The sequence below is a fragment of the Oncorhynchus masou genome, chromosome 15, assembly GCF_036934945.1.
Source record: "Oncorhynchus masou masou isolate Uvic2021 chromosome 15, UVic_Omas_1.1, whole genome shotgun sequence".
NCBI lineage: Eukaryota > Metazoa > Chordata > Actinopteri > Salmoniformes > Salmonidae > Oncorhynchus > Oncorhynchus masou.
This window is the reverse complement of record NC_088226.1, coordinates 18,119,760-18,191,848: the sequence shown is the minus strand read 5'-3', so window position 1 is coordinate 18,191,848 and position 72,089 is coordinate 18,119,760. Positions and strand designations below refer to the sequence as shown.

Sequence of the window (72,089 nt, the reverse complement as noted above, 5' to 3'; positions counted from 1 at the left end):
TGTGTGTGTGTGTGTGTGTGTGTGTGTGTGTGTGTGTGTGTGTGTGTGTGTGTGTGTGTGTGTGTGTGTGGTTTGTCTGATGGTGGGAGGGAGGAATGTGGCGAGGCAGATTTACAACAGTCATCAGTACAACAGCTCAACCACTGATGAAGTGGGGGTTTCAAACACACACCCTTCATGTTTTTAATTCAACCTTTATTTAACTAGGCAAGTCAGTTTTAAGAACAAATTCTTATTTACAATGACGGCCTATCCCAGCCAAACTCTAAAGACGCTTGGACAATTGTGCGCCGCCCTATGAGCCTCCCAATCACGGCCGGTTGTGATACAGCCTGGAATTGAACCAGGGTCTGTAGTGACACCTCAGGCACTAAAAACCAGGATTAACCACTGAATGGGACCCTAACCACCAGGGCTTGAGGCCCATCCTACTTATACTGTCAATATAAAAACAAACAAAGGGGTGAGCAAATCTACACTGAAAGTGCTCAATTTCCAATCCATAAACCCCTAACCCTGGTAACAAGCACTCAGAACCCCTAGAGGCAGTTTAACTGAGTTTGTTTGGCCCAGTGCATGGGAGGAGGTAATCTATACTGAACAAAAATATAAACGCAACATGTAAAGTGTTGGTCCCATGTTTCATGAGCTGAAATAAAAGATCCTAGAAATTGTCCATATGCACAAAAAGTTTATTTCTCTCAAATGTTGTGCATAAATTTGTTTACATCCCTGTTAGTGAATATTTATATTTTGCCAAGATAATCAGCATGATCATTACACAGGTACTCCTTGTGCTGGGGAAAATAATTAATTTAATTAATAATCTAATTAAATTAATCTAATTAATTTGTTGAAATTGACTGATTTTCTTATGAACTGTTACTCAGTAATATCATTGAAATTGTTGCATTTTGCATTTATATTTGTGTTCAGTATATGTACCTCTCTTTCCCCTTACCTGTCCCCCTGCCTCCCCACCAGAAGCCCTTGACTGACATTGCATCCCAGAAAGCTGCACTACACAACATCTGCTCTGTGACTAAATCTATTGCTGTGGCTCCCAGAGCACAGGACTGAAAATAGATGCAAGTCATGGGAGAATTAAACCTCAAACTTCTTAATTAATCTTGTAGTGAGAACAAATCTTGATACTTAAAGTTTATATTTTTTGTTTGTTTGTCCTTTATGGAAATTAACATCTGGGTTTGCGGTGAATGGGTGGTATACTACATAGCTTGATTCGACTCAGAAAAAAAACGAAACTGCGGTTGAGGACGTATATATTAGCATGATTAATTAATAAGATAAGCTCATCGCTCAGGTGTAATTTGGAAGACACTGTGATACTGTGTTGCACTCAGTGTAATAATGCATCATGATAATTTGCGACCCCGGCATCACGGCGAGCGTCTGCTAGGATGTACCGTGATTTAGTGATGTGACATCACTCACAGCCAACGTTATGCCGTACATACTTTTCTGTCAGTCAAATGGAGGGTTTTGAAAGGCATTCTCTGTGTCTCTCTCCCCTCCTTCCCTCTCACCCTCTCTCTCTCTCTCTCTCTCTTTCTTTACCTCTCTCTCACCTTTCTTTATATCTGCATTGGAGCTGGACACGGTCGGGTTGAGGGGAACTGGGCCTCAATCCCACCGACCCACTCATTTGGCCGTAAAGAGCTGCTTAATATACAGTGCCTTCAGAAAGTATTCACACCCCTTGACTTTTTACACATTTTGGATGGATTAAATTGAGATTTGGTGTCACTGGCCTACACACAATACCACATAATGTAAAATTGGAATTATGTTTTAAGAACACAACACATGCATCATGTTATGCGTATGCTTGTCATCGGCAAGGACTAGGGAGTTTTTCAGGATAAAAATAAACAATAGAGTTATTCACAGAAAATTATAGAGGAAAACCTGGTTGTCTGCTTTCCAACTGAGTCTGGGAGACAAATTCACCTTTCAACAGGACAATAACCTAAAATACATGGCAAAATATACACTGGAACATCTTACCAAGACGGCATTGAATGTTCCTGAGTGGCCTAGTTACAGTTTTGACTTTTATAGCTTTGAAAATCTATGGCAAGACTTGCAAATGGCTGTCTAGCATTGATCAACAACCAACTTGACAGAGTTTTAAGAATTTGTTTAAGAATAATGTGCAAATATTGTACAATTCAGGTGTGGGATGCTCATAGAGACTAACCTAGAAAGACTCACAGCTTTAATCACTGCCAAAGGTGCTTCTACAAAGTATTGACTCAGGGGTGTGAATACTTACGTAAAATAAATATTTCGATGTTTAATTTTCAATAAATTTGCAAAAATGTCTAAAAACATGTTTTCACTTCATCATTATGGGGTATTATGTGTAGTTGGGTGAGGAAGAAAAACTTAATTTTATCCATTTTGAATTCAGGCTGGAACACAACAACATGTTGAATAAATCAAGGGTTATGAAGGCCCTACAGTATGGCCATGCACTAACACACACCTCTATTCCTACCTGTACAGTTGGGATGCATGGACCCACGTCCTCTTTCAACATCTCAATATCTTGTCAGTCTAGAAAAACAGAGAAATCGAAATCAAAAACCCATCCTTTGTTTACTGGCTACAAACCCAACCCAATCCAACAACAACAGTTATTTTGGCATCCCCATTAGCTACGGCTAAAGCACCAGCTAATCTTTCTGGGGATCCACACAAAACATGACATAGTACATAACATGAGAGACAAGAACATCACAGTTTAAACAAAGATGGTATCATTCTTTTAACAACTGTAACTTCTATTCTAATGCTCTCTCAGTTGTGCAGAGGCGGCACCAGAGGGTCAAATGATGTAGATTGGAGGTAATATAATATAGATTATGCATATCTGATACTGTCCACATGGACATAAAGGTAAAGGTTGTGAGATACCCTTTTTTAAGATAAGCTCTCTATTGCCTGTGGCTGTAAAAAGAAATAAGGTATTCTCAGACCCTGGAGAGTAGAGAGGTTACATATGTCCTTTGATGACTGTAAACCTGTCACTGTGGAACTTCTCCACTTGTTTTAGGATGGAGACAGACCATGAGGGGATTATTGGGTGGTGGGGACAGTGGTGGCGTGGTGGTCTGCTGGGTGTTATAGGGTTGCCATGGAGCTTGGCTGTGTGGTAAAGTAGAAAGTTGTTCTTCAAATCTTAGGAATTAAGAGCTTTGCTTAAGGGTACAATAGCAGATGGCATCTAGTACCTACCTAGAATCACACTCAATTAGTTTCCCATCAGACATGGGATTTAAACCAGCGACACTCTGGACCACTCGCTGTAATGTTCTAACACACAAATACGAGGGTGATGGATCACTGAGCTGCAATTCCCTGCGAAAGAGACGGAATGAAAGAGTGTTTTACAAGTTAGGCCTAATGTTTAAGATCCAAAATGGATCTAGGGTGAATGAGAAAGGGGGAAATAAATGATAAGAAACATAGATTAATAAAATAAGGAAATGAAGGGATAAACAGGCTGAGACAAAGAGATAGTGGGAGGGAGAAAGAGAGAGAGAGAGAGAGAGAGAGAGAGAGAGAGAGAGAGAGAGAGAGAGAGAGAGAGAGAGAGAGAGAGAGAGAGAACGGTTGGGCATTGTTCGTAAATGAGGTAGATAGAATGAGGGCAACCCTGTAGGATTTAAATATTGTCATGTTACTAGCTCATTAAGGGCCTTGCACTGACTGAGGAAAACATATTTAACGCAAACAATCCCTGCAAATGACTAATTAGAAACCATGTATTTTCCCCAAGAAAGGTGTGTGTGTGTGGGGGGTGTGACTTCACTGACCTACTTGGGTTAAAATTAGTCTGATCTAAACCAGAACTCACATGGATGTGACTACTGTCTTTGCCAACTGCAAAAAACACCAGACGAGTGCACTGTAGCTACATTATTTCCAGAGGAAGATAACACACATGCTCCTTCAGCAACTCATTCTCTAGAGATAAAACAGACCTCGATGACTTAATTTAATGTTGCTCACTCAAACAGAGAGTATGAGTGATAGAAAATGCTGGCGCAGACATCATGACGTATGTGCAGAGTGTACAAAACATTAGGAACACGTTCCAACTTACCGAGTTGCACCCCATTTGCCCTCAGAGCAGTCTCAATTCGTCGGGGCATGGACTCTACAAGGTGTCGAAAGCGTTTCACCGGGATGCTGGCCCATGTTGACTCCAATGCTTCCACAGTTGTGTCAAGTTGGCTTGATGTCCTTTGTGTGGTGGACCATTCTTGACACTGTTGAGTGTGAAAAACCCAGCAACGTTGCAGTTTGTGACACACTCAAACCAGTACAAAGGCAATTATATATTTTGTCTTGCCCATTCAACCTTTGAATGGCACACATACACAATCCATGTCTCAATTGTCTCAAGGTTTAAAAATCCTTCTTTAACCTGTCTCCTCCCCTTCATCTACACCGATTGAAGTGGATTTAACATACATTTAACATCAATAACAGATCCTAGCTTTCACCTGGATTCACCTGATCAGTCTATGTCGTGGAAAGGAGCAGGTGTTCCTAATGTTTTGTACACTCAGTGTACAGTATATACAGTAACAGTCAAAAGTTTGCACACACCTACTCATTCAAGGGTTTCTTTATTTTTACTATTTTCTACATTGAAGAGTAATAGTAAAGACATCAAAACAATGAAATAACACATGGAATCACGTAGTAACAAAAAAAGTGCTAAACATCAAAATCTATTTCATATTTTAGATTATTTGAAGTAGCAGCCACCCTTTGACTTGATGACAGCTTTGTACACTCTTGGCATTCTCTCAACCAGCTTCACCTGGAATGCTTTTCCAAAAGTCTTGAAGGAGTTCCCACATATGCTGAGCACTTGTTAGCTGCTTTTCCTTCACTCTGCGGTCCAACTCATCCCAATTCATCTCATTTGGGTTGACGTTGGGTGATTGTGGAGGCCAGGTCATCTGATGCAGCACTCCGCACTCCATCACTCTCATGTAGCCCTTACACAGCCTGGAGGTTGGTTGGATCATTGTCCTGTCAAAAAACAAATGATAGTCCCACTAAGCACGGGGCGGCAGGGCAGCCTAGTGGTAAGAGCATTGGACTAGTAATCGAAAGGTTGCAAGTTCAAATCCCCGAGCTGACATGGTACAAATCTGTCCTTCTGCCCCTGAACAGGCAGTTAACCCACTGTTCCTAGGCCATCATTGAAAATAACAATTTGTTCTTAACTAACTTGCCTAGTTAAATAAAGGTAATAAAATAAATAAAAAACAGATGGGATGGCGCATCGCTGCAGAATGCTGTGGTTGCCATGCTGTTGAGGTGTGCCTTGAATTCCAAATAAATCACAGACAGTGTCACCAGCAAAGCACCCCCACACCATCACAGCTCCTCCTCCATGCTTCACAGTGGGAACCACACATGAAGAGGTCATCTGTTCTCCTCTGCATCTCACATAGACACAGCGATTGGAACCAAAAAATCTCAAATTTGGACTAATTCGACCAAGGACAGATGTCCACCGGTCTAATGTCCATTGCTCATGTTTCTTAGATGCAAGTCTCTTCTTATTATTGGTGTCCTTTAGTAGTGGTTTCTTTGCAGCAATCAATGAAGGCCAATTCACGCAGTCTCCTCTGAACAGTTCATGTTGAGATGTGTCTGTTACTTGAACTCTGTGAAGCATTTATTTGTGCTTCAATTTCTGAGGCTGGTAACTCTAATGAACTTATCCTCTGCAGCAGAGGTAAATCTGGGTCTTCCTTTCCTGTGGCGGTCCTCATGAGAGCCATTTTCATCACAGCTCTTAATGGTTTTTGTGACTGCTCTTCAAAGTTCTCGAAATTTTCCGGATTGACTTAAAGTAATGATGGACTGTCATTTCTCTTTGTTTATTTGAGCTGTTCTTGCCATAATATGGACTTGGTATTTTACCAAATAGGGCTGTCTTCTGTATACCACCCTACCTTGTCACACAACTGATTGGCTCTAACGTATTGTGAAGGAAAGAAATTCCACAAATGTACTTTTATCAAGGCACACCTATTGATTGAAATGCATTCCAGGTGGCTACCTCATGAAGCTGGTTGAGAGAATGCCAAGAGTGTGCAAAGCTGTCATCAAGGCAAAGGGTAGCTACTTTGAAGAATCTCAAATCTTAAATATATTTTTATTTGTTCAACACTTTTGGGTTACTACATGATTCCACATGTGTTATTTCACTGTTTTGATGTCTTCAGTATTATTATACAATGTAGAAAATAGTAAAACAATAAAGAAAAACCCTTGAATGAGTAGGTGTGTCCAAACTTTTGACTGATACTGTGTGTGTGAATAAAGAAAGTCCTAATCTCTGCAATGTTACCCACCTTACCGCCCTGCCAATTCAGCCAGCCAGCCTCTAGCGTAATAAGATCTCTGTGGGCCTAGTTGTAAAGATTTGTCTTTTAACTTATAAAATGTATTACATTTTATTGTGGCATAAACACAACCAGGCTTGATGTTTTCATCTAATTGTCAAACAATCACTTCAAAAGGCTCCTTTACTAGGATACCTGTGCACGTTCATACACTTGAAACATATTTCCAACCTCCAAACAGTTGTGAATGGAAAGAGACATCCGTAATGGAAGTTGGCGATTGTCATTAGGCCAGAATGTATGTTTCCACTGCTGTCTGCGTGCATCTCAGTGTTGGCCACTCATTCTGCCTTGGCAAAATGTCAGTGTTCTTGTCGAACCACATTGCATTTTGGAGCATAGACTATACCATTGTACCAGTCCATTCGCTCATTTTCCATGGCTCTGACATGCAGGATTGCTAGAAAGTGATGTAATAGCCTACAGTTTTCTTGATATTTAGTTTGATTTATTGTAATAGGCTCATCATTTACCTACCGGTATAGCGTACCCCAACTATTTATTTTGCAGAGACGCCGTAACGGACCGTACCACCTTACTTTCACCCCTGAGCTTACCTGAAAAACAATCAAGACTAAATACTTAATGTTTAGCTTACCTAAACAACTGTTAGTCATACCAGTTGTCAAAAAGTAAAGTCTGATGAGATGGCATCCTACATGACTGATGTGTCATCCATATGACAGAGATGCGTTTTAACCTAGTCGTTGATGGATGGTTCAAGTAGAGGATAACAAGGTTCAACTGTGGGTGAAATTCCAGGTCGGCGAGTCACATAGGGTGAGGTGTGAACGGGTGTAAGTATGAGAAAGCTGGTAAAGCATTGAGGCGGGCAGGCTGCTTGTCTGCCTGATGCTGCCCTCTCTCGTTCTTATGTACAGAGTTTCCTGGCCTTAAGATGGGCCTAGTATCCTATGCATGTCATTTGAGGACATGCAGGAGGTGCAGTCACCAGGAGGTATCAAACGACACCAGAGTGGCAAGTAATATACTCTGTCAAACACCAAGCTGTACCCTCATTGAGGTACATGGCAACCATATACATAAAATGACCACATAGAATTAGACTGCTGCTGGAACCATTACTGTAAAGAAGGAGCAATTTCACATTCCATGAAGAGTATTTTTTTATATAAAGGCCTTATACAGTAGGGGCTTTCCATTCCAATTACTAAGCATTTTCTGGTGAGACCCCAAATTGGTAATGCATTTGTTAAATGTTATTTAACTAGGCAAGTCAGTTAAGAACTAATTCTTATTTACAATAACAGCCTACCCCGGCCAATTGTGCACCACCCTATGGGACTCCCAATCACAGCCAGATGTGATTCAGCCTGGATTCACCTCACTTGACACCTCTTGCACTGAGATGCAGTGCCTTGGACCGCTGCGCCACTCAGGAGCCCCTAATGCATACCTAGAGTCACTCCCACTCAGGAACTTGTGGTTACATCTGACACCCCTGACTCGGAGTCTAAAGTCATCTCATGATAGTAAAAACATATGGTGTGCAGAATACCAGAAATAATGACCATTGTTCAATCTCATTCTAATCTGAACTGTTGAAGATGTACAGCGCTTCGAAAGCCATTCTAAAGCCAAGGTAAAAGTTCCAAGTGCAAATCTACTGTCTGTTCTCTTTGGTCTGGAGTCTATCAAGCAGTCATTGGAATGACTATACAATAATATGTATAATAATATGTATTATACTGTATATGCCTACAGTGCATGTGTGCATACATTTTACATATTGGTGGCCCTGGGAATCAAACCCAAAACCGTGGCAGTGCAAGCGCCATGCTCTACCAACTGAGACATACAGGAATCATATACAGGAATTAATAACTGCCATACAGGAATTCTCTCTTCCCCAGACAAGCAGCTCCCGCCTTCCTTTGGTTTCCCTCTGCTGAACTCAGCGACCACGCAGCATGTACCTTTAGAGGTTCAATGAGGAGAATGACATACAAAGATATAAATGCATAGTTTGTAATGGTACTCCCCTCCTTTTGGCCCTCTTTTAAATTTGTATTCTGTCATTAATATTAGCATATCAGGTTTTGCACATTTAGCAAAATACTGTAGAACAAAAACATATGGGAATAGGAATACACTCTTAGAAAAATAGGTGCTATCTAGAACCTTAAAGGGTTCTTTGGCTTTCCCCATAGGAGAACCCTTTGAAGAACCCTTTTTAGTTGTAAGCAGAATGGTTCTAATGGGACCTGAAAAGGGTTCTACCAGGAACCAAAGAGGGTTCTCCTTTGGGGACAGCTGAGGAACTATTTTGGAACCCTTTTTTTCTAAGAGTGTAGGAAGAAACTCAAGATAGTGTGTCAAATTGCGACAAATATCACTGAGCAATGATAGAAATCCATGCTTTGAACAGCGAGACCTGACACGAGAGACGGAGAGGACTATTCTCACTAAACAATGTCTAAATGTCAAATGCCACAAACTAGCATCTTGGTTAAACAAAATGTCAGGGGTGTCGTTACATTAGGGCAGTTTTGGCACTGTGCCGTATACCAAGGACCTGTAGGACTGGTTTTCCTTTCACAGTTCAACAATAGCTAACGAAGCTCTAGGGACTATGGATGGGTTGTAGATACACAGTTACTGATACACATACTATCTGGTGATCTACCAATCCAACTATCACGATAGATCATCTTAACAGTTCTGAAACAACATGACTCTGCTCTATTCGACAAATCTGAGATTTTGTTTTGGAGAAAATTACCAGGTGTACTGTAAGTGTAGCAACAATATAGAATAGACTGGAGAATCCCCTCTGTGTGATATGGCAGTGGCAGTAGCAGCAGCAGTGGGGTGGCAGCGGCCACCATCTGCCATATCACTGCCACTCGGTTTGAGTTACAATTGAAAAAGTAATTAAACTTCAACAGTTTTACATTGCGGTTGATATTTCTTTTTATTGAGGAGTAAAAAGGTTAGGATTCATCATTTGGTTAAGGGCCTGACGGTTCCTGATGGATTTAGAGGAGCTCCAGTCTAATTCTTCATTAAAGGTCGTTCTTCTTCTTCCCGCTTAGCTCTCGTGAAAGGATAGAAAAAAAGGAGGGATGAAAGGTAGAGCCGGCTGCTTTAATGGATCATAATTCAAGAGTCAGAATTAATGTGATGATTCATCGTCAAAATGAGCAGGTAAAGTGTGACTTCATGTAGCACAGTTCATAGACCCTGGCGCTGGGTTCAGTTCCCGGGACCACCCATACAAAACAAATGCATGAATGACTAAGTGGCTTTGGATAAAAGTGTCTACTAAATGGTGTGTACTTTTATTTCACAGCCATTCAGATTGGGTTATTCCTGGACCAATCATCATGACTCAACGTTGTGTTGAGGAACTAGAAAGTCAAATACCTTAACGAGTCCTCACCTAATCAATATCTAATATTGACAGTCCTTTTGGTGTATTCTCAGCACTACCAGCTAGATACAATCATTAGTTTATACAGTAGTCAAGCATTGACTATCATGACTAAAAGGATATAATGTGATTATGTGGGATATGCAAAAAAACACATTTCCATATCACAACACACTTGTACAGGTTACCCACTTGTATATGTGTGAAATAAGACAAATATAAGCAGCCCATATTTGACCTTTGATATAACACCTACAGTAAAAACTATCAATCAGTAAATGCACCACTACCTGATATGGTCAAACACAGCAACTTCTTCACATGTTAAATGGCCTCTATGAAGAGTGACAAACATGAAATGAATTGGCCAACGGTACTTCACCTGACTCACAAGGTGGGTGGGTGGTAGTCTAATTAATAGAAGTTATGACATTGACAATGTCAGCAATCACACCTCCACTCTTCCATCCGCTGTTAGAACAAGTATTTGTTTCAGCAGCCGCTATCTATCGCATCGCACACTGCAGCCAATTAGACCACGTTTTGGCCTTATCCACTCGCCCTGTAATGGCCGCCCACTCCAGATAGATAGTTAATATGAAAGGATTTACAGTGCGGTCCCTGACCGTCTCCTTAATGCTCCTATAAACTGTGAGCGTGTCTCTGCCCCACGTTGTTGGCATAACTTTGGACATGAGGAGGATAAAGGAAAGAGGAGAGTGCCTGCCTTTTGATGGATGATCCCTGTAAAACAGCTGAGGACCTCCCGTCAGACGACTTAATAACATCCACACATTCCCCCCATTACTATTCCTCTCCTGGCACTGCCGGTGCTGCGCGGCAGACAGTTCTGCCTGTCGATTAATGTAAAGGAGACGGTGTGGCGTACGCACGCCCTCTCGGGATGAATTAGGACCACCGGGAGGGCCGGCCGGCGTTGAAAAAACAGTGATGGGGAAACCCTGTGCCAACACATATCTACTGTAGGGTAGGGTTGCACTATCTTCCACTTTCCATTGATTAACCTCCTCTCAGACAAATGGTGGTCTTCCAAATTGTGCATGGCTTCCATCTTTAGGAGCCTCTGAGGTCCTCTTCTACTATGTGGACCACAAATCAACTAATCATCAAGACCATTAACCTGGGCTGGGACTAACTAAAGCCTGTACACAGTGGCCCTCCAAGACCAGAACTGAAAAACACTGATTTAGACCAAGGAAGAGAGGTTGATGTCTATGACAATCCCTATAATTATTTGCTACAATATTAGTTTATAACAGCATGTCAAAACATATAGGTAGACGGTGACAATTCCATGACACCACCAATATGATAGGTAGACCACTACCCCACTGCCTACAGTGTAGAACTAGCATTCTGTACAGTACGGTCCACCCCCAGAGCTGATTAGTGCGGATCCCTCTGCATCATATCCCCTGACTGACTGTCTTATAATTGGTGTGGTACAGTGACCAATCCACCATCCAACCGATCCATGCTATAGTGATGAAGACTTCTGCCGTCCCAGTGGACCAGAGCTACACCGGCTCCTGAATTGCTCTCAAGTGAACTGATTGATGATCAATTACCCAATTACAAGGAGTCTGGCACGTGCTGTGTTCAAATCCCCATGTGTGCCATGTGCCTTTACCAAGGTAAATTGAGATCGAACAACTAAATGAGAACTACTCCTGTGTGACTTCTTAGGTCCCTATTTTTTATTTGAAGAGTAAACAAGGTTAAAATGTACAGTGATACAGTACATCTGCTGTGTGGGTCCTACAGGGCCTGCTGTACCGCCGAGAGCTTCCTCAACACTAAAAAGGCTGGGAATAGTTCATGCTAATACTGTTGCACTGGTGGGCCGAAAGTGCTGCGAATACTATATACCCATGTTATTTACTGGTCCAGAAGGGTTGCTGTATGTGTCAGCTTTTGTCCCTGTCATTAACACACCTGATTTAACCAATCATCAAGAGATGATGACAAAGAGTGAAGAAAACAATGAGTTTTCACTCACCCAATATCTTGCTGATATGAATTCATGACCTGCATCCACATCCAGTTTAATTTCATTGTCCACCTGCAAACTAAAAGACACATGAAAGATCTCAAATTACTAACATCTACAGCTATGGTAAATAATAACTTGAAGGAGAGAGGGTCAGTTTTGTTACAGTAACCCTTTAATTGAAAGCTGTAATGGGGATCAGATCTGTCTTTTTTCCCAATCCAGCGGTTTTGAGCTGTGTTATTGGCGTCACGCCAGAGAAGCTTCGACAAGGCTGTTCAGCAAACTCATTTTGTAGGCTACATGTTTAGTGCGATCATCAGTCACTAGCAGGTTTGGGAGCCACCCCCACCACGCAGCGCCTGTCTAGTGTTGCCTTCTCTCTTCCATTCCTCTCTCTCCCCTCACACTCTGTGTGAACCCAGCATCAGGCTCACACTCACTCCATCACTGTTCCGCCATGACAGTGGGGCCCCACTGCCCTACCATTGTGGAGGAGAGCGGTGGAAAGATCATATTGCAAAGTTATTCTCATTCCCTGGTCAAAAATAGCTTGAGATGTAATTTCTTTAATATGGCATACATTTCTTATTTGTTTTAGAAGTAGGCTTATAGTCACATAAGTTACAGATAGACCTAGAACTATATGTGAATTTCTATTTCATATATTGACTACTGAATTTCATGGAAAGAGAAAATATTCACAATCATTGGATAATGTAGCCTTCGGTTGACCTAGCCTATAAGAAGAACCATCTGTGGCTTAATTAGGCCACAACTATTACTAGGACAGTTTGCCCTTTGACAGTCCATGTTGCCTACACAAAATGTTTTCTCTAAAACAAAACACATATATGCCTACTTTTCAAATCTTTTCAAATCTTATTTATTGACAAGCTTAAATTGTTTTTAAGCTGTTCACCTCAGTCGAAATGTTTGAAAATCGACAGTAGCTTGCGGTTAGACAGGTAGATTTGAGGCAAGTAGCCTATGTATAAATCAAGGAGTTGGGTTACCCCTTATGTGAATATATTTATAGGCCTATATTTTGTTTACATTTACAAAACGCATGCCCAATTGTAGTTCATATATTTTACTGGTACCTCTATATTTACCTAAAGATACGTTTTGGCGCCTTCTGGTCGTCTCCAAACTCGAGCGCATGAACGTGATGCAAATCACGGGAAGCTGACTGGGCTGTAGACATTTCTGGATCAAAACGCAAATGTTTATCGTTAGGTGAGAAGGAGAAAATGCTGCATGTCATGCCTATACAACTTTGTTTAAAATTTCCATAATATAACAACAAGGGATTTTTTTTCAAACAGAGTTGGTGAATGTGTAGCACTACAGAACTAAACCTACTTTACATGTTGGTCCAGTCACGCCAGCTGCCTTTGCTTTGCCAGGAAGTAATGATGACCATGCGCGCGAGTTTGGAGAAGCCAAACGGCGGCAAAAAACTTCAGGTATGGACGGTGGTAAAACTAAAAGTATTTTTATTTAAACAACATTTTGGCATACATTTTGTAAATGTTAACAAATATGCTATTAGGCTTACACATTTCTGAACATAACATTAAGTATTACATTGCCTCATAATGGTATTATTAGCATTGTTAACTACTGACAAAAAATAATAGCAAAACATGCAACAAATTCAAGGATTTTGCTGTGTTACAGTTTATATAAGTCATTACGTCAATTGAAATGAATTCATTAGGCCCTAATGTATGGATTTCACATGACTGGGGAGTTTTCCCCCTTGAAGGGGCTCTATTAAAGACAGAAATACTCCTCAATTGCATCATCTTTCCGGGTGGCTGGTCTCAGACTATCCTGGGCTGGCGTGGTTACACATGGTCTGCGGTTGTGAGGCCAGTTGGATATACTGCCAAATTCTTTAAAACTACGTTGGAGGTGGCTTATGGTAGAGAAATTAGCATGACATTTTCTGGAAAGAGCTTTGGTGGACATTCCTGCAGTCAGCATGTCAAGTGCACGCTCCCTCAAAACTTGAGACATCTGTGGTATTGAGTTGTGTGACAAAACTGCACATTTTAGAGTTGCCTTTTATTGTCCTCGGCACAAGGTGCACCTGTGTAATGGTCATGCTGTTTAACCAGCTTCTTAATATGCCACACCTGTCAGGAGGATGGATTATCCTGGCAAAGAAGAAATGCTCACTAACAGGGATGTAAAACCAATTTGTGCACAAAATTTGAGAGAAATAACCTTTTTGTGCATATGGTGAGTTTCTGGGATCTTTTATTTCAGCTCATGAAACATGAGACCAAAACTTTACATGTTGTGTTTATATTTTTGTTCAGTATAGCTAGCATGAATCTACAAACATTTGTGGCCTTTCTGGTTTATTTGTGGTTGATTATTTAGCATCATTAATCGGATATTGTCTACCTAACAGTATGGCACCTTTCATTATTTATAATTGTTTTAATAATTGAAGATTGGATGCTAGGAACAGGAGGTTGTCCTGGTCAGTTCCCATGGTCAAGAAAATACTACGGTGATCACGAACATGGATGGCTAGGGTGACCTACAACTCGGCCTACAGGTGAACGAGAACTACAACTGGGTGGACTACAACTAGGCCTGCAGGTGAACTACAACTGGGTGGACTACAACTAGCCCTACAGGTGAACTAGAACTACAACTGGGTGGACTACAACTAGGCCTACAGGTGAACGAGAACTACAACTTGGTGGACTATAACTACAACTGTAAAATACTGTATAGAAATCATAAACATGAATGGCTAGGGTGACCTACAACTACCGTTGCAACACCAGGCTTAAAAAACAATCCTATTGTAATCACATTAGCCTGTCTGTGCTAGATCAAGAGCATGCACGGCCTGAGGTTAAGACAACGCTTAGGCTAATGACCAGGAGCTGAGGGACACCTGTTGACATCTGAACCGTTCACCCAGGCACCTAAACCAAAACCAGACTCACACACACACTCTCTGTGCAGTTCACTCTGTGCTTGGTGTCTGAGAAGCCCATTGACACCGTGCGCCATGACATGTTGGACACAATGACAGAGACACCTTACGAGCCTCCCTCAGGCTCAGTGTAAGCTCTCTACCACTCTGCCTGGACTGGCTTAAGTGCTTGCCCTTGCAATGTTCATTTCACATGCACAAATTGCAAATTAGACTTGAGGACAAACAGCTTTTTAACCTTCCCACAAAAAGTAACGAAGTTAGTGTCTTAGATTGGTTTCATAGGCTACCTATTGTACCTATTGCTATCTTTGTGGTTTTACGCTGCAACATCTACAAGTAGCTTTAAAAAAACTGTCAGAATTCTTTAACAGACAGTAGCATAGGGGTTTTTACGACACACACCACTGAGTCACAGATCCATTTTAAGCATGACGTGACTGTGGGTTCCCAATTGACCTTTCTTCATCTCCTCTCTAACACCTAGACCCTGCATTGATGTCCTCTTGGGAGCTAACGCCAACCAGCAGACATTTTGTTTCTCCCTGCGGGACACTGGCCCAGGGATCACACCAGACACTGTCTGGGGCCAACCGTCAAGCATCTGACACTCAGCGCAGGAGATAAAGTAACAAGGGATGTGACGTTGATTTGACACCCGGTGACGGACAGAAGGGAGCGAGAGAAATCAGGTGCTGTTTATTTTTCTTTCTTTCTCCTGTCAGGCAGACAGACCAACCGGAGCCTCCTCTTCTCATTCCCTTCAGGGCACAGGGCGTGGCAGACAAGGCGTTTCTTCATCGTAAACATTCGCACATGAACTTGTTTCCCAGTAGCAGGTTAGCGAACTAATGTCCTTTTTGCCGCTTGAGGCGAAGCTGTGTAAATTAGTCTTTACTCAACTCAACACTCTTGGCTGCTGTGTCTATGTGTCTGCGGATGACAAGCAGAGACCGACAGTAGCGATGCTGGTGCGATAGAAACTGAGAGAAAGGGTGACTATGGTGTAATTGCATCACCATGTAGTCACTGCAGATGTAGAGTTCATGCTGTGCTCCCTTTTGTGGCAGATGGAACAACCGATACTCATTTGTATGTCACTCAACCAATGTTTGTTTTTTGGAAATGGCAGCAACCAAAGAATTTCTGTTTGTGTGGTGTGTGTCACATGTAAAACTTTCTGAGTTTGTAGTGGTTGACTATAACTGCAGTAACACCTGTGGTGCTTATTTATAGGTTAGGCCCATTTGGGTGGCAACAACATGCCTAATCAGTATCCTTGTCTCACATAGGAACCTGTGTGAACCTTAAACAGTTGTGGTAAATACTGTCTAACTACCATATTGTCAATCGGTAGCTGATCAATGAGGAGTAATAGCTTTGCTCTTGATAACGTAAGCTTTACAGAGGGATAAGCTTTCTCCACCATATCTGTTGTGTCAACAATGCAGCACGCAGATAAAGAGGTGGGTTTAATACAATGTAAACTGACCTATCTGACCGCAGATGCCATATTCCAGTCCTGATTACCGCTTAATGATGGTTTGCGTTGCTTAGCTGATGCAGTAGTGGACTGATGTGCTCTGAATGGGAAGATGTATTTGGTATGACAGTGCAGCGGTTGGACCAATTGATTATTGTAATGAGGTTGAGCTTGAGGGCATTTTAAATTCAGCATATTCAGCCTTGACATGATTGGTAGTTAGTTGGTCATTCCACACTACCCGCAATGTCTTGAGCACTTTTGTGCCATCTCCACTGTACCCTAGTTGACCCAGATTCCACTGACCCATATTCCCTACCTGACCAATCTGCTCAGTCAGAGCTGTGCCCTCACGTGCACTATTCCACCTCAGCCATTTCAGAGGAAGCATTCGGTTTCACAACCTCCACCTCTCTTGGCTGCTTGCCCTGTTTTTTTTTTATCAGAGAAGGCCTCGTTTTCAGGTTGGAGCTGAGAGGGTTTGAAAGGCTGCAGTTAGTGCCCAGTGATAACGTTATGGTCTCCATGGCAACGGGCCATGACGGCATTGGGTGGCCTCGGTGAGAGGTTGAGGGTCTAGGGAGAGGGGGGAGGTTCTGTAACAAGGTATGAGCAATAGCCTTTTGGCTCTCGCATGGGCTTTTGCCGAGTGCCCGGCTTTGTATCTACGACACAGAGGCCTTGAGCCTTGTCAGGATCCGAAAAGTCTTGATGAGGGGCAGTAAAATAGAGTTAGGGAGAGAGGGGGCACTAACTGATATGGCCCAGATATCATATCTGCGTTACGAGGGGGCAGAAGAGGCCTGAGGGAGATAAAAAAGCTGCCTAAACTGCTTGTGTCTCCAAAACAGCCTGATAAGAAAGGAGTGGCATATCCCCACCAAGCCATAAACACTCACACACTGATACAGACCCTGAAAGAGGCCTTTTATGTCTTTCTCTGTGTGTGGGACAACTACAAGACCCTCTGCAACAGAATCAAAGCGACATTGTTTAAATCGGAGTGAAAAGCAGTGCCACTTTGAAAAGTGAAAAATGTTTTAATTCAAAAGTGAAAATTAACCAATTATGTAGGCTAATAATTAAGTAATCAAAATTCCGTAATTATATTAGCAATTAACGATTTTTCATTTGATGGTATCCTTCTGCGGATCATTCGTTTTAGTATTGGAGAGTTTTTTTTGTGATGGGTTTTCTAAGGTAGAGTAGTAGATAGAAGTTAGCAGCCAGGGCTGTGATCTCACTGGCCCATTGTTTTCTATTAGATTTCAGTTCCTCTCTGCTTCCCTCTGTGCTGGCTGAGCCAGATTTAGATCACAGCATCTTGGAATGTCATGTTTTAGCCACTAGGGGGCGAGCTTCACTGTCTGTGACCTGGGTCCTGTCTGTGAGCCGACTAATAGGAGGGTAACGGGCTTGAGAGAGGCAGAGGGCTGGAGAGATTTAAAAGGAAAGTAGCCTAGCAGTAATACAGCTAACCACCACTGGGACCGTTGTGTCACTACTAGACAATAAACATCCTGACACTTTACACAGGATGGGTTTGTTATTTGACTACGATATTTATAAAATCTGTGGTGGCCTTTTCACACTGATGTTGAGGCCTCATAAAGAGAAACAATGAACTGTTTTACAATATTTTGTCAACTCTCTTTTGAACACCTAACATTGTACAATCAAAAAATACATCTTTGCAGGGGTGTTGGATGGGGGTATTTTGTATAGGTATTTCTTGTGTGTGTGTGTGTGTCTGTGTGTGTGTGTGTGTGTGTGTGTGTGTGTGTGTGTGTGTGTGCGTGTGCGTGTGTGTGTGCGTGTGCGTGTGCGTGTGTGTGTGTGTGTGTGTGTGTGTGTGTGTGTGTGTGTGTGTGTGCTTTATACATATTTCTCCCGGTCCATGTATCTGTCGAGCGCAGGAGGCTAGTGAGGTGAGAACGGCTCATAATAATGGACGGAACGAAGCAAATGGAATGGCATCGAACACCTCGAAACTATATGTTTGATGTATTTGTTACCATTTCACTCATTCCTCTCCAGTTATTACCACGAGCCTGTCCTCCCCAATTAAGGTGCCACCAACCTCCTGTGCTGTCTAGTGCATATTTGTTTCACACAGTAAACATTATTTGCTTAACGAGATAATCCGTTCTACCACTAAAAATAATATTGATTAGTTTTACAGTCTATTCAGCACATCCGGTAACCAATTTGGTTTGAACAGCGTCGTTTGGTATGATCTTACTGTCTAGTCTGTGGAGTAGTACCATAGGACAGTGGTTCCCAAAATGTTTATAGTCCCGTACCCCTTCAAACATTCAACCTCCACCTGCGTACCCCCTCTAGCACCAGGGTCAGCGCACTCTCAAATTTTGTTTTTTGCCATCATTGTAAGCCTGCCACACACACTATACGATACATTTATTAAACATAAGAATGAGTGTGAGTTTTTGTCACAATCCGGCTCGTGGGAAGTGACAAAGAGCTCTTATAGGACCAGGGCACAAATAATCATAATCAATAATTTAGCATATAACATTTTGCGTATAAAAGATCTTAAATATAAAAATGTATTTGTTCATCGAAAATTGTGAATAACTCACCACAGGTTAATGAGAAGGATGTGCTTGAAAGGATACACATAACTCTGCAGTGTTGGGTTGTATTGGAGAGAGTCTCAGTCATTTTCCACTCACAGTCTGTGCCTGTATTACATTTTCATGAGTGATGGCTGAGAATCCACTCTCACATATGTACATGGTTGCAAAGGGCATCATTGTCTTAACAGTGCAATTTGCCAAGCCATGATACTCTGAGCGCAGCCCAATCCAGAAATCTGGCAGAGGGTTCTGAATGAATTATTTTTTCACAGAACCGCTTGTTGCAATTTCGATGAGGCTCTCTTGTTCAGATATCGGTAAGTGGACTGGAGGCAGGGCATGAAAGGGATAACAAATCCAGTTTTTGTCATCTGTTTTGGGAAAGTACCTGCGTAATTGCGCACCCAACTCACTCAGGTGCTTCACTATATCACATTTGATATTGTCCGTAAGCTTGAGATCATTTGCACACAAAAAAATCATACAATGATGGAAAGACCTGTGTGTTGTCCTTGTTAATGCAGACAGAGAACAGCTCCAACTTCTTAAGCCTCAATTTTGTCGGAGAGTCCCTGTAATCCTAGATTCAGATCATTCAGGCGAGAAAAAACATCACCCAGATAGGCCGGTCGTGTGAGAAACTCATCATCATTCAAGCGGTCAGACAAGTAAAAATTATGGTCAGTAAAGAAAACTTTAAGCCCGTCTCTCAATTAAAGAAAACATGTAAATACATTGCCCCTTGATAACCAGCGCACTTCTGTATGTTGTAAAAGTGTAACGTGATCGCTGCCCATACCATTGCATAGTGTAGAAAATATGCAAGAGTTCAAGTGCTTTGCTTTAACAAAGTTAACCATTTTCACTCTAGTGTCCAAAACGTCTTTCAAGCTGTCAGGCATTCCTTTGGCAGCAGGAGCCTCTCGGTGGATGCTGGAGTGTACCCAAGGGGCTTCAGGAGCAACTGCTTGCATGCGTGTTACCACGCCACTATGTCTCCCTGTCATGGCTTTTGTGCCATCAGTACAGATACCAACACATCTTGACCAGCAAAGTCCCTTTGATGTCACAAAGCTGTCCAGTACTTTAAAAATATCCTTTCCTGTTGTCTTTGTTTACAGAAGAGGATGTCTTCCTTAATTGACCCCCCCATAAACGTAACGGACATATACCAGGAGCTGTGCCAGGCCCGCCACGTCTGTTGACTCATTCAGCTGTAACGCATAGAATTCACTGACTTGTATGGAAAGCAGTAATTGTTTCAAAACATCTCCTGTCATGTCACTGATGCGTCGTGAAACAGTGTTGTTTGATGAAGGCATTATCTGTGTAGTTTTTTTGGCCTTTTCCCCCAGCATTGTCCCAGCCATATCCACAGCAGCAGGAAGAATTAAGTCCTCCACAGTAGTATGGGGCTTGCCTGTCCTAGCCACTCGGTAGCTCACCATATAACACTCTTCTAGCCCCTTCTAATTAATAGTATATGTTGCATGTCTTACTGTCTTACTACTCGCATGTCTTACTACTCGAAAGTCGTCTTAATTCTCACTCCAAAAACTCCTGTGGCTTATTTTTCAAATTGGCATGTTTTGTTTCTAAATGTCTGCGGAAGAGTGAAGGTTTCATCAAGTTGTGAGATGGTGCTTTTGCACATGTAACACACTGTGGCTGAGGAAAGGCACGACACCCAATATAAGTGAACCCCAAATCAATCTAGTTCTCATGATATTTGCGCCTTTTCGATGGTCTAACGTCCCTGTCTGTTGTTTGGTGCTTTCCCGGGTAGGGGGCAGTAGCTCTTTGACTGAATCACATTCACAACTGTCAGTGTCCATGCTAGCTGGGCGAATAACAAATGTAGATTTACTGATGCTAGCATTGGATGTGCTCACGGAAGTAGAACAACTCGTTTCGTCGACAGGTGCAGGTGTAGTACTGCTGGTAGTAGCAGTACCACCAGTAGAGCTGGTATGTGTCTCTATGGATGCGGGCCTTACTTTTTTAAACAATTTATACATTTTCGAGAAAACGGAATGAGCAGCAGTTACGTTTGGCTACATATGGACCGTGGAATTTGCGGGAGAGTAACGGTTAATGTGATTGGGTGTTAATTATTTGACTAGGCTACCTGTATTTGACCTTTTGTTGTTATTTCGATGAATGCTAGATGGTTTAATTTTATTTTTGGTAGTGAAACAAGGCTACTCAAGCAAGAAAAAACCTTACCCAAATGTATAGCGCCGTTGGAAAATATAAATGGACTGTTAGAAAATGTAAATAATAATTATTATTATTATTATTATGATTTTTAAATGTGAATCACATTTTTATTTGGCGTACCCCCGTCGGCATTGTGCGTACCCTTGTTTGGGAATACCTACCATAACAGATCCAAATGCATGGTAATAGGAGTTTGGGGTCTGGAGGGAAATGGAAGCAAAATCACATTTTTAAGAGCCCAGTCTCTGACACTCTTGCTCTCATTAGAATTCCCCCCTCATATCCTTTCTTCCATTCTCTTTCTTTTTACCCTGCAATCTTAAAAGAAAATTAAGACTTAAGTGGTTGCCTGTCAATTAGCGTCCCTCTGTGCGACAGAGCGGTGAGAATTCGATTGCAAGAAGACGAGAGCCATTACAGTGCTGCTCTCTTCTCCCTCTCTCTGTCTTTTTCCCTCTCTTTCTCCGTCTTTCTTCCTGTCCTTCTCTCTCGCCCATGCTCACTCCCCTGTCTACTCTTCTGTCTGCTCTCTCGCTCTCTATTTCTCACTGCCCTACAATCACTTTCTCTCGCATCCCCCAACTCCTCTTCTTCTGACTCCATATTCTCTCGCTCACCTCCCTCTCCTCAATCTGCCTGCTCTCTCTCCTCCTCTCTCTCTCTCTCTCTCTCCCTGCTGTCGCTACCTGCCAGAACTGTCCCATGGTAGATAAGCAGTAGTGCACAAAGCCCAGACTCCCTGCAGCAGTAGGGGAGAGTGATTGGACTCAAGGGGTGATCTGTCTGTCCCTGACCAGTATACGCCCACATGGGAATGACAATTACACTCCTAACTGCTCACTGACCATTACACCAGCAAAGGCTGTGGTGGGTCCCATATGGCACCCAGTGAGAACAGTCCATAGAGCTCTGGTCAAAAGCAGTGCACTATATAGGGAATCAGGTGCCATTTGGGACACATACGTTGTATCAGTACTCCCCAAAACCATATACATGACAGTATAATAGATTGGACAGGGAGAGGAAGTTACTGTAAGCCTGAATCATAGACCTGCTAAGAGGTTGGAATGGGCTTATTGACTGGTGGGGACGCGGGGGGAATGAGGGTTGGATAGATGAGACAGGGTTGACATAGATGAGGGTGGAGCACAGTGCAAAGGTAAGAGTGCTTGAACCACACAGGTGTTTGTGTACCTTCACAGGTGTGTATGTTTAAGTGCATTCACAATATCTCTACAATCGCATCATAGGAGGTAATTAAATAGCAGGGGGAAAATGTATCGGAGCAGTATTGTTACCAGTTATGCCACAATATTTCACACAGGCTCCAATTTGCTATGTGTGAGTCTCCAGTGACCTGCTGCTCTGGCCTCTACCTTCAGATCTCTACCTGCCACTGTCTTATCAGAGCTAGCAGAGGAGACTGGTGTTCACTATGACCTCAACAACCCTCTACCACAGATAGGAAAGGAAGGAAGGAAGGAATGAAGGCAAGCCAAGGGGTGTGTAAGTTTATCTAAGATATTATCATTTGGAGTTATCAAAGCGAGGGAGGTCGGGAGTCAAGAAAGGAGAGATGAAGGAAGCAAGTGAAGGACCCACAGGGATGAGTGGAAAAGAGAAGAATACAAAGAGAGAAATGACCGTGGAGAGAAGGATAGGCCTGTAGAAATTGGTGAATGAACCGAAACAACCCAAAATAGGAACATTGATTCATTGACCAAAGCTGCCCTGCAGAAGAATCTGAAATTACAGTCGAAGTAGAAAGAAAGGATGACGATGCGACTGAGAGACAAAGAAGAAGTAGGACATAAGACAGGCACCGAAGGAGCAAAGGGGAGGGAGAAAGAGTGATAGACCAGGGAGTTTGGAATTGCGCTCTTCTCTCAACATTACATGGGGTTGCCATGGCGACGGATGCAGCAGGGTCCCGACCTCGACGGGTTCTGCCTGCAAATGAGGACCGTCTCTCTGTAGCTCTGTAATGGTGTCATCCTCCTCAGGCGCTCTGGACCAAGACAACCTGGCAACCCACAGCCAGCCTCCCTAAGCAGGTGCCTGCTGCCAAAACGCCCCCACAGAGAGCACGCATTAGGGCTACTGTACCACCCGCACATTACATTGCAGCAACCTATCAGGACCCTGTGTATGTTTCAGTGTGGGGAGATTGAGGTGGTTCCTGTGCCACTGGAGGGTAGAAAGGGTTTCCGTGACAACCTCAAAGCACACCTCAAGAAATGCCATGTGAATCCAAATAACTGATAAAAAGCCATGCCCTTGACAGATCTTCATGGAGGTCATCATCAACGGAATTCAACTCTTTGAGGCCCGAAAGAAGAGAGCTAACAGCCGGAAAGAGAGCATGCCTCAAAGCACAGAAACGACAAGCCAGAGGACGAATCATCCCTGCCCCCACTGCGACAAGAGCTGCAAGACACGGATCAGCCATCTCCAGACCCATGGCCAGCCATACCCACACAGCAAGCCTGATCCTGTGATACCTGGAGGGAAATCATACTGGACTTTGAGGGATCCCAAACGAAGGAGGAAGATGTGTGTGCACGTGCTTATGTGTGTGTGGGGGCCGGGGGCCTGAGGGGGGGGGGTGTCTATGTGTGTGTTTTTGTGCCTGTGTGACAGGAGACTTTGGCCATCAGGTTGGAGTGTTGTTCCTGCAGTAGAGAGACAGTATTGTGACCACAGTGTTAGACAGAGGGACAGACATTACAACTGACACCCATATACCCACTAAGTCGCATACGACACGCACATATTCAAGCTAAACCCCAATGTTTACATCCAAATTGACTAGCATTCACACACATGACACGTGTCAGAATATACAAAGGGCATGCAGGCTCATTCAAAGGTCAAGTAAAGATTGGATCTCTGCAATGATCTTTCAGGCAAAGAGGAATTTTAGGCATTTATCCTTTACAGAAATCAAACAGTCTATTTCTATTGTATTATCAGGCCTCCCTCCCCACACACCCTCTCTATCTCTCTCCCTTTAAGACCATCACTAGAGCTGTGGTCAGCTCGGCAGAAAGACTCCTCCAGAGATTCCCTAATGAGGTTATGGAAAGATAATCAACATCCATGTTGGGAAGAAGAATGTCCAAGTGAAGTCAAGACTCTTGTCTTGATCCATCAATACCCATCCTGATCAATAGATGACTGAGCAGCAATGGAGTGCTTGAATCCCCAAGATGGACGCCTGGTGTGGGAGAATGTCTGCTCCGTCTTATTGTCTTTTTCCTGTGGTGCTGCTGACTGTATCGGTCTTGATCTATTGAGGGATAATAATGATGATTGACCTGGACACTTGTGCCTTTTGGTCCCCAAAGACATGGATAACAGAGGGTGGCCATTTTGTTTAGGTATAAAAAGGATTCCAATGACCTTCAACCTACAGTAAAGGGGCCAACGTGAGATTTGAAGACCTTGTTCAGACCAGAGATACAGGTAAATGTCAAAATAAAGGAAAGAAGACACCCCCACATTGGGCCACCACAGACTCAATGCTCCTTGGCATAGATTCTACAAGTGTCTGGAACTCTATTGGGGGGATGTGACAACATTCTTCCATGAGAAATTCCATAATTTGGTGTTTTGTTGATAGTGGTAGACAATGCTGTCTCAGGCACCACTCGAGAATCTCCCATAAGTGCTCAAATGGGATGAGATCTGGGAGACTGAGACACACACACACATTTTATTTTTTAAATGTTTAATTGTACCTTTTCTCCCCAATTTCGTGGTAGCCAATTGTTAGTAATTACTATCTTGTCTCATCGTTACAACTCCCGTATGGGCTCGGGAGAGACCAAGGTCAAAAGCCATGCGTCCTCCGAAACACAACCCAACCAAGCCACACGGCTTCTTAACACAGCGCGCATCCAACCTGGAAGCCAGCACCAATGTGTCGGAGGAAACACCGTGCACCTGGCGACCTTGGTTAGCGTGCACTGTGCCTGGCCCGCCACAGGAGTCGCTGGTGCGCGATGAGACAAGGATATCTGGGCGCAAACCCAGAGTCTCTGGTGGCACAGCTAGCTTTGCGATGCAGTGCCCTAAACCACTGCACCACCCGGGAGGCCACACATACACCCTTTTGACCCCCTATTCTCCTTTGAGTCTCCTCTTTAAAGTCACTAACATGGTAGCCAAAATAATGGCAACTGGGCATTTTTATAAATGGGGTTTGATAGGATGTTAATTGCTTAGTTAACTCAGGAACCACACCTGTGTGGAAACACCTGCTTTCAATATACTTTGTATCCCTCATTTACTCAAGTGGTTCCTTTATTTTGGCAGTTACCTGTACATCTGTTATTCTCTCTGTCTCTCGCTATCTCTCTATCGCAAAAATACACACACACACACACTAAACCAGCAAATACCGGTTCATTCTTGCCTATGCGTAACATAATCAAGTATTGACAGCTGTAAGACAATAAATCACTTCATTTCTACATGATTGATGATGCCAGTTGGATCCATTGAAACCCCACTAGATATATTGCACAATTGCATGCAACAACAGAAAGCTATAGTGGACTGAAATGTTAAGTATTTCCAACTAAAATGTGAAAATCTGTTTACTTTCCCTCAGTGTGTTATACACATTTATACACACTTTAAAATACACATGCTTGCAAACATGTACACCAAAACGATACGCTCACAAACACGCATATGCAAACCTACCTTTTTATATGAATCCCAACCAATCCAAACACACACACTGTCAAACCCCAATTTCATGAACACCTCTCTGGCCTCTGTTTTTCTCTATATCTCTTGGTTGGTAGTTGGGGTTAGGCAGAGTGGAGCGTTGATAGCGGAGTGTGTTGACGCTGTCTTTCTCTGATGTGTGTGTGTGTGTGTCATCTCCCCTGGCCGCCACGGCTCGTCTCTCCATTGATCCAGACCAAAACAATCATTTACAGGCTATCACACAATTAGCATGCAAATTAGGGCCCATTCAACCGCACGCCGCCATCTACCGCCTCTCATTTACCCACGTGTCAATCGAGCCGCTGAGCCGCGCTCATGTTCCCAAACCGGGCTGAGGTGCCAACACACACACACGTATCTGTCTGTCGTGTGTCACTCTCCTGTTCAATGAACCCCAGAGTCTCTGTGTGTGCACATTTGCGTGTGTCACATGACATGCCATGGCTGGTGTGTTATGCACTCTGGGTGATGGTCTCCTGCGTTGTCCTAGATATTCAGGTCCTATGTGGCTCAGTTGGTAGAGCATGGTGCTTGCAATGTCAGGGTTGTTGGTTTGATTCCCACATGGGACAAGTATGAAAATGTGTGCACTCACTACTTTAAGTTGCTATGGATAGGAACATCTGCTAAATTATTTAAATGTTTTTTTTTGTATAATTGCAACACTATACTTCATATCCCTGTCATAAGACTGACATAACATATGCCTTGACTGCTGAACCTTGACCGATTGGTACTCCTGTTCCCTCTTTGCTGTTCTCTGTCATTGTTCCCTAATACTGTTCCTCCTTGGCCTAGGATGTTCCTCCTTGGCCATTTCCTATAGCTATTCCACCTTAGCTGTTCCCCGTTGGCTGATCCACTTGTCTATTCACTGTCACTAGTCATTGTTCCGCCACCGCTGCTCTTCCTGTATGCTTGTTCCTGTCTGTCTGCAGCTGGGAATGCTGCCTGACATGCTGCTGGTTCGGCTCACTCCCCCCTCCTCCCTCACTCCCCCCTGTTCCTCGTCCCTCTTCTGCCGTCGCTGCCACCACCACACAGTTCACCAGGGAGCCGGCGAGTGAGACCGACAAAAGCTGTCACCAGCGAAAATGAACTGTCACCTCGCATTTTTCAGCGCGGCGGCAGCGCTGAATTGCCGCTCTGAACCAATGTGACCCAGCCCTGATTGAGTTCCGCCGTCTCCCCTTTCCTCCTCCCCCCCCCCCCACACTGCACATCTAACCCATTCCTTTCCTCCTCCCCTCCTTCTTCCTCCCCAATTTATCCTTTCCACCCAACGCCTCCGAGCCAGTTCATCTCAAGCTGATGTACCGCTGCTCATAAATTCAGCTGTGTGTGGTGTGTGTGTGTGTGTACACATACTTACCCGTGCATGCTACTGTACTGTCACATTGGAAACGTCTCACAATGCAAATTAAGTCACACACACAGACCTACACGCACAATTGACTCATAACTACACACAAATCCACATCAATAGCTGCATGTAAACTGACCTACAGATAGATACATCTTACAAATATTAAGCTTGGCCTATTCAGATTCATAGACATCACGCTCATCACAAAGACCTTCATATACATTGGATATCTCTTGCTCACACACACTTAGGCACACAAGTGCATACGTGCATGCACACACACACACACACACACACACACACACACACACACATGGAATAGAGACTGAAGGTGATTGGACCTCCAGGCTGTGAAAAACAATTCCCTTCCCGTTGAGCGCTCCCTAGCACACAGTTAATGTCAACTCAACAGTGTGGCCTTTTGCAAAGCAACTGTGTCGCTAAAATGCTGCGTTCATTTGACATTTTAATGTCGTAACTTCCGTATACTGTAGGTTAGTGTGTTTAGCGATGCGTTTAGAAGTTTGTTTGTGTAGTCGCCTCAGTACAGTAGATATAACTCATGTAGCATGCGCAGAACAGCATGGCCTCCACAGTATCAGTCTGGGCATAATTTAAAGCCTCCAGTGTGGGCCACATTCTAACGACCTGTTGGCAGAACTTACACTTTAGTATACAGTAAATTATGTATTGGTGTCACTGGGAGATGTAAAGGGTGTTTCTAGTAACACGTCACAGATATCAAGTTGTAAATCAGAGCAAAACCTGGACCCGTACAAATCAGCTGGGCTAGACAATCTGGACCCTCTATTTCTAAAATTATCTGCCGCCATTGTAGCAACCCCTGTTACTCGTCTGTTCAACCTCTCTTTCGTATCGTCCACGATTCCTAAAGATTGGAAAGCTGCCGCGGTCATCCCCCTCTTCAAAGGGGGTGACACTCTAGACCCAAACTGTTACAGACCTATATCCATCCTGCCCTGCCTTTCTAAAGTCTTCGGAAAGCCAAATTAACAAACCGATCACTGACCATTTCGAATCTCACCGTACCTTCTCTGCTGTGCAATCCAGTTTCCCGAGCTGGTCACGGGTGCACCTCAGCCACGCTCAAGGTACTAACGATATCATAACCGCCATCGATAAAAGACAGGACTGTGCAGCCTTCTTCGTCGACCTGGCCAAGGCTTTCAACTCTGTAAATCACCACATTCTTATCGGCAGACTCAACAGCCTTGGTTTCTCAAATGAATGCCTCGCCTGGTTCACCAACTACTTCTCAGATAGAGTTCAGTGTGTCAAATCAGAGGGCCTGTTGTCCGGACCTCGGGCAGTCTCTATGGGGGTGCCACAGGGTTCAAATCTCGGGCCGACTCTTTTCTCTTCATATATCAATGATGTCACTCTTGCTGTGGGTGATTCCTTGATCCACCTCTACGCAGACGACACCATTCTGTATACATCTGGCTCTTCTTTGGACACTGTTAACAACCCTCCAAACAAGCTTCAATGCCATATAACACTCCTTCCGTGGCCCCCAACTGCTCTTAAACGCTAGTAAAACTAAATGCCTGCTCTTCAACCGATCACTGCCCGCATCACTACTCTGGACGGTTCTGACTTGTGGACAACTACAAATGTCTGGCTAGACTGTAAACTCTCCTTCCAGACTCATATTAAACATCTCCAATCCAAAATTAAATCTAGAGTCGGCTTCCTATTTCGCAACAAAGCCTCCTTCACTCACACTGCCAAACATACCCTCGTAAAACTGACTATCCTACCGATCCTCGACTTTGGTGATGTCCTTTACAAAATAGCCTCCAACACTACTCAGCAAACTGGATGCAGTCTATCACAGTGCCATCCGTTTTGTCACCAAAGCCCCATATACCACCCACCACTGCGACCTGTATGCTCTCGTCGGCTGGCCCTCGCTACATATTCATCGCCAGACCCACTGACTCCAGGTCATCTATAAGTCTTTGCTAGGTAAAGCTCCCCCTTATCTCAGCTCACTGGTCACCATAACAACACCCACAACAACACCGTAGCACGCGCTCTAGCAGGTATATCTCACTGGTCTTCCCCAAAGCCAACACCTCGTTTGGCCGCCTTTCCTTCCAGTTCTCTGCTGCCAATGACTGGAAAGAATTGCAAAAATCGCTGAAGTTTTGGAGACTTATATCTCCCTCACTAGCTTTAAGCATCAGCTATCTGAGCAGCTTACCGATCGCTGCAGCCGTATTCATCATATTAATTTGCACACACCGTAAATAGATTTTTCTATTGTGTAATTGACTGTATATAGATTTTCCTATTGTGTAATTGACTGTAATTTTGTTTATCCTATGTGTAACTCTGTGTTGTTTATTTGTAGTACTGTTTTGCTTTATCTTGGCCAGGTCACAGTTGTAAATGAGAACTTGTTCTCAACTGGCCTACCTGGTTAAATAAAGGTGAAATAAAAATGTTAAAAATTAAAGAGCATGCTATACAGTGGCTTCAATTTATAGCTATGTAGGGTTTTGTGCTTAATCCCCTCCTGTACTTCCGGTTCACCACTACTGCCTGGCTGCGAACAACTGTAACACCATCATTACGTTTGCTGACGACACGATGGTGGTAGGACTGATCATCGACGAGGATGAGACCGCCTATCGAGAGGAGGTCAGTGACCCGGCAGTGTGGTGACAGGGCAAAAACCTCTCCCTCAACGCCAGCAAGACAAAGGAGCCGATCGTGAACTACAGGAAACGGACGGGTGAGCTCGCCCCCATCCATATCGACGGAGTTGTAGTGGAGTGGGTTGAGAGCTTCAACTGCCTCGGTGTCCACATTGCTAAGGACTTAAAATGCTCCACACACAGTTGTGAAGAGGGCACGTCAACTCCTCTTCCACCTTAGGAGGCAAAGAAGTGTAGCATGGGCCCTCAGATCCTCCAGAAGTTCAACAGCTGCAACATTGAGAGCATCCTGACTGGCTGCATCACCGCTTGGCATGGCAACTGCTTGGCATCCGACCTTAAGGCGCTACAGAGGGTAGTGCGTACAACCCAGTACATCACCGGGGCCGATCTCCCTGCCTTCCAGGACCTCTATACCAGGCGGTGTCAGAGGAAGGCCCTATAAATCGTCAAAGACTCCAGCCATCCAAGTCATAGAACGTTCTCTCTGCTACTGCACAGTAGTCTGGAACCAACAAGACCCTGAACAGCAAGCTATAAGACTACTAAATAGTTCACCAAATAGCTACCCAGACTGTACATGACCCTTTTTGTACTAAGTCTTTTGACTCATCACATACGCTGCTGCTTCTGTTTATTATCGATCCTGTTGCAAAAGTATCCAGACCCTTTTGATTTCTTCACATTTTATTATGTTACAAAGTGGGATTAACATTTAATTGTCTTTTTTCTGTCAACCAGCTACACAAAATACTCCAATGTCAAAGGGGAAGAAAAATGATATATATTTTTTAAAGATGAATAGAAATTAACAAAAATATAGTCGTTGCATAAGTATTCAGCTCCCTGAGTCAATACATGTTAGAATCACCTTTGGCATTGGTTACAGCTAGGAGTCTTCTTGGGTAAGTCTTTAAGAGCTTTGCAACTTGGATTGTGCAATATTTGCCCATTATTCTTCGAGCTCTGTCGATCATGGCGAGACAGAAATGTTCAAGTCATGCCATAGATTTTCAAACAGATTTAAGTCAAAGCTGTAACTTGGCCAGTCAGGAACATTCACTGTCTTCTTGGTAAGCAACTCCAGTGTAGATTTGGCCTTGTGTTTTAGGTTACTGTCCTGCTAAAAGGTGAATTCCCCTCCCAGTCTCAGGGGTAAAGCCCGACCGAACCAGATTATGTGCTTAGCGCCATCCCATTTCTTTTTATGCTGAAAAACTTCATGAATACCATGATGCATCCACTTGAAAATATTAAGGCAGTTACTCAGTGGTGTGTTGTGTTGTACTTGACCCAAACACGAGGCTTTGCTTTTAGGCCAAAAACGTACAAAAATGTTTTTTTTTTCCAGTATTACTTTAGTGCCTTGTTGTATACAACATGCAATATTCTATATACATGTATTTTTCTTTTCACCCTGTCATTTAGGTCATTATTGTGGAATCACTACAATGTTGTAGTGAGACATTGGACTCTGTAGCCGTTTTTAATATCATCAATGTTCTCATGGTAACATCCCTGAGTGGTTTCATTCCTGTCCTGCAACTCAGTTCAGAAGGGTGACTGTATGTTCGATGTGTTTGGGTGGTTGAATACACTGAGTGTACAAAACATTAAGAACACCTTCCTAATATAGGGTTGCACTCCTTTTTGCCCTTAGAACAGTCTCAATGTGTCGGGCATGGAGTCGACAAGGTGTTGACTCCAATGATTCCCACAGTTGTGCCAAGTTGTCTCGATGTCCTTTGAGTGGTAGACCATTTTGATACACAAGGGAAACTGTTGAGCGTGGAAAACCCAGCAGTGTTGCAGTTCTTGACACAAACCTGTGCGCCTGGCACCTACTACCATGCCCCGTTCAAAGGCACTTGCATCTTTTGTCTTGCCCATTCACCCTCTGAATTTCACCCTTAATAGTGCATATAAAAGATAAATTGTATGTCTGATTTGTTATTGTTACCCATCTACCAATCACTGCCCTTCTTTCTAAAAGCTCCCTGATCTTTGTAGTTGAATCTGTGCTTGACATTCAATACTTGATTGAGGGACCAAACATATGTTGAAGGTATGCATGTATGAGGACAGAGGAAGGGTTAATCATTAAAAAATCATGTCAAGCCACTGTATATGTACATATCTACCTCAATTACCTCGTACCCCAGCACATCGACTCGGTCCTAGTACCCTGTGTATATAGCTACGTTATCATTACTCATTGTGTTATTCCTTGTGTTATTATTTCTCTTATTTCTCTTGGCATTGTTGGGAAGGGCCTGTAAGTAAGCATTTCACTATTGTTCTACACCTGTTGTTTACGAAGCGTGTGAAAAATACCATTTGATTTTGTGTTTATAGCAGTGTGATGTATGAACTGGTAACCTACCAGTATATCATTGGAATACTAGCACTCTGTATGAGACCGTGGCTACAGTACCTAGCTTTTGGAGTTGCAGTTTGTGTAGCTAGCTCGTGACATTGATAGCATTGCACGCACCTTCAACTATCCTCCCCCTTGATCACTACCATTTTCAACCACCTTTTGTCTTTGAGTTTTGAGCATGTAGTACATTGGGGAATGCTAGAGAGGGTTTGTTTGACATGAAAGAGGCCTTGGTACACAACACAAAGATAAACGTCCCCCAGGCCCCATCCCTCCTTAGCTTTCACCAAGCTCTTTTGAAGCGTCTCCCCTATGGAGTGACAGAGCGCTACTGTGGGGCTAGCACAAGGCCCAGGAAGTGACGAGGCCTGGGACTTGATGTGTGAAAGAGCCTGGTGACAACTGCCCTCAGCATGGGGGCCACATTGTGATCATTGCATCTTCCCAGGTCTTCCTCCTGTCCTGGATTCTGATCTCTCCACCTGGATGGTCTGTGTGTGAGTGAGAGAGAGAAACTTGATGCGATAACATAGCAGTTGTAGTGAATTCACTAGACTGCCTAAAGGAGAACCTTGGGAAACAAGTGCAGTATAGCTTATCTTTGTGGTCTGATACAGTTTGGAGCTGTTTAACACCTTTTGTGGTTGTGTGATAGACTACTGAGAACTTGTGAGAACTTGACTCCTATAAATGTATCAGTGGGACAGTTTGGTCTCCCGTTGTCTTTTAACGAGTGGCTGCCGAGCAGCCGTATGGAGAGCGATACGGGTTGAGCTAATTAGCGAAACTGAAAGAATTCCAGCTCCAATCCCAATTTCACTCCAGCTGGATGTGCCGTCTCCGCAGTGGAAACCAACTGACCCAGAGGAACAAAGCCTCAAACCAAACCCGACGACATAAAAGCCCCGTTGCGACAGCGTTTCGCTCCACGCCTCCAGCAACCGCGCCCTTGTAAAGCTGTCTTCCCATAGTTTACGGAGCAGCAATGGTACAGTAAAAGTCAGATTTATTCATCTTTATTTGTCCTCTTTTATACACCGTAAGAGAGAGAGAGTGAAGATGAAGACAGGCGGAATAAATGCGGCAAAGCACCGAAAGGCCTTAAGAGAATCCCCAGCTCGATCCGGAGGGGCTCGTAAAGTAGATTTGTGAGGGGGGGGAAACCAAGTCTCCTTTAATCTCTCTCCCATCTGCAACAGCCCTGCGGTTTGGACTAAAATGGCCTCATTGTCTCGGCTCAGTTACAGTAGCATTCTGTCTGAATGATTCACCAGAAGAGAGAGAGAGAGATAGTAAATTTCCTGCCGGCAAAAGAGAAACATTTCCCATGGAGAGTTAAAGGCTGAGGATGAGGCAGATGGAGGGAGCTGCATATTTCAATGGCTTTGAATAAATCTGTTTTTAATAACCGGCCTCGCGAGGAGTTCCCACATCTAAAAAAATAAATAAATAAAAAACAGTAGATTTCACAACCTTGCGCCGGGGTCGTAAATATTAAACAATTACGACCTGCCTGGCTGTGTGGACTCATGGAGAAGCTCTCCTTTCCACTAGCTTTAAATCACAGGCGCACATCTGCTCACAGGCCTATACCCTTTCATTTCAAAATGGTAATGAATTATCCGAATGGGAGATTAATTGCAGGACCCAAAAGCTTCTCTCAGATCAGGGTTATGGATCATCAGCAGTGACAGGAGACATCCGCACATGTACAGTAGCATACACCCAGTTAAATACACCTTGTAACATTACTCTGGCATCTAAAGAAATAAACCAGAGTAAATCCTTCAAAGCTCGAATTCTTGAAAGCTAATTGATTTGTTGTAAATGTCCCCCCAAGATGCAGAAGTGCTGTGCCTTATAAGGCTGGGTCAGTACAACAGTAAGTGTCGCGGCACGATTCTCCACTTTGTTTGATGACAGACGCTTGAGCACGTTGGCTCTTAGACTTGTGGAATAGTATTTTGAGTGTGCAACTTGAAAATGATTTCCTATTGATGTTTGCACGACCAAAGTCATGATCAATGTGTATCCACCTAGTAATGCAGCCACCAACAGTAGCCGTCCAAGCTGATGGTCTAGCTTCTTGCTAATCCCTTTTATAGCACAGCTGTTTCCCCAGATTCGCTGTGTGATTCACCATAGAGCAGTATACTGATGCATTGCTTCTGAACCCTCTCTAACCGATCGAGGAACCAGGCCAAAGAACACAGCCAGAGAGGAAAAGAATCTTGTGGCCATATATCATCATAGAAACGTTCATTTATTAGATAACCAATGAATTATGGGAGTCTTTATTCAGACCCAAGGCCATGCCCATAAAACAGAGATATGGCCCATGTTACACGTGTGAAGTATCACTGAAGACACCCAGGGTTTGCTTTGATGTCTTCATCACTGAAAAATAGGCGTTTTGATAAGACTGCGCAATAGGGCTTGTGTTAAAAAGGTGCTCCCCTCTAAGTGATGATGGGTTGCATTATTCATACTTAACAAGACCAGAAACATGCCCCCCCCCCCCCCCCCCCCGATTTTCTCTGAGGTATTTTGGCCTCAACATCACCGAGCCTCAACGTAGTCTCGACGCTGCCTAGCGCTCATTAGCGAGAGCATCAAGCATCTCCCTCTTCTTCACACAGCTAAAAGAGAAGAGGAGGAAAGAAAGACACTGGCAGGAGAAGAGGGGGAGGAAAGGAAGATACTGGGGGAGGAAAGGAAGACACTGGGAGGAGGAAAGGAAGACACTGGGAGGAGGAAAGGAAGACACTGGGAGGAGGAAAGGAAGACACTGGGAGGAGGAAAGGAAGACTCTGTGAGAAGGAAAGGAAGACTCTGGGAGGAGGAAAGGAAGACACTGGGAGGAGGAAAGGAAGACACTGGGAGGAGGAAAGGAAGACACTGGGAGAAGAGGAAAGGAAGACACTGGGAGGAGGAAAGGAAGACTCTGGGAGGAGGAAAGGAAGACTCTGGGAGGGGAGGAGGAAAGGAAGACACTGGGAGGAGGAAAGGAAGACTCTGTGGAGGAAAGGAAATCTGGGAGAAGAGGAGAAAGGAAGACTGGGAGGAGGAAAGGAAGACTGGGGAGGAAAGGAAAGGAAGACTCTGGGAGGAGGAAAGGAAGACTCTGGGAGGAGGAAAGGAAGACTCTGGGAGGAGGAAAGGAAGACTCTGGGAGGAGGAAAGGAAGACTCTGGGAGGAGGAAAGGAAGACTCTGGGAGGAGGAAAGGAAGACACTGGGAGGAGGAAAGGAAGACAGGAGAAAAGGAGGAAAGAAAGACACTGGGTGATGAAGAGTAGGAAAGGAAGACACTGGGAGAAGAGGGAATGAAGAGGAGGGATTGTGGGAAAGAGAGAAAAAAGAAAAGCAACCAGAAGCGCTAGCCAGGAACTCGTGCCAGTAAACTCCGAGACAATGAACCTCCGCCAGATGTTGCGCCATTCGGCCTTGCTCGCTCCGGCAAAGAGATGCGAGCTGACTAACCATTTTTCACTGTCAGCCAGAACAACAGGGCCTTGCAGAGGGAAATTAAGACATGTGCGACGTGCGACGGTGGTGGCGCCCTGCTCCGACGTTGGCAGCCGAAATTACTGGCTGTGGAGAGGAGAGGGAGAGAGGTGGTGACTGTGACAGTCGGGGCTGGCGTAGGAGAAAAAAGCCCGAACACACGCCACCTGGCCGCTGACAGCTCTGTCAGAACGCATCGGGTCTCCCGCGACACAGCGAAGGGGTTCTGATCCGGTGTGCCGTCTCTCAGGGGCAGGGATAATTGTCATCAGCGTCAACAGAGCCATCGTCATGGTAGCACGTCTGCCTGTATATCGCTGTGGCCTAACTGTATCTGTGCAGACTGCTTTCCTCTGTGGAGGGAACATCATTGATCTAAAATGGAACTGGGACAACAACTGCTGATGAATATACAAAAATAGCTTAAAACAGGATGAATATATTAAAATATTTAAAATGGGATTCAGTTTGTCGAAATGTAGGTCAACACAACTGAAATGGGCGACGTGAAATGTTCATCTGAAAACTCCTTTGTCGAGTGAGACTTTGTCTAATCCACTTTCTTTGGTAGCTGGGGAAAACCTGTCGCTTCTCTCCCGTACTCTTTAATGAATACTGACACCCTTGTCAGCACCAGAAAATCAACCGATTTCATTCGGGAGGAGGGGGGAGGGTGCAACCCCCTATACCCCTTCAAACACACCAGACCTTAGTTGCTGGACAGTCTTCTCCCAGCTGTTTCTTATTCATCTGGGGTGGAGGGGGTGTCCCTGTCTGTCCCTGTGGTAGGTGTTTGGGGGGCTGGGGACCCTCCTGTCCCAGTGGTCCATTGCCTTGCTGTCCCATCAATAACGGCCAGGGTGACAGGGCTGAAGGGGGCACAGTGCAGACCCCTGGCCTGAGGCCTGTCCTCCTGATCAGCCAACAATGCCCACAGTTTGGGCCCTGCCTGGCCTGGCAGCCCCCCAAACGTCACACACACACACACACACAGCTCATCCAAAATAGCTCCCTCTTCCTATTCTCTTGCTTGGTTTCTCAAACAAAGCCACAATTGCATTCTCTTGTCCTTCCTCTGTTTTAGAAATCTGGCACTTTAGAGCAGGGGATACATCCACTGCATGGGAAAAGGGAGGCATGGTGTCTCTTTCTCTCTCTCTCTCTCTTTCTCTCTTTCTCGTTCCCTCTGTGCAGCTACAGATCTCTATAGTATGTTACGTACCGGCCGGTATCATTCCCTCCGGATCTCCCCCCACCTAGAGGAGAGTTGCCAGGACTGGTTCATCTCTGCCTGCCAGACAGCCATGTCTTTCTCACCACTCCACATCTGGCCTAAAACCCCCGACTCCCTCCTTCTCTACCTCTCCCTCTCCCTCATACAGACCCTGCAGCCTTGCTTCTCATCAATTACGTCTCTGATGTGGTAAATATGCCTGCACACAGCAATATACAAACTCACTGCAACACACTCGCATACGTCCATACAAAGTCAGATACATACTTCACCCGAAACCATAGCTTTCATTTCGTACCTAAAAGAACACAAACCACCACACACAAATGCTCACCCCAGCACACAAACATGCTGTGGAATAGCAGGATTATGAGTACAACCAGAGGTGGTAGCATCCATTTGCACGCACCCCACCATACAAAACACAAATACAATGCCTTTAATCAAGTCAAAGAATTCCACCACCAGCTTCACTTTACCGAAGAAGTCAAACGAATTGGTAATACCATCAGTCTTCTAGCATGTATGTATTCTAAATAGTAGTAGAAAGGCTAACGCCAGAGCATCTGGTCCTTCCTTTGTGACTTAGCCAATAAACTCAGACCAGGAAGTCCCGGGTGATTGCGCCAATGCCCATTGGTGGACTGATTAGAGTCGGAGATCTGTGCAATTAAAGCAGCGTGACAACTGGTAATGAACCTTTTTGAACAGGAAACACACGATGGACTATTTAAAAGAGAAGTGGTTTCATCCCTCCATCCATCTCTGACAGAGGAAAGGAGCAGAGGAGGAGGAGTAGTGCAAGGAGAACAACGGGCGAGAGTGTCAGAAGACATCAAACAATGAATCAGTCTGAAATCTATGATCTCCAGCTGCTCCAGCTGTTGCTGGGACTCAGAGCAGAAGCGAGAGAGGAAACACCAACAATAGGAAAACAGCGGCATCAGATTATACAGGGATGGAAGTGCTTGGCGTTGCAAACACAGATTTTGTCGGATGGTGGTGTGTTGATGAGGGATCAGGTCTGGTGAAAGTGGCTGGGCTGCTGGTGTGGTGCAGATAGGGTTGAAACTGATATACAGGTGTGACTGAGTACAGGGGGAAAACAGGCATGGACCTGAGTAAGAGGGTTTCAAGGAATATTTACTGTTGATAGTGTTGAAGCTTTGAGCCATGGCTGGAAGCGTTGGACTAAGTTCTTTGAACTAGCCTACACTGTTTGTGGTTATTCAAGTATATGTACTGAACTGAATTTATTCATAAATTACCGGTTTTGGTCATCAACATTTCTTTTTTAGGTATCAAGTAAAGTACTGATCTAAAATGTGAACTAAAGTGAACCTACCTTAAAACAAAGTCAGCTGTGGCTTTTCAGTGAGCTCATCCCAGGGCCAGTAGGCTGCTGGGTCGTAGGCGTCAGAGAGGAGCGTAAGCCTCCCAGGCGTTCAGCAGGAATGTGTCGGCTGGATGATGAATGGCTGCTGAGAGGCCTGAGCCCAGAGGCAGAGCTTCACCGTGATGCTCACCTGGTCGAGTTGTGTGGGCAGGACACTGCTGGGTTTGGGCTGCTGAGGAGGTAGAGGCAGGGACTGACCCTGGGGGGTGTGGGGGTGTGTGTGCGTACACCGGAGATAGACTTCCAGGTATTCCAGCATCCACTCATAAGGGTGCGTGAGGGCAGGCGGTGTGAGAAGTGTGCAGGAGTAGAGAGCAGCCTAAGAAGGGGGATGGACAGGGGTAGGGGTAAGGGGAGTTCAGCCAGAGGTGTCTTGTCAAGTGGTGTGAGGGCTCGTCTTCTGCGCTGGATGTGTTATCGGAGACAGGGAGGCTTGGCGGCAGAGACTGTAGACACCTCTGTGGCCTGACTTTGGCAGGCCTCTCCACCACAGGACCTGATGTATGGTGATTAACTAGCAATGTGGCCACTATTTTCAATCATTACTCTCACTGCGGCTACTGCTAAATCTAGCTCCTCAGATCTTATTTAACTGGAGAAATGGTTTTGTTAGATGAGCAATAATGACTGCTTAAAATAAATCATTCAAATACTGAGCTATGTTGTATCCTAAATAAAACATTTGGAAACAATATTATTTTATACTTATACAATTTCTCAGAGAAAGAGATTTTGTTCAACAAGTCATTTAAAAAATCTCAAAAATGTCGGGGCAAAATTATTGACATCCGTAAATATTCTTATAAATAAAATAGTCAACAGTTTAGTAATTGGTCTCATATTCCTAGCTACATCAAGCTTGTTGCAGGCTTTGGTTTTTCCATTTATGTTTTGAGGTTGGACTTTAGCATGTATAGCTTGTTAGCACATAAGGCACACTAATTGGTGTCACCTGATTAGTCAGTATGTGTTACACCTGTGCTATTTGCCGTCTCGTTAGTCAGAGGGTGTTTCACCTGTGCTGACCCAGGGCTCCAGTTGTCTTGATAGATGTGGAGGGTTAACACCTTTAGTTGCCTCTCCTTTTATCTGATTTCGGTTAGCTTCCTGTCAATAAGTTTGGTGTTGGTATTTATTTTGTTTGCCTCTTAGTGGGTAAATTTAGTGGGCACTTATGGTGGGTGTCTTTTAGGTTCCAGTTGTTGTTGCTAGTCAACTTTCATTGGACACTCCCATGAGTGTCTTTCAGAACCCCTCCTAAAACCCCACCTGTTTCATTTTGTTTGTTGGTCAGTGACTCTTAGTTTCCACATCTGTTTGAGCAACATTGTTTTTTGTTTACTTGCTGGGGAACGTAAGACTTTACAGACTTGTTGGATGCATTTGCAGTTTGTTTTGATTGTTTCAGATTTGCACCCAATAGAAATTAATGGTAAATGTGTTGTCATTTTGTAGTCACTGTTGTTGTAATTATGAATAGAATGATTCTAAACACTCCTACGTTAATGTGGAAGCTACCATGGTTATGGATAATCCTGACTAGAATGAGTAAAAAAGTTAGAGGGTCAAAGATCATACCCCCAACCTCCCCTGTTATTGGTAATGGTGAGAGGTTAGCATGTCTGGGGGTATGACCCTCACAGGAAAAAACACATTAATTACTCATGTGAACAAGTGATCTCATCTGATCATGTGATTTTATGGGAAGTTAATCTGATAACATGTGAATTAACATGTGATAACATGAAACTACACGTGACAACATGGGGATGCTACAGTTACACGTGAAAATATGTGTTTTTGGAACACTTCACATGTGACATTGGCGGAGATTCTATTATCTGGCACAGGTTCCCCCGGTAGGAGGAGTTTGCACCGGGTGAAAAAAGATTGCATTTGTTTCAGAGCCCACAGTGAAGTCGGCTCAGAAACGCAAGTGACATAAATTAAGCACATGGACGAATGAGTAGGATTCTGTGTTTTCACATGCAAAAGTGATTGATTAAAACACCTTATCTGCCTTCCTAATGAAAACGAGTTTGAAAATTACAGCATACACTGAGTGTACAAAACAATAGACGGACCAGGTGAATCCAGGTGAAAGCTATGATCTCTTATTGTCACCTGTTAAATTCACTTCAATCAGTATAGATGAAGGGCAGGAGACAGGTTTATGAAGAATTGTCAAGCCTAGAGACATGGATTCTGTATGTGTGCCATTCAGAGGGTGAATGGGCAAGACAAAAGATTTAAGCGCCTTTGAACGGGGTATGGTAGTAGGTGCCAAGCACACCGGTTTGAGTGTGTCGAGAACTGCAACGCTGCTGGGCTTTTCATGCTCAACAGTTTTCTGTGTGTATCAAGAATGGTCCACCACCCAAAGGACATCCAGCCAACTTGACACAACTGTTGTAACCATTGGAGTCAACATGAGCCAGCATCCCTGTGGAACGCTTTCGACATCTTGTAGAGTCCATGCCCCGATGAGTTGAGGCTGTTCTGCAACTCTATTCAATGTTCCTAATGTTTTGTAGACTCAGCGTATATTTTATGGAATATTGATGTCTGTTTCTGGATGATGCTCCATGCTGCCTTGTTGACAACAAGACCGAGTGGTGCAGATTAGTGTTCGATTTGAGAAGGGTTTTGCCCGTTCACATCATTGGTCATAGCCGGGTACACCAAGGCTCAGGTTAATAGAACTCTTATGTTTTCATGTGCTCACATGTTGTCATATGCTTACTTTCATGTTGTCACATGTTATCCCATTAACTTCACATGCGAAACACGTGATCATGTGAAATTCATGTGATCTCAGGCGAGATCCATGTTAGGATTTTTAGAAGATCTTCTCAAGACACTTGTTTTACCAGTTGTCAGGACGTCACATGATGGCTTCAGATGGTCCCAAACCATTATAATAAAGTAATGGTATGGTGGTAAGCTATTCATCTAAAATATGACCCCACCTGGGATTGGAACCTCTGGATTTGAGGTGTGCTGATCTTCCTGCTGTGCGATGGTCTGTCGCAGTGTCCCACATATTCATTCCTTATATTACATCTCCACACCTAGCAAAAGAGTGGCATCTGCACTGCTATTTTAGTATTGAGTTCATCTGATTATTCTCTCATTGATTTAGTTTACTTATTTAAGCAATTTGAGGGTTTTCTGTATAGTTGTCTATTGTTGGAGGGGCATATGATTCTGTTTTAATGTTACTCCTGAAACACTGATAAATATAATATTTTTTCTTGAGTGTATTATACAAAGCTGAGATTTACTTCGAAGTCTAAAGTGTAGGAATACAGGTGAAACCAGCCGTTGACACAGACATGGTGGCATAGCAAAAATATCGGGATGCAATGAATCAAGAGGTTGTTGAAATCCCAGGTGAGGACACATTTAATAATAATTACAGTATACAGTGCCTTCAGAAAGTATTCATACCCTTTGACTTATTCCACATTTGGTTATGTTACAGCCTGAATTCAAAATGGATAAAAAATATTTTAAAATCTCACCCCTCTACACCAATACCACATAATGACAAAGTGAAAACAGGTTTTTAGAAATGTTTGCTAATTTATTGAAAATGAAAAGACATTTCTAATTTACATAAGTATTTAATCAATACATGTTAAAATCACCTTTGGCAGCTATTACAGTTGAGTCTTTCTGGGTAAGTCTCGAAGAGATTTGCACATGTGAATTGTACAATACTTGCCCATTTATTATTTTCAGAATTCTTCAAGCTCTGTCAAATTGGTTGTTAATCATTGCTAGACAACCAATTTCAAGTCTTGCCATAGATTTCCAAGCAGATTTAAGTCAAAACTGTAACTCGGCCACACATTCACTGTCTTTGTAAACAGCTCCAGTGTAGATTTGGCTGTGTGTTTTAGGTTATTGTCCTGCTGAAAGGTGAATTCATCTCCCAGTGTCTGGTGGAAAGCAGACAACCAGGTTTTCCTCTAGGATTTTGCCTGTGCTTAGCTCCATTACATTTTTTCTATTATCCTGAAAACCCCCCAAGTCCTTAACAATAACACCCATAACATGATGCAGCCATGACTTGCTTTAAAATATGGAAAGAGGCACTCAGTAATGTGTTTTATTGGATTTGCCCCAAACACAACAGTTTGTATTCAGGAAAAAGGTAATTGCTTTGCCACATTTTTTGCAGTTTTACTATAGTGCCTTGTTGCAAACAGGATGCATGTTTTGGAATATTTTTATTCTGTACACTCTTCCTTGACACTCTGCCAATTAGATTAGTATTGTGGAGTAACTACAATGTTGTTGATCCATCCTCAGCTTTCTCCTATAACAGCCATTAAACTCTAACTGTTTTAAAATCACTATTGGCCTCATGGTGAAATCCCTGAGCGGTTTCATTCTTCTCCGGCAACTGAGTTAGGAAGGACGCCTGTAGCAATGTAGTGACTGGGTGCATTGATACACCATCCAAAGTGTAAGAAATTACGTCACCATGCTCAAAGGGATATTCAATGTCTACTTTTTCCCATCTACCAATGGGTGCCCTTCTTTGTGAAGCATTGGAAAACCTCCCTGGTCTTTGTGGCTGAATCTGTATTTGAACATCACTGCTCGACTGAGAGACCTTACAATTATCTGTATGTGTGATTAGGTACAGAGATTAGGTTGTCATTCAAAAATCATGTTAAACAGTACACTGTGAGTCCATGCAACTTTTTATGACTTGTTAAACAAATGTTTACTCCTGAACTTATTTAGGCTTGCCATAACAAAGGGGTTCAATATTTATTGACTCAAGACATTTCAGCTTTTCATTTGTAACTTTCAAAAATGTCAAAAAACATAATTCCACTTTGACATTATGGGGTATTGTTTGTAGGCCAGTGACAAAACATCTACATTTAATACATTTTCAATTCTGGCTGTAGAAAAAAAAGTCAAGGGGTATTAATACTTTCTGAAAGCACTGTATATAAACATACACAATGTAGTCATGTGTGTCAAACATGTAAGATGAAAATACTGTATGTTAAAAGCACTGTCTGTGTCATCGTGACTCATTTTTATCACATGTGATGTGTTCCCAAAACACATTAATTCACATGTACTGTAAAATGTCTCATAAAATGTCAGGTTTTCATATGAGTTCACATGTGAAATAATGTGATTTTACATGTTAAATCATGTGTTATTTCCTTAAGGGGGTCTTTGACCCTCTAACTTTGTCACTAATCAGTATTCAAGATTCAATCAGGATTATCCATGATCTTGATAACATCCGCATTAATATAGAAGTGTTTAGAAACATATTATATTGTTATTTATAATCAAATTTACTCCAAAATGACACAATACATTATTTACCATTCATTTCTATTGGGCACATCCAATAAATCCAACAAGTTTGTAGATGCACAAGCTTGATGAACTTATTGTGTTCTAGGAATATGCGACCAAATAATACATTTTTGACTATTTTATTTTTAAGAATCTTTAAGTGTGTAATGTTGACTCCTACCTTTTTGAGAAAAAAATGTTTTGTTAAAAAATCTTTATCTGAGCAATTGTATTAGTAGAAAATAATATAATTTCAATTTTCTTTGGAGCGTACAGTATGGCTCAGTATTTGATTTATTTTATACAGTCATTATTGCTCCTCTTTATCAAGGGTGTCAATCATTTCAGACCCCACTGTACAAACACAAACACACACTCATCCTTGTGGAGCCATCACTCCCTCAGCCCTGTCACCCTATTCTCCCTCTCTCTCCTGACTCGGCTCGTAAACAACCCAGAAGGCCCGTGGGTCCGTCCGGAGAGCTCAGGAAGACCCGTATTCATCACAGTGATAGGCCCACTTAAGCTCTTCTCCTCACCTAATTATCCTTCTGATTTATAGGGACAGACCTCTGGCCGATGGATCTCCCACATGGAAGCCAATCAACCTCCAGCTCAGCCCCAGCCTGAATCCCAGCCCCAGCCACACTGAGACTCACACTGTCTCTCTCCTGGGTGGCTGTGATTTACTCTGGTCCAGACAGGGGCACACATAACTCCCACCTTCTCTTCACCTCAGTCTAGTAACGCTAAGCCCTAGATCAGCTCCGATTATAGCATGGTATGAATGGCTCTTTGGACAAGACGGGAAAGAGGGGAAAGAGAGGAGATATGGAGAAGGGAGTAGAGGGGACAGGGAGAAGGAGAGACAGATGTTTCTATAAAAATTAAATTTCAAACTATCCTGTTCAATTAGCTGGCATTGAAAGTGATTGTACTACATGATGCTCAGGTGGGTAGACCTGAGGTACTGTTTACTGCTCAATGAAGGGATTGTACTTCATTGGCTGTATACTACAAGCTTGGTGTGTAGGTGTTGTATAGGTTTTGTGGGTGTTGCTAAGGCCTGTGTGGAGAACTGTAAAAACGAGAAGGGAGGGGAGAGTGTCAAGAGTCTCTTGGACTGACCTGGCTGTAACCATTCAGGAGGTCAACTTACTGTGGCCTCAGGGACCTCTCTCTCTCTATCTCACCCTCTCCTACCTGTTAACCTCTGTAAAAAGAAAACTTTCGACATGTCAAGCTTCTGGTGTTTGTTCTGTCACCTGCGACCAAAGGGTCCAAACTGTCATATCCACCATCAAACCAAAACACATTTGTGCGCATGTAAACAGATGAAAAAGGTATGCCTCTCTTTTTCATTTACTTGCACCATTGCTCCAACCCATGTACAGTCATTGCATGTGTCCTCTTCCTATCAACTTAACAATGTGTTATCTCTTATTAAGAGTTTCAAAGAATGGTTCAAGCTGGAATATGCCAAGCGAGGGCTACAGGAGAGGAGAACTGAGGGACGGAGAAGAGGGGAGAGTGACAGGCACTGAAGGGTGTAAAAAGTCTGGAGAAGATAAGTTGACCTGAGTTTCGCTTTCCTCCTCGGCATCTGAGCTGCACCTGTCTCCCATCCCTCTATCTTTCCACTCCCTCCCTCTCTACCCTTCATACCCCTCCATCCGCTGGGCTCCTGACAGGCCCTGATGGCTTACAAGCTTCCAGAGGGAGGGGCGCTCCTACTCGGACTTGCTGGTTGGAATTTCCCAGGTCTCTGGTTCCCTGGCTGGACCTTTCAACACAGGCATAGACCTAGCCAGGCTGCAGCCTCAACACAAGCCAAGTGGATCAAAAGGGGGCATGTGCTGGCCAGGGATGAGGGGTGGTCTGGAGTTGGAGATGTTCCTTAGACAGTGGTGGAACTACATACTGTCTGTGTGTTTGTTGTCAGTGGGTAGGATATGGAAGATGGATATGGTGGATGGACGTTGCCGGTGGATGACCCTGCCCTGACCTTGCCCCTTAACTCCTCCTTGTCCCCCACCACCACTTTCACCTCTCCGTAAAATTTCAGATAGGATACGGTGTGGTTTCGCTCGGCATTTAGTGTACAATTACTCTCTTGTACATGAGGAGTGAAACATTTGATAGATGGAGACTCACACGGACAACATTCTCCAACACATGAAAACACATGAGTGCCACACATTCATGGCGAGTTCATGAGCTGGACTCCCCTCTCCTGTTCCGTTCCGCATGTTGAGAATTAGCGCGCGGACAGTCAGACAGGCAGGAGGGTCAGGAGACTGACAGGCCGAGCTCTCCTGTTATTCTTGGCGAAGGAGGAAGAGGACGGAAGGTTTGGTAGGAATGGTTCTCTGACCGGTCACGGGACCGCAACCAACGCACTGCTGACGCAAACACGAAAAAGGACGGGCAGAAAAAAAAACATTTGGAATGACAGCTGACCGGCCCTTACCCCCTGCCCCTGCAGCCTTTAACCCCTTCCTCCCTCAAGCCCTTCATCCTTCCTCTCCTCTCTCCCGCTGTGAACTGTGGGTGTTTCGGAGGGGACGGGGCGAATGCACGGAGTTTGACCTGTCTCCATGTCACCCTGTCTTCCCAACACTCCACCCTACCTCCTCCTTACACACATACACCTGCACACACACACACGCATGCACACACACTCACATTTAAACACACAGACACTTTTACTCTTTTATTCACACACTCGCACCATGCGCACACACTCAAACACACACACTCACTCTCCTCCTTGGCTAACAGTGGGAGAGGAGGTGTCGGGTAGCGGGAGCTGGCTATAATTGGAGAGAGCTCATTGTTTATTGATAGCGCTGGTGATGAGAAAAGTGACGGCTCCTGCAGATAGGTTTCAACACGCCATGCATCAGCGGCCCAACCGAATCCAGCCTGACCCAGCCTCTTGTTTTTTTACACGCATTGAGGGAGAGGGAATAGAGGAGAGAGAGAGAGAGGGGGCTGGGGATATACAAGGGGCAAGTTAGAGCTAGCAAGAGAGCTGGAGAATAAATAAATTGGAAGACAAATCAAAACCAGGTCAAATAGACAGAGAGGGGAAGAGAGAGTGAAATAAAGGGTTTGGGAGGGAGAACAAATTAGGACTGAGCAATAGGAGAGGATGAAAATAGGAAAAGGGGAGGGCAAGTAGTATAGAAATATCTGAATCCTGTTAATATATTTGCATATGTATGCAAAATGTTGTAATGGAGTGTGCATTTCCAGACGTAATAAATTATTTTAGCCCTGTTTATCACCCTAAGTCTCCTGCCTCCTATTCTTTTTCCCTACCTCATCCCTCTCTTAACTCCCTATTTCCCCCTTGTTTTCTCTCTATTCTCTCTCTCACTCTCGTCGACTTCCATCGCTTTCCCTCTGCTTGGAGTTCTAAGTGTGGGGCCCCTGAAGAGGCCCATGGGAGACCCTGTGTGATGGCTGAAGCTCAGACCGGAGTCAGAGGGGCATGCAGTGGGGAAAGTCTGCGGTCTGAAACCTTTCATTGAGCATCACACCTCCTCTGTCTGAATTTACTCCAAAGCTCTGGGGAATTCTGGGAGTTGGAGTCAAACCCATGCTTGTGATGGACTACAACAACCACAAGAAAAACAGGGGGGGAGAAGAGAAACATTGTTCATTTAGATTTAGCCCAAATAATCTGTTTGTGGTGAAACACTGACTAGTGCTCACACAACACATCTTAGAGGTGCATAACCTCTGTGTGCTTATTTCATAAGACATGACGCTAGCGATTATCTGAAGACCCTTGGAACACGTCAAGCCAGCTTCTATAGCTTGGTTGGCCTGTAGCATGTTTGACCAATACAAACATTACATTAGAGGGATTGTCAATGTAGGGGACTAGAGGGATCAACAAGGGTGCTTACATTTGATGGACACGCTCCTTTTGACCCTAAATGTCACTGACATGCATGCATCTCTCTGTTTGTCAACTCTGCGACTGAACCCAAGTGATTTACTGGATGGCTCAGTGACGTTAGGATGTCTTCATCAAGTTGGAGGTGACAGGGTGGGCAGCAGTCATAATCAAGAGACAAACTCATCTACTGGGGCAGGGGGATCAAGACCTGGCAATCTAACCTGGCAACCCAAGGACCCATAATGAGTGACCGTAAGGTTGTCAGGGCATTGAAGTTGAAACAAAGTCAACATGTTGTCATGGGTGTTGAAATGAGATCATACTGTATGTACAGGTAACGGGTAACTGCCAAAATAAAGGAACCACTTGAGTAAATAAGGGATGCAAAATGTATTGAAAGCAGGTGCTTCTACATAGGTGTGTTTCCTGAGTTAATTAAGCAATTAACATCCCCTCATGATTTGAACAATGTATAAAAATGCCAAGTTGCTTATTATTTTGGCTACCATGGCTAGGAGAAGAGATCTCTGTGACTTTGAAAGAGGTGTCTCAAAGGAGCATAGGGAGCATAGGGATACGTATGTATCTCCATCACCAGATCTTAACCCAATTAAACACTTATGGGAGACTCTGGAGCGGTGCCTGAGACAGCATTTTCTACCACCCTCAACAAAACACCAAATTATGGAATTTCTCGTGGAAGAAGGGTACCTCCAATAGAAATCTTTCCCTCCAGTAGATTTCCAGACACTATGCTAAGGAGCATTGAAACTGTTCTGGTGGTTTGTGGTGTCCCACTGTCCTATTAAGACACTTTATGTTGGTGTTTACTTTATTTTGGCAGATACCTGTATGTGGTTTGTTGTCTCATATACATTAATCAATTTAGTAGCTAGCTTCTCTTATAAAGAGAGAGTGTTAATGTAAGTCAGTAAAGTAAGAGGAATATAAAATGTAGACAAATTGTTTGGAAAGTAATTTGCCGATGCTTGTTCCTTATCAATGATGATGGACCATTGGGTTGTCACAGAAGTAGCAGAAATTGATCGATTGTAGTGATGGTGTGTTTGCTGTTTGACCACTGTGGTCCTAGTGTGGTTGCAGGTTGGTCATTGTTGTCTACATGATTGATCAGCCCTTGCCTGGGCCCTAATAAAGGAACAGAATGGCATTTTAGCTCAAGCTGCTAATTTCCTCTCTGTGCCAAGAGAAACAAGTGTCCACATGCAGTGTTAGTCCAAGATAAACATTGCTATTGTGCCAGCTTCATTCAGCACCCACCAGTAAGTAAAGGTGTGTGTGTGTGATTGGGTGGGGATGAGGACATGGGGTCAGGAAGGAGCAAACTAGTCCTCCCTCAATCACCTGACAACCAACCACCTGACAAGGCTCACTCCACTCCACAAACACACGTCCCCACTCTAACAGTTAGCTCGTTTTCTTCCTCTGTAACTGTGTTGTGGTCTGCCAACCTCCTGATCCCTCTCAGTCCTTCACAAAGACGATTGCAAGTCCAGAGGTCCATTTTATTATGGTTTTTATCTATTTTGTTAATTACGTCAGTGTAACCCAGTTGCTCCCGAGTACACATCCATCCTTTTATTTCTTAATTGAATAGGTGGCCACAGTCACATTTGGCCAAAGTTCAGGGATGACTCTCTTATCTGTACTAGATATCATATCGACTCATACCACCTGTATTAATTTAGCACATCATGACATAATATGGGTTAAACGGTTTTTGCCCTTCAAAGCATAAAGGCACCGGCACATTTCACTCACCTGAACATGACATCACCCTAGCAGTCACGTAGTTGAAAGAATGCTACAGTGGGATACGCTGTACAATAGGAATGTGTCATGAAGTTTTATTACTATGTCTTTGAAACCTTTGGAAATATGCGCTGTTGTAGGCTACCTGATTGATTATGTGCGATTGAGCTTGGAATTATATTGTTTAAAATAATAAGTAGGTCCATGTAATTTTGTCATAAAAATATCAATAAAGTTTACCAATGAAGTTAGATTAGCAGTTTAATACTTATAAAATAGACAGCTCCTCGGTTAAACTGTTTCTGTACAATTTTCAATTCAACTTTTGCGTTGTGGGAACATTCATTCTGTGTGTCTGATGTTTTCTCTGGCCTTTTCACTCCGGTGCGCTGGAGTTAGGAATGTTATGCGGATAACCTCTTGATCTGGATTCACCCAAAAATGTGATGCGAGGCAGGAAGAGGCTGTCCGTAACACTTGAAACTACAAAAAAAAGGAATAAAAAAACTACCCTCCAGAAATCTACCTTGATTGTGAGGATCGTTTTGCTCAAATGAATTTGAGTTTGAGAATATTTTAGACGCATTTAGTCGCTATTGAAATGTAATGTATTTTTATTTTAGAATTCGTATTATAGGATTCATTTCCATATGTACTGATATATTGTCATTCCTTTCTAAATATTGTGCAACATTGGACGTGATGTGGGACCATGATAAAACGACAGTGCTCGTAAAATGATGTATTGCAGGGAGGCTCACTCACAGGGCTCTCGTGCTTCATTCGATTGAGCAGCATTGGAAAGGCACCCTGTATATGCTATGACCCACCTTAATTGGGGAGAACGGGCTTTGGGAAATGGCTGGTGGTTTCCATGTGTTTGATGCCAGTCCATTAGCTCCGTTACAGCTATTATTATGACCCGTCAAAGTGTTGATTACTGCTCTGTAAGTCATAATGTCATGGGCCTACAGGCTTTATTTTTTATTTTTTTACCTTTATTTAACTAGGCAAGTCAGTTAAGAACAAATTTGTATTTAAAATGATGGCCTAGGAACAGTGCCCCTGTCTTGTTCACTGTCAGAACGACAGATTTTACCTTATCAGCTCGGGGATTCGATCTCACAACCTTCCGGTTACTGGCCCAACGCTCTAAGCACTACGTTACCCGACTCATATACCGTCTGTCCTACACTATTTTCTGCATTACGTTTAATGAAACAAAAAAGTTTCAACTTTTTTTGTTGTTGTTGCAGGCACGTAAGTTCAAAACTATATTGTCTCAACATGTTAATAGAAAACAGGTATAATGAAACGACGACTAATATTTTATGAACAAATAAAAAAATTCAAGCTTGATCAAGTGATTATTACGAAGCTGTTTGAGCTTTTTCTTATGAATTCATGCTAAATAGTTCTGCTGCGATCCTTAGGCTATAATAATAATAACTATAGGCCTATATAGACACATTTCGATTAAGATATCCTCGCGAATATTAGATTACATCGGTTTACTGTAACATCTATTTTCGTAATTACATTATTTACATTTAAAGAAAGAAAAAAACACCTTGAAGAATCAGCATTGGCGGAAGTTAGACATCCAAAATGGCTGTCAGAATGGAACAACATAACAAACACCAATTATGAACGATAATAATCATAATAAAAGCTTAATAAATAAATATGTGGAAACTATTGTTGAATATCAGAATAACGATTCAAACTATCCGTATTTCTCCTTTACGTTTTACAATAGAAAATAAGTGAACTTGTGATTCTAACATTGTAATAAAGTTGTCATGGGTCCTTTTACACAACTTTTAAACGCATTTGTACTAACTATTAGGGTTTGGTAATCAACATGTTAGTATTTAGCTGTACAAGGCCACTTCAGAAATGGTAGGTCTACATCGAATGATCTTTTTTTAAAGGAAACTAGACACATTCTGGTAAATTAGTTAGCTATAGTAAACGCTCAAGGAATAGCCTAGCATCTAATGTAAATACACGATATCTCTGAAAACTCAATGCAAAGTGTGACCTTTGAACCTATTTCATAATTACCCTAAATGGAAAACAATAGTTTGTGGGCTAATTTTGATGAAGAAAATAATAGGCCTATCAAGGAACCTATGTGATTCAGGATATAAAAATAATTAGTTCGGTGCTGTAAAATCTATGTTTGTAGAAATCTGCTAATAATGTAATTAGTCCTGAATACAATTATTTTAATATTAACATTTCCAAACAATGCTGTAAGCATTTAACTTGAATGTTTATATTGATTGAAATATAATTTTTGCCACGATAGCCGACCATTTTTTGTGACGTTTTACACAACCATTTCTGATGTCAGGTCTGTCTGTGCTATGCGTGGACGCGGGACATTATGCGTATAGTTTATGTATGCATGTATTCAGTGAAGGCCTGAACTTTGACCTTTTTACAGGCAACAAGAGGAACAACAAAACTCCCGTCATTCATGTAGAAACAGGTTCGCTGGCCATGAGATTGAAAAGCTGGGCCTTTTATCGCCTCCAAAATGTATATTTACAGTAGAGAACACCCTAGTTTGAATAAAAGTAAAGGAAAATAGAAAAGAAACGACAGAACGGCGAGATCCTATAGAATTTGGGCAGGACAAAGCGAGCCTCGAGTGCTGCTCCGGGACGCGCGCTTGGAGAGAGAGACCTGCAGATGACCCCGGAGAGATGGAAGCTCATCTGCGGCTCCTGACAGGCTGACCCACGCCTTTCGAGAATTAATTTGGGCCTGAACTCGGGGTGAACCTGGGCCTGGGGAGAGCGAAGCTGGCAAGCCGGGGCTGTTTGAGGCAGGGGCCTGGGCAAACCTATCCGCCTGTGTAAATATTGAACCAGTCCGTCAGAGAGTCGTGGATGAAATGGAACTGTCAAGTCTGAGTAAACTTTGGAGAAGAGGTGAGGCCACGAGAGAGAGCTTGGAAAAAAACGTTGTCAAACTCGTTTCCTCAACTGGTAACCCCCCACCCCCTAGAGTTCCCCCCACCCTACACTCCCATCCCCTCTCATGTTGTCAGCACCCTCCAGAACTCAATCCCTAACACCTGATGTAAAGCTTGCCCTCGGACTCACCTGTCCACTGCGAACGCGTCCTGTTAGCTCAGAGAGGCTAAATTGGGCATTCTAATTGCGTGGCAAATTTAGAACGGGCTATCTCGCGATTCTTGCTTTGGCTGGAGGGGAGGGGGGTGAGGGTTGAGATTCTTTCAGGGTGAACTCATCGGGTTACCCCCTGACATCTGTTTTTTCCTTCCATAACTCATCACAATTTCAGGAGGCTGAGGTTTCTGCAAATATTGTTTTCATCTTTGATTAATTATTTGATTTTGGGGAGAGTATGTGAGCCTGACATGAGTTGAAACTAGATTTGTTTTAAGGCAAATGATTAATAGTTCAATAGTTTAGGGCTCCACTTTACAGATAATCAAAAACGGTCACCTAGTGAAACACGGAAATGTCTTAAAATTCTTTGTTATCAAAATAATGTTGCCTATTGGCCTACATTAAATGTCTAGATTATATGAAGGTTTATCTGAAAGGTTTATACCAGTATCATTCATTGGAATTTTTGGTTTTAGGCATATACCAGTAGTCTCCAACCTTTCCTAGCTTTCAAATAAACACATCTTCTCTTCTCCTCTCCCCTGCAACTCTTCCCCAGGTCTTAAGTGTACAAGAAAAAGTTTACTGTTTTCTGTCAGTATACAGTTGAAGTCGAAAGTTTACATACACTTAGGTTGGAGTCATTAAAACTCGTTTTTCAACCACTCCACAAATGTCTTGTTAACAAACAGTAGTTTTGTCAAGTCTGTTAGGACATCTACTTTGTGCATGACACATTTAATGTTTCCAACAATTGTTTACAAACAGATTATTTCACTTATAATTCACTGTATCACAATTCAAGTGGGTCAGAAGTTTACATACACTAAGTTGACTGTGCCTTTAAACAGCTTGGAAAAGTGCAAATCAATCCCAGAACAACAGCGAAGGACCTTGTGAAGATGCTGGAGGAAACAGTTTCAAAAGTATCTGTATCCACAGTAAAACAAGCCCTATATCGACATAACCTGAAAGGACGCTCAGCAAGGAAGAAGCCACTGCTCCAAAACCGCACATGGGGGACAAAGATTGTACTTTTTGGAGAAATCTCCTCTGGGCTGATGAAAATGTTTTTATCTGTTTGGCCATAATGACCATCGTTATGTTTGGAGGATAAAGGGGAGGCTTGCAAGCCGAAGAACACCATCCCACCCGTAAAACGTAGTGGTGGCAGCATCATGTTGTGGGGGTGCTTTGCTGCAGGACGGACTGGTGCACTTCACAAAATAGATGGCATCATGAGGGAGGAAAATTATATGGATATATTGAAGCAACATCTCAAGACATCAGTTAAAGCTTGGTCGCAAATGGATCTTCCAAATGGACAATGACCCCAAGGATACTTCCAAAGTTGTGGCAAAGTTGTGGCAAAATGGCTTAAGGACAACAAAGTCAAGGTATTGGAGTGGCCATCACAAAGCTCTGACCTCAGTCCTAGAAAATTTGTGGGCAGAACTGATAAAGCGTGTGCGAGCAAGGAGGCCTACAAACCTGACTCAGTTACACCAGCTCTGTCAGGAGGAATGGGCCAAAATGCACCCAACTTATTGTGGGAGGGTGGTGGAAGGCTATCCGAAATGTTTGACCCAAGTTAAACAATTTAAAGGCAATGCAACCAAATACTAATTGAGTGTATGTAAACTTCTGACCCACTGGGAATGTGATGAAATAAATGAAAGCTGAAATAAATAATTCTCTATTCTATTATTGTGACATCTCACATACTTAAAATAAAGTGGTGATCCTAACTGACCTAAAACCGGGACTTTTTTGCTGGGATTAAATGTCAGGAATTGTGAAAAACTGAGTTTAAATGTATTTGGCTAAGGTGTATGTAAACGTCTGACTTCAGCTGTATGTGGTAAAATAATGGTTAATAAACAACTAAGGGGGGCCCTATAACATTATGTTTTCTCCGTTTTATTTATCTTTGGTCTGAGATTGATTTTTTTTTTCACTCAAAAACTGACAATTTTTCAGAGACAAACAACGGAACAGGATGTTCTGAGTCCATGCCAATGCTTAAATCACATCTGAGGGCCTTTTTTGGGTCTGGAACATTTTTTGAATTAGTTGTGTAATTCCCCCTTAATTGCGCATCTCGCTCTTTAATTGTGCATCTAGCTAGTGAGGAATGTGCTATCTAATGTGCCTGTCTAGCTATGGTTCTGTACTACTGCTGCTCCATTTCATGGGAAAGTTTGCAAATAACAAATAATAGATACAAATTATATACTTCTGCCAGGTAAGACTACTTTGAAGTTATAATTGAGAAGATTTTCGGGAGAGTATTTCTGTCAACCCACAAGACGGTTATCATATCGACTGGCTACACACGGAGTGATAGACTACCGCGCATCACACAGATCAGCCCACAGACAGACACATTATTGTTGGAAATTAATTAGAAGATATTGTGTTAGGTTTGGCTTTTTAAACCAATAGTGGCTAACCAGGAATTGGATAATGTCAATGTTGATTAGATAATAGCTGGGAGCTTGCGGTGTCTGATACTTGTGAGATTTGTTTGACCGTTTGTGGTGAAACACGTGAAAATTGCATGTACTTTCAGAATTGTTTGGTGAGCTACTCATAGGTTGGCAGCAAGCTACCTCAAATCAAATCAAAATCAAATCAAATTGTATTTGTTACATACACATGGTTAGCAGATGTTTAATGCGAGTGTAGCGAAATGCTTGTGAAATGCGAGACCCACGGCCTATACACTGGCCTGTTTGGACTACTATGCCATAGTAGGCCTATAGCGTCTTCGTCATTCTGTGACGATGTGCACGCCACTGCGGGGATCAGCCGCAGGATCAAAGCTCTGCAGAGGGAGTGCAGGGGGAGCACAGGCCAAACGCCCAAACAGCAGGTTTGAAACTAACACCAACTGCACCCCAGATGGTCACAAGGGCACGTCATTGCCACTGTGTGGATCCACAGTACTATCATGCATGATTTTATGTTGCATTATAATGTATATATTACAATGGAGTCTGTCCTTTATTGTAAGTTATTGTGATCTTACTCTTCACATTATAACAACGTTTATGGCCCCTCTAAAAGTGTACATTAAAAGCAATAGTTGGTGCGTTGTCTATAAAAATTCATACGTCACCTATTTTGCGGAATGACTAGTATACTAATGCCATTGATGAAGATATAATATAAATACACTTTGTCCAGAAAGAACCATGCTGTTGAGTATTATAGTTGCAACGATGAAAGAAGCTCAGCAACTGTCAAATAAGACCATCAGCAGATATAGTTGTAAGTATTTTATCAGTTGATAAGTCATTGTTTAATAGATGAAGTGGAAGCAGCGGTTCGTCGTGTGTGTGTGTGTGTGTGTGTGTGTGTGTGTGTGTGTGTGTGTGTGTGTGTGTGTGTGTGTGTGTGTGTGTGTGTGTGTGTGTGTGTGTGTGTGTGTGTGTGTGTGTGTGTGTGTGTGTGTGTGTGTGTGTGTGTGTGCCTTTCACCAGCTGATGATCGAGCTTGACACGCACAGTCAAAAAAGAACCCCCACATTCCTATTCAAATGTACCTGCTAATCAAAGTTCAGTGTTTGAAATAGCCAAACATTGTAACTAATACAATTATAGTGGTCTGTATTAACACAATATTGTGATATACCTGCATGGTACTAATAATTGAAATACCATCTATTGTGTTCTATTTCGGCCTAATTATCATACACCTGGCTTATTATCAGAAGATTGTTTAGTGAACAGTCTTGCGGTGGGCTAATGGCATTGTACGTACATCCAGGTTGGCCGTCTACGCCTGTTGTACTCTGTTTCGTCTTCACCTGCTATAGGGTCACGCATGGGGACAGCATTGTCATAGCTGTTGATGAGACCTTGATAGGCCTGAACATGGACAAACAACACCGCTCGCTAAAGAATGCGTTTTTTTCTCATGAGTTTACCTCTCCAAACCTTCAAGGGTGTGTTTCAGAGAATGTTTGTTTTGAGCCTTTACGGAGAGTGTGAGGTGGAGAGCGACTTGAGGAGGGGAGAGTATGTTTGCATGTTTAGATATTCCAGAGGCGTCCATAGGTAAAAAGGTCAGCGCGAGCCACCTGGAATGCACCGCAACATTCCTCACCCCATGCAGCGTGCAGGGCAACACTATTGGGCGTGTTGGGCTAGTTTCGTAAATTCCACGGGGGTCAAACCAAGGGTAGACTTACTGTACGCAGTAATACCATTGAAATACTTTACCTGTATGTCACTTGTGTGATTTACTAGCTATCACATATTTTGGGACAAAACTCATTCAAAAGGAATCGACCATGGCAACAAATAGCCTATAGGCTACTCTATGCCCTGGTTCATGCTGCGTATTTGCATAGGCCTCATGGAATAAACTTTTTTTTATGTTTACAATCAATATATTCATTAAGAAATATTATAAATGCACGTTAACTACCATAAATTATAATAAAACTAACAACACAATCTGCAATATCTTATTTTTATTTGAGGTAGACAGAGATGAACCAGCATTGATTGAGATCCTTTCCAAAACATGTAAAACAGACATTAACTAATACAACTCAGTCGATCTGCACATACAAATAATACAATTCACTCCTATTGCCTTGAAATAGAAATGTAGGCCTAACCTTAGAAAATAAAACTAACTTCAGAATACCCGGTTTTTCGGAAGACACTAGCCTATTATCAAAACGTTTGACTCCATCTTGGAAAAGTTACAGCCTATTAATCCAAAAAGGCCCAATTCAAAAGTAAATTGTCGAGTTGGTTTCACTCAGGCAGGTGTTAAAAGTTGCAATAAACTTTCCTTTTAGTTGTATGACATGATAAACGTTTTCTATCCTCTGGCCATTTAATAATATAAATACTCCCTCTAATCATCATTCGTCATGTTGGATAACGTCATCTTGCGTGAACCATTCCCTGTATAGGTTTAGTTCACGTCTGCTATTTAGACAATAACAATTGGATATACAGACATGTGTTGACATTACTAGAGTGAATAGCATTGGGTAATCCACCCGCTCGTGTTTAAATTAGTAATTTCACTGTATATTTCAATTAAAGAACATCGCCAAATCACACACACAACTTCCCGTGTAAAGTAATAATTCTATAGTGCAAAGAGTCAGTAACACATGAACCCTTTCTACCTAACTTACTGACGGTAAAGTCGTTTCATGTCAAAACCTCTATACAAATAAGAAGAAATACATTTTTTTAAACACTACAAAATAGAAATAAATTCAACAATACTATGTTTTGCCAAGAGGCTCCCTGTATAAACATTATTATAAGGCTCGCTTTGAGATTTGTAAACATGCAAAAGTGCATCACTCCAATAGTCGTGGGTATGAAGATTCACGACCCTGTACATCCAAACAGATTTTGTGGGGTGGAAAGAAACGTCTAGTCTAGAAATATGTTGCGCACATCATCCACAGTTGTGCCTTTGTCACCTCGTTTTTTCTCCCTCGAAGTGTGCGTTTCGAAGTTATTATTTGAGTTTAAATCATATACAAAACAAACTCCTCTTACAGACGTGTTGCATAACGGGTGGAATAGTCTATTCAAGCATGGATAGGAATGTTTTGACTTATTATCAATCAGTTCACTTGTTCTTCCCATTCGAGTTCATCACTTTGAAGTTCAGTGTCTGCAAGTTGCAGTTTATTTGGTCCATTAGGTCTCGGAACTGGGAGACGCGCCAGGAGATATGGAGCTGGAATGGTCCGAGTTGTCTTCCATGTCCTTGGAGGAACCCGTGCTCGAGGCTGAGGCCAGGCCCTCTTTCTCGCGCTTCTTCTGTTTCATCCTGCGGTTCTGGAACCAGATTTTCACCTGCGTTTCGTTGAGCTCGAGGGTGGCGGCGATTTCCACGCGCCTGGCCCGCGTCAAGTACTTGCTGAAGTGGAATTCCTTTTCGAGCTCGGTCAGCTGCTTGGTTGTAAAGTTGGTGCGGATGGTGTTATGGGGTCCCATTCCATAGTCAGCCACTTTAGCTGTGAAAAAAGAGAGAGAAAGAAGGGGGGGGGAAACGCATTATAATCTGGACTAGATTGTATGCCTAAAATATGAAAATTGTCCCATATTCGAAGTCATATTAATTTAAATTCACCAATCCGTCGTTAAATGTTTAAGCCCATAAAGAGAAAAAAAGGTGTGATTTGACACCAATACCGCATAACTCATTATTAATGATTAAATGATTTACTTGGAATGAAGATTGGATAATGTCATACTAAAGGGTTCATCAATTACGCACCCAACCATTTCAAGTCCCAAACTGTTGACTACTGTATATAGGTAAGTTCACAGACTCAACCTCCTACTTCTTTTCCCATTACTCACTGAAGAATGAAATAAAGCTGCCCCACGTTGGGGGAGACATAAACGCATTTGATAGGTGTAATTCCATATTCCGACCGTCATATTTTACGATCTTTGCCCACGGTAGCAGGCCTTCTACGTGAGGTTAAAACGTGGGTCGGTGCGCTCAATTCAGACGGGCCAAGCATGGCGAGGAAGGAAAGGCTGGGGAATACAATGGAGGACAACTGAAACGAGAACTGGGACAAGTTAAAGATAACAGAGTTGGGTCACTTCCTAGGGCGTAAGAAAGCATGTCTGCTCGATGCATTAGTGCAAAGGCTGAGACCGGGAGAAAATAACACATCAAGCAAATCTACCAGAGGCATGTCTGGTCAGAGATACCGCTATGACTCGGAATGGTGCTGAGAAATCCCCATATGTTGTGGATCAGAGATAGTGGAGTGAGGCAACACTATCCTCAGTCCTCAGTCATGTCCCTTATGGGGCTGGAGAGTGCATGTGCATTTGCATACCACATCCATTAGCCTACCTGAGCGGTGGGTCGACATGTTTGGGTCACCTGGTGGACCTAATGAACTTTGAATTACCTTATCTGACAAGAACGTTTCTATTTCGTGCATGGGTCAGATTTTTCTTTCGACTCTTCCATCTCACCTGTTTTAGGGGGGTTCCTCTTGACTTTCATCCAGTCGAAAGTCTTTCCTTGTGGTGTTTGCTCTGCGTCCTTCTCCCTCTCTTGAGAGGCCGAAATGTCAACATAGGTGCTCTGCAAATAACCCCGCTGGTGGTCCTGGCCCTCGCAGCCGTGGTGCTGGTACTGTGCCGCTGGGACAGCCCCCTGCGCCCCGCAGTATGCCCCGGCCAGGGAGCCGTAGTTGGGGCCTACATTGGAGGCGGAAAGGCCCGTTGATTGATAGTACATCCCGTCCTGCTCGTTGATAAAGTATTGTGGGTGTCCATAGTCCGGGTTTGCGCACGCTTCCGTCCCGTATCCCGCAGTCCCTGTACTGCTATATGGATGGACCAGGTTGGCATGATGCGACTGGGGCTGATGATGATGCGCGTAGCTACTGCTCTGGTGCTGATGTTGGGCCACCACTGCCTGGGCGCTGCCCGCCACGTAAAGCCGTCCATCGCCGTTATCACTTGTTGTGCCGGAGCCCGAGTGAAAAGGGGCCGGGAAGCCTTGGTCCAAGTGGTGGTATCCGGACTTGGGTGAGTAGGCGTTCGGTCCACGGCTACAAATTGAGTACTCTAAGAAAGAGTTCATTCTGGAATTCTCCATGCGCAAATTGATGACGGAGGATCAACCTGCGTTTCGGGGGATTCCTCCTACCCTGCAACCTCTCGGTATGTCATGTGGAAGAGAAAAAAAGAAGCTCTCACCTCACGGAGAAGTCACCCTGGGATTCCCTATAACACTTTTTTTTATTTTTTTTTAACCTCAGCTGCTGGTCACGTGAGCCGTCACGGCGCCAATGGTGATGGGGACCTCCAGAAGTTTGTCAGCGCACCGCGATCATCGATCACGCGGCTGACATTTGCATGACAAAGCCACTTCAATCAAACCGGCCCATCAATCTGATAACAGCACGTATATGTCAAACCCCTCTGAAGAAACCTCTCCCGAACCGGCAGAGAATGAAATAAAGAAAGAGTTGGAAATTCGCTATCCCCCCATTTCGTTTCTCCCCTATTATTGGATTCCCTATACTTACTTTAAAAGTGTAGAAGTCCATTTGGTTAGGGCTATCAGAGGGTTGAGCTATGGTGAGAGGTGGATGCACTTTTCTCATTGCTACAACTAAACACATAACATCCACTGTATTCCATGGCCTGGCCCGCATTACACAACGAGGACTGCATAATGTCATTAGATACTTCTGGCCCAAGCAAAAAGGGCTCACCACAGAACCCTATATCTGTTTTTGGGTTGAAATCTGTTTAACACTCGGATTGGAAGTGACGCCATCGTTTTCAGATCGGTCCCGAGCCTGCATTGGCCTATCTAATTTAATCAATGAGCTGATCTATTACAGAAACGAGGTTAGACCGACAGCAAAGCCTTCTGGCAGCAGAAAGACCAGCAGAAAGAAGTCAGGATATCTTTCACTGTTACGGAGTCCTTTGTATGTACAGTTCCATAAGTGTTGAATAGAACCTTGTGTTTATGAAGGCAAAAAAAGTATTACTGAGCATATTAAGAGGCACTATACTTATGTTGAAATGTGATACATTTTGTCATCCACATTCCACAACAACCAGGACGCCGTCAATAGTGTAATGGGTGAGTTGTCTAGACCAGTGGTTAACAAGCGTAGGTGAAAAAGGAAATGGCAAAGGCTAATGATTAATTGTGGTGACAATAGGTAAGAAAGTCTGCCTGTTCATGAAGCAGCCCACGCTCAAAGGAGGGAGACTGAAGAATCTCTAATATATTTGCTCGTTGATACATGGTGGACGAGAGGGACTAACAATACTACGCCCACAGTAATTTGTTACTTGTCAGGATGTTTACGGCTCGCATCCATGAGAACAGGATGGTTGCATTGCGCGGCCAAAAGTTCAAACCAAGTAGCTTGTTGTTTACCTTGGCGATATCTTTTCTCTCTTAAGAGTACTCCCAACCTTTTAGTTTACCACCCCTCAAATGTGCTTATCGGTTTAGTAGAGCCAACCCATAGAGTCATTCGATATGCTGCCTCACTGCAAAGTAGTCCTAGTTTTCTAAATAGTATTAATGGGTTATATAGTCGGTCTTTATAGGTTTAGTAGTTTACTCGGTTTACAATCATTTTGTCATTGACTATATCGGAAAAATTCAGTATTTTGGTTAACCTCAAGCATGTTTCTTCAGAAAACATTGATTGCAAGCAAGTCAACCAGGCCTGGCATTTCTCAGGAGAAAACCCCATCTCAACCTGCTTACCCCCACCATCCCCTCACACACACACACAACACACTGCCCTTGACGAGTGACCCATATCATTAGTTGAGGAGCGTTTTAACGCCTTAATAACAACAATAAAATAATGTGCTATCCTGATTTTGCTTTCTTGTTTCAATTGGAGTTTTAAACTAGAGCTTAATACTTGTATTGACACTCAAAACGGCTGTTCTTATTCTAAACAGCTATGTTTTTGTAACTCACAATCAATCTTTGTTTATTCAATGCAAAACATAGGCCAGATTACATTATATTCTTTATCGACTGTGTTAGACGTGAACTCTAATCTGGGATGTTGTCTTTTTCATTAACAATAATTTTATGAAGAAAAAAAAGTAAACGAGCCATGCATTAAAGTAAAACAATGCATACATGTCTATCCTTCACTTTAACAGAAAACATTACTTATTTTTTTAAATAATAATTTATTTCTGAAAGTTATTCAAGCTGGCAATGAAAAGGTAAAAAAACGTCCAAAAACGCTATTCAATCTACCAATGAGCAAGCAGCCTGCAAATCGTTTTAAATGCTAGGTGTAAACGAATTGCCCACATTAGGCTGTGTTTGTTTGTGGTTATAGCAAGCCTATTTGTTACATGGTACCTTTCAATAAACACTACAAATTGTTAACAATAAAAAAAAGGTAGAAAATGAAATAAAAAGCAATAGCCTACAATCTTTTACAAATACCATTACACGTTGTGCAATAGGCTACGCTCAAGATAAAACTAAATATCTATGTTAAACGTTTATTAAAATATTAATTAACTATGGAAATTGTTATTGGTATTTTCACATTGAATGGGCAATTTTCCTATTGGAGGGATTTAATGCACGGACGCATCTGACTATGCATAGTCTACGAATTCCTTCGATCATTTGTGTTCGTTTATTTATGAAAAAACTTTTTGGGATTATCGAAAAAAAAAATGTAACAGCTAATATGCTCTCCAATATAGCAACGTTCGTGAGTTTATAATAAACATATAATTTACCTTAACACAATCAGTCATTTACATTTGCAGACTTTTATAGGCCATTGAGGAAACATCAGGCTACATTTCTGCTGTAAACAAACTATTGTGGCAAAATCAACAGTTAGCTGCAAGGTTATCGAAAGGTCACCGAGAAAGAAATTTTAATCCATCTAAAGATGAATTCAAATGCAAATGTAAACAGGGATTAGAATCTAACGCTCTGATCATTGCCCCCTTCTTAACACTTCGCAGCATGTAATCCCTTCACAGAAACTGCTAACAAACAGAACAGATACGGCCATACAAGCAAATGGTAATGACACTAGTAGGACCCACCTAGCGGTACGACGAGGTAACAACAACTCAGGGACTTCGAAGTCTTCTTCTTGGCGACGTTTTCAATGCGTCCCATTCCAGCTTGTTTTATCTGTTCAGGAGCATAAAAATCTTTGTAGTACCACTCGAAATGATAACAAAAACATTTTATGAGAACATTATACAAGAATCCATTTGATTTCACAGCCTGTAATCATAAAAAACTATAATGAAAATAGTAGGCTATATTAGTGGTTTATAAGGGAGGATAATAGCGAATGAAGGAGAAACAATAAATACGGCTACATTATGAATATAATTGTATTGATAGCCCAGTGGATTTAAAAAAAGCCCCAATGCTTGAAAGTGGAGAAAGTTATGTTAACATCTTTATGTTGTGTTTAATATGATTATCTTGCATAAATTCAAATCATCCCCCCCCCCCCCCACCCCCTTTAGTTGGTCTATTGCTCCGTGCAATATTCCAGGGCTGATTCTAGATAAGGAACACTTAGGCCCTAAGTGTAAAGAGGAATCTTTAAGAATGAGTCAGGAATTCCTTTAAGACATTATATTACAGCTGAAGCATAGCCCTAAAACCTCTTAATTTTCCCAGACCATTATGTCTGGTTCACCACTCTCACATGATAAGTAACTTTGCTTGAGACCTGTGAAGACTTATGTTGGCTCCGTGATCTTCAGCTTAGCAGGTTAACACTGTTTGGTTGCACACAGGAGACCTGGGTTTGTTGTATTGGTGTCGTGGCTAGTGTGAGTCCAAAGGGGGGCAAATGTATCTGAGAAGGTTTGGAACACTCTCTTGGGTTATTTGCAGTGTACACTCTGGATCTGAATGTGGCCTTCTATGCTGCCCTTGGGTACATGTCTGATCCCCAAAGCAGGCTGTGCCCTGTTGTTTTGTTAGCTGACATGAATCATGCAGCAGATGCAGATGGGCGGCTAAAATCATAATCATTACATCACAATCTACAAGCCTTGTTTTGTTAGCAATGTCACTGCAGCCAGACTCTGTTGACTCTACATAGTGGCAGTGGCATCATCCTCTCCTCCAACCTCAAGTGATCCGATGCTGCGATCTGGCATTGACCAAGGCTCTGTCCCAAATGGCACCCTGTTCCCTATTTAGTGCACTGCTTTTTAACCAGGGCCCTATTCCCTATTTAGTCCACTACTTTTGACCAGGTTCCATTGGATCCCATAATGCACAATATAGGGAATTAAGTGTCATTTGTGACACAGGCCAAAGAACTCTGCCCAAGTGTTTTTGCAAATGATGATGCAAATGGCGCTATGCGATTTGCGTCAGTATACGCTGCTGTTTTCATTTCAGCTGGCTGAGCGTGGAGATGCCACCATCACCGGACCCTTATTTTCAGACATGTCCTACTGCCTCCAGATACGGACAACAATATTTACCTACATGCAAAGCTACTGTCCTCCAGCTCTATCCAAGCAAGGAAAGTGTATTTGATGTGTTCTCTCAGGGATGTTAACTCACTCTGTGTACTGTATACACATAGCTTTGACTTTTTTGCATTTTGTCTCACGAGCTTTGAGAAGGTGAACGTAGTGACGCTCAGAGACACTCATATGGTGCTATGTGTTTTGATATTCAGAATGATAGAAATGAGTGGGGTGTTTGTTGTGTGTCATGGATAGCTTAGTCTCGTAGTATTCTAGTAATATGGACCAGTTGCTCTAAACTCAATATACCAATGCACTATTATATCACTTCTCTAATTTGCCAAATTAATGTACAGTGCCTTCAAAAAGTATTCATACCAACTTGACTTATTCCACATTTTGTTGTGTTACAGCCTGCATTCAAAATAAATATTAATAATGTTCTCACCGATCTACACACAATACCTCATAATGACAAAGTGAAAATGAAACACAGAAAGATCTCATTTACATAAGTATTCACATCCCTTTGCTATGAAACTCCAAACAGAGCTCAAGTGCATCCAATTTCCTTTGATAGTCCTTGAGATATCGCTACAACTTGATTGGAGTCCAGCTGTGGCCAATTAAATTGTTTGGACATGATTTAGAGCAAAACACACCTGTCTATATAAGGTCCCACAGTTGACAGTGCATGTCGGAGCAGAAACTATCGCATGAGGTCCAAGGAACTGTGCGTAGATCTATGAGAATTGTGATGAGGCATATATCTGGGGAAGGGTATTCAACAATTTCTAGAGTGTTGAAAGTTTCCAAGAGCACAGTGGTCTCCATCATTTGGAAGTGGAAAAAATATAGAAATAACCAGACTCTGCCTAGACCTGGCCATCCGAGCAAACTGAGCAACAGGACAAGAACGACCTTGGTCAGGGAGGTGACTTGGAACCCAATGACCACTCTGACAGAACTACAGAGTTCCTTGGTTGAGATGGGAGAACCTGCCAGAAGGACAACAATCTCTACAGCACTTCACAAATCTGAGCTTTGTGGGAGAGTAGCCAGACAGAAGCCAATCCTGAGAAAAAGGCACATGACAGCATGCCTGGAGTTTGCAAAAAAAATGCATGTGAAAGACTCTGAGATCATAAGGTAAAATTTTCTGAGGGCCGATGAGACAAAAATGTAAAACCAGGCACAGCTCATCACCCGTCTAACACCATCCCCACTGGTAAGCATGGTGGTGGCAGCATCATGTTATGGGGGATACTTTTCAGCTGCAGGGACTGGGAGACTGTAAGGATAAAGGGAACAATGAATGGAGCTAAATACAGGCCAATCTTTGATGAGAACTTGCTTTAGAGTGCAAAGACCTTTGACTGGGGGGATTTTTATGTTCCAACAGGACAATGACCCCAAGCATACAGCCAAAGAAATGTTGGAACGGCTTCAGAACAAGAATGTGAAAGTCCTTGAGTGGCCCAGCCAAAGACTAGACTTGAATCCTATTGAAAATCGGTGGAAAGACATGCTGTTCACTGCTGCTCCCTGTCTAATTTAACAGAGCTTGAGAAAATCTGCAAGGAAGAATGGGAGAAAATCCACAAATACAGATGTGCAAAGCTGATGCAGACATACCCAAGACAACTCAAAGCTGTAATTGCCACCAAACGGGCTTCTACAAAGTATTGACTCAGGGGTATGAATACCTATGTAAATGAGATATTTCATTTTCAATAAGTTTGCATCAATTTCAAAAAAGTTTTTACTTTATCATTATGGGGTAATGTGTGTGTAGATGGCTGAGAAAACTAAATGTAATCCCATTTGAATTCAGGCTGTATCACAACAAAATGAAGGCACTATTATACTGTGATTGATTGATGAAAATGTTGGAGGAATGTGGCCAGGCATCCTGTCATGATGGAATCCATATAGTTGTCTCCACTGCTGGCTAGATATGGTACTGCAAAGGGTAATGTTTTGGTAACCAGTAGTTGCTTGATGTTTTTGATTCTACGACCGTGGTGGCCCGCTCATTAGGGTGTTAGGGACAACGCCCAGTTTGTGATTGGTCCCAAAAAATGAATAAACACATGTATATAAAAATATATAAAGTACCAGTCAAAGATTCGGATGCAAAAACTCATTCAAGGTTTTTTCTTTATTTTTAATATTTTCTACATTGTAGAATAATAGTGAATACATCAAAACCTATGAAATAACACATATGGAATCATGCTGTAACCCCAAAATGTTTTAAATAAAGCAAAATATATTTTATATTTGAAATTCTTCAAAGCAGCCACCCTTTGCCTTGTTGAAAGCTTTGCACACTCTTGGCATTCTCTCAACCAGCTTTATGAGATAGTCACCTGGAATGCATTTCAATTAAAAGGTGTGCCTCATTAAAAGTTAATTTGTGGAATTTCTTTCATTCTTAATGCAAATTAGCCAATCAGTTGTATTGTGACAAGGTAGGGGTGGTGTATAGACGATTGCCCTATTTGGTAAAAGACCAAGTCCATATTATGGCAAGAACATCTCAAATAAGCAAAGAGAAACGACAGTCCATCATTACTTTAAGACATGAAAGTCAGTCAATTCAGAACATTTCTAAAACGTTTAAAGTTTCTTCAACTGCAGTCGCAAAAACCATCAAGCGCTATGATGAAACTGGCTCTCATGAAGACCGCCACAGGACAGGAAGACCAGGAAGGTTACCTCTACAGCAGAAGATACAGTGGGGCAAAAAAAGTATTTAGTCAGCATTTCAAGGTCCTGGAGTGGCCTAGCCAGACTCCAGATCTCAACCCCATAGAAAATCTTTGGAGGGAGTTGAAAGTCCATGTTGCACAGCAACAGCCCCAAAACATCACTGCTCTAGAGGAGATCTGCATGGAGGAATGGGCCAAAATACCGGCAACAGTGTGTGAAAACCTTGTGAAGACTTACAGAAAACGTTTGACCTCTGTCATTGCCAACAATGGGTATATAACAAAGTATTGAGATAAACGTTTGTGATTGACCAAATACTTATTTTCCACCATAATTTGCAAATAAATTAATTAAAAATCCTACAATGTGATTTTCTGGATTTTTTTTCTCATTTTGTCTGTCATAGTTGAAGTGTACCTATGATGGAAATTACAGGCCTCTCTCATCTTTTTAAGTGGGAGAACTTGCACAATTGGTGGCTGACTAAATACTTTTTTGCCCCACTGTAGCTGTTGTTAAAATGCGCAGATTGCTTTATAAATCTTCTCAAAGAAACAAACTGTAGTTTGAAAAAAAATATTTTATTTCTGTCATGTTGCTTTGTTGACAATTCCAACCACCCCACGCCCCGGGTTTTCAGCCAATCAGTGGCAGAAACTGTTCTATGACATCACTTTACCAGTATTCCCTTATGTCTTAAATTTTTTTTTATTGTGGGAAGGGCTTTCTTGTATTTCCCTCCACACTTTCCAAACTTACCCTTCAGATAGATATCTTATTTTCTTCTCTGTTCTTCATTACGTCTTTAAAAAAAGATAGACATAACAACAAACATAGTTATTTCAGCCTTTGTATCTATTGACTGTGGCTTATTTTGACTTGATTTACTGTAGTTAAACCAGATGGTACGACATTGAAACCATTTTTTTTTTCACAATGCGAGGATAGTCAGTTTTGACAGCTAGTTTTTCATTTCATAATGGTACCTGTCACGCTGTGTGTCAATACTTGAGAGTAAGGTATTTCTCAGGGATGATTAGTCAACTGCTGTCACCACAGTTATTGTCTATCTAGCCACTCAATGTAATAATTTGTACAGTGCTCGGTGACAACACCATTGTGATGGGTGTTGCAGTATCCCAGGGGAGAAAATTAAGTCCATCAACTGGTAATAAAACACATTAGAATATTGTGTTGTCATAATACAGTATACCCAGCGCCACATAGAATACATCGCTATTCACTGAGTGTACAAAACATTATTAACACCTTCCTAATATTGAGTTGCACCCTCTTTTGCCTCCAGGCTTAAAAATCCTTCTTTAACCTGTCTCCTCCCCTTCATCTACACTGATTTGTTGTGGATTTAACAAGTGACATCAATAAGGAATCATAGCTGTCACCTGGTCAGTCAATGTCATGGAAAGAGAAGGTGTTCCTTATGTTTGTACATTCAGTGTATATGCCTCTGATAAAACCATGCTATATTTAGCAAACAGATATGTGTCAAATGATCTCATTTCATTTGCGCAATATCAGGTTAAAAATAATTATATCAAATCTCCTGCTTTATTGTAAGTCAGTGACTTCAGTGCAATAACTGGCTACTTCATCTCTCCATCGTAGATATTAACAGTTTGATTCGATAATGACCTCGTGACCTTTGACCTGGTTTGAGCTCCATCCACTTTGTGTGAGATGCACTCCTCAAGGAGGAGTGAGTGTCCTTCTGTGAGTGTGTGTTCTTCTACTTTCTAGCAGTACATGGGTCATATCATGACACCTAGACATACTGATTTGGATAAAACAACGCATTATCGCCTATTCTCTAAGCGCTGCGTCATCGGATCCTTCCGTTATACAGAGGGCGGTCTGAGAACCACTGAGCGCACTCTGGGCTTTTAGACAGTCACATGACCCTCCGGGCCCATTACAGCATTCCTGGAAGCAGGCCCCGTCTTTCCCAAAAAGTTTGGAATGTGATAGTTGACGGGTTGAGGAGATTTTCCTCTCGGCTGCTGAATAGGCAGCCTATTAAATTAACACCGCCGCAATGTAGAATGTAGAACCACTCTCCACACCAGAACCACGAAACAAACAAGACTAGAGGAGAAAGAAAGTGCCGGTATATAGTGATATTCTCATGTGTCACAGATTATTGGTTTATTAAACTCACCATTGCCTTTGTGTGCGTCATAATCACGTCAAGTATCAGTGAGAAGTTGCTAATGAAGCAATGGGGTTGACACAACAAAACCCTTGATTGGTTAGTTTTCCCCCTCAGATGTGGATGGCCATATGGAATCCTTAGTTTGGATGAGGTCATCTCGTATGGCTGCTGAGGTTCTGAATGAGGTGCTGACGGAGGGGACTATCCTGGCTCACAAGCAGCACGGTTCTCCGCCCATGTTCTAGACCACAGGATATGACCCCAAAATCCTCTTCCCACAACCCCCCTTTTTATAGGCCCCTCCAGGCTGCTCATGCTATAGTCAGACATATTTCAGTTGGTCACAATACACTCAGCTGTAGGTTGTTCTTAACTTGATATGTGGAGAAAAGCTAAATGTGAGGAATCTACAGTATAATTCCAACACAGTCAATGTGTGTGTGTGAGGTGGGGGAGGGGTGACACTTGCAGGATATAGATATATGCATGCTTTATAATTCCAACATGTTTTTATCATGTAACTACATGGAAACGATGCTGGTAGTAACAGAATCTGGTCGGTTGCCAAATCAAGTATCACGTTGCCAAGTCATGTCCTGTTGCCTATTATTTATCTTCAGTTACTGTGTGTGTAATGCTGAGAAGTTACAGTTCAGAGGTTACCGTAGTGGTTATAGAATAATTGAGGGCAATGTAACCTACGGTATCAAGTGTTACCAATGTTTATCACTGTCTTTACTGTATTTTGAGGAATTCCTATTTAAATGGTGGCAGAAACTTCAGTTGTGATATCCCCTGAACTCTGACCTGATACACGTGAGTGAATGTGTCTGTGTGTATGGGAGTCTGGCACATCTGTGAGGCTATGGAATGATGAGATATGAAGAACGTTACGGAACAATGGAGAACTACTGAATCTGTATCGTCTCTAGCCTATCAAAACATGTGACATATTTCATAGCCATATTTACATGGCTCTCAAACACAGTTTGTTTGCTTCCTTGCTTTTTCACCTCTTTCCATGTGGATTGCCCCAGTTGTGTTTGAAGGACATCGCAGTTGTGGGCTGAGACAATGTGTCGGCAGCCATATTGGTTCACTGCCACATTGGATTTGTCTTATCTGTGTGCAACCATCGCTGATAAGGTTAAAAAGTTATCTGGCTGTCAACCAATGTTATCACCTCAGATTGCCACCTGGAGAAACACAGGGAAATTCCAGGAGGAGCGATGGTGACATCATGTTCATATACAGTGTACTTTATAAGGTTCGACTTTACGTTCCATACCATTTATAATTTAGGTCCCTTTTTATTCTAAAGTTGACCAAATATCACGTATAATTTCTATTTATTTGGTCATAATTGTGTAAATACCGATTGTATTACAATATTACAATACACGGATTAGTAATATGGAGGTTTAGTGTAATTTTATTTATTTTACCTTTATTTTACTAGGCAGGTCAGTTAAGAACAAATTCTTATTTTCAATGACGGCCTAGGAACAGTGGGTTAACTGCCTGTTCAGGGGCAGAACGACAGATTTGTACCTTGTCAGCTCGGGGATTCGAACTTGCAACCTTTCGGTTACTAGTCCAACGCTCTAACCACTAGGCCTAATGATTATGTTTTATTACATGTTAGGATTACTTTATCAGCCGATATAAAGTAATTCTGGGTGATTTTGTATTCTGGCTATCAAAGATGTAATCGAGTAACCAGAAAATAAAAGGAGAACTACATGTAAAGTGTTACCTATCCTATTGAATCAAGGAGAGTTTCATTGTAATTTCACCAGTGTACACCATACAGATATGACAAGACGTGACTCTGTGGCATTGCGGACATCACTTGAGGCTACTGCCTACCATTCTCTCTGGTGTGTCAGGAGCAGCTCACAGGACCTGCCTTTTTCCATCCTGGAAATCTTTGATGTGGCGGCTTCTGTGATCTAACCGTAACAGCAGCAACCAAAGTCTTGGTGTCGCTCATTTTCGTCAGCAAAACCCTTTGTTAAATTCAGACAATATGAGAAGAAATGTGATGAGTTCTCCACTTTTCAGTTACGGTTTATTGAATTATTGTGTGAGATTATGTCAAACCCTGTGTCATACTTTAATGTCAAATATTAAATCTATGTTGTTATGATCATAATATGACATTTCAACTGTTTATCTACTATAACAACAATGTTGTGGTCATGAAGATCCACGTGAATCAATGAACCAAGTGATGAATAGTGTCAGAGTTTGATACCTTACACTGTTACGCTACATCTTTAGCTACAGTGCCTTCAGAAAGTATTCACAACCCCTTGACTTTTTCCACATTTTGATCTGTTACAGCCTGAATTTAAAATTGATTAAATGTAGATTGTGTGTCACTGGCCTTACACATAATACCCCACAATATCAAAGTGGAATTATGTTTTTAGGAATTTTTACTAATTAATTCAAATGAAAAGCTGAAATGTCTTGAGTCTTTGTTACAGCAAGCCTAAATACATACAGTAGTAAATATTTGCTTCACAAGTCACATAATAAGTTGCATGACTCTGTGTGAAATAATAGTGTTTAACATGATTTTCGAATGAGTACCCTT

At 42.7% G+C, this 72,089-nt stretch overlaps 1 protein-coding gene across 1 annotated transcript; it reads right to left on the bottom strand.

Moving 5' to 3' along the window:
- Positions 1–58,287: 58,287 nt before the first annotated feature.
- LOC135555015 (homeobox protein Hox-B1-like) lies at positions 58,288–60,223 on the bottom strand. The gene is made up of 2 exons (XM_064987390.1): positions 59,593–60,223; positions 58,288–58,607 (listed from the first exon to the last, which is right to left on the bottom strand). The coding sequence occupies exons 1-2, from the start codon at positions 60,221–60,223 to the stop codon at positions 58,288–58,290; spliced, it is 951 nt and encodes a 316-aa protein (XP_064843462.1).
- Positions 60,224–72,089: the final 11,866 nt, after the last annotated feature.

Excerpts from the sequence above, each read along its gene's own strand:
- LOC135555015 (XM_064987390.1), bottom strand. The coding sequence starts at position 60,223 with ATGGAGAATTCCAGAATGAACTCTTTCTTAGAGTACTCAATTTGTAGC. Across the intron at positions 58,608-59,592 it reads GAGGAACCCCCCTAAAACAG|CTAAAGTGGCTGACTATGGA; the intron begins GTGAGATGGAAG and ends CTTTTTTCACAG.